The sequence below is a fragment of the Simochromis diagramma genome, unplaced genomic scaffold (genome assembly GCF_900408965.1).
Source record: "Simochromis diagramma unplaced genomic scaffold, fSimDia1.1 OVJJ01000145.1, whole genome shotgun sequence".
Classification (NCBI taxonomy): Eukaryota; Metazoa; Chordata; class Actinopteri; order Cichliformes; family Cichlidae; genus Simochromis; species Simochromis diagramma.
The window spans coordinates 104,660-176,748 of NW_024387058.1; the positions used below are offsets into that span (position 1 = coordinate 104,660).

The window sequence follows — 72,089 nt, forward strand, 5'->3', positions numbered from 1 at the left end:
TCCATTAATACTCTCCCTCCTGTGGAGTGTTACGGATTCAAATATTGTGGATGGATACAAGAGGAAAAACCACAATAACAACACTGGTCCGGCCGGGTTGAGTCAAACGATGATTTTAATGATCACACGCGTGGGAGATGGACACCGTACACAGACAGCATCAGATCTCAAAATGGTGGAGCATTGATCAAACTCTTATAGCCTCTAGTGGCCCCCACCTAATCATAAAAGCCTAAACATTCACATGCTTTCTCTCACACGGCGCCTAAGCTACGACCTTGGCTCCCTGTTTATCTGCTCCTGCTGAGATGGGGCAGAAAACTCCAGTATGTTCTGTTCTCTTCTAATCAGACAAATAAGGCGATGACTTTCTGCGAACAGTATTTCTTATAACTCAGCAGTATAATGCATCATAAAACAATATCATTCATCCACAATAAATCAGCAGTCTAATGTAATGCAAATCAGTTTAACAAATGCAAGAGTTATCGGCTTCTTCTAATTCAGGAGAATAATGCAAACTAAAACTACATAATAATTCACAATCTTTAATTAGGGGTCTAACATGGCATAAAATAATATTATAATCCCACACTCCCCCTGATGAGCTCTTTAGAATAAAGAGCTCACCTACACCCTGTAATCCAGTGTGGCCGGGTTCATTTCTTCTCACTCCTGAGGCCCTTTGTCCCCCTGATGGGCGAACCATATGTGGGATGACCTCTGTGTTTGCGCAGTTCAGATGTAAGAAAAACTATTATTACAACAGTAGCCGGTACAGATGACACTCCTCAGTTCTCCCACAGCTTTATTTTGGTGCTACCTTATACCCTTCAGACGTACTCAGACTAGAACCTCTGTCCAAGGAGCTTTTAGGCTTTATTTTATTGCTGCAGCTACAAGTGTCTTCCAGTTGGGTGATCCTCTGCTCTTCTTTCTTCAACCTCAGGGGTTAGACAACCCTTCAGTCGTTGCACAGATCAGGGGATTATTCTGCCCCGATTTCAAACAACGATCTGTGTATCCTCGGGTCCCGTGTATCCTGTGTATCCTCCAGAAAAAGGAACAGGAACGTTTCCCCCTTTTGCCCAAGAGCCTCTCGAACCTCGTTGGTCTGGTGTTCCTGGATTTCCGCCAACCCCTTCATGGTTATTGCTGTGTTTATGGGATCCATCCTTTTGAGGTGACTAATCGGAGCCCAAACGCCATGACACTTGAACCCAGTTGGTGTCTCGGCCATCACTGTGTCTGTCTCTGCTGCGAAGGATCCTCGTATATCTGTGACCTCGTCTGGTGTCTGTTCCTTTCTCTGTAAGAGACAGAAAACCAAAACACCTCTCTTCTGTTAAGGGTTCAATATTGAGGAAGGGTACAAGAGGTGATCGAAGAATAACCACACTGATCCGGCCGGGTGAAGTCAAACGATGATTTTAATGAATACACGCGTGGGAAGAATAATCTGTACGCAGACAAGAATTAATCTTCAACTTAATCAAAGCACAAACAATTATTTTATAGCATCAGGGTTTAATTAATGACGCCCCTTCATACGTCACAGGTACATTTTATACATAGATCAGCTCAAAACCACAATGACTTTTAACATAGTTTGAAAGAACATCATCTTCTATTTTCATAGCCGGTACTTCCGGTCAACCTTTCAGTTTTTGTCTTGAAGTGAATTGTTCCCCTTTTTGCCGAGACAACAAGGAACGGTTCCTCGTTTACAGAGACACTTTCGCAGTTACAACCAGACATGACTAACCTCTTTCCTATAAATAAGTCTAACTAATGTGTGCGTGTGTGTGTGTCACGACCTCACTTCAGCCCCTATGTCACCTCTCACCTACTGACTGTCTGTGTCTCGTCCTTAAATGCTCTCTCTCAATTCACCTGTTGCACTTCTGACCTTTCACCAGAACAGAGGCTCATCCTTATGTGCACTAACCTAACTGAAACTATGCATATGTCATCTACTAAATAAATGTTTTAATCAAGAACCTCTTACTAAAAGCTTAATAGGAAAATGACCTGATATAAGTGTTTTGTAAGCCTGTATTGCAATTCCTTCTATGTTCTACTTTCCCTCAGCATGTATCACCTGGACAGTCACGCCAGTGAAGCTTAAGACCCTTAATGAACCAAACATCAACTCAAAATAAGCACAGATATGCAATGTGTATAAAATAGTTATAACTGCATCTGAAATACAAAGTTAATATGATAACCGTATGCATAAACATCTTAAGGCCATCTTAAAGCTATCTGTTACATTGTTAAAGCAATGATCATACTGCAGATTATATTATGGAGGTAAAATACTTTTGTTCATCCCCACAATCCCCCTTTCGACCTCTGGCATACCAGAGGTCGATACATATGTTGTTGTTCACTCCTCAGCCCACTCAACTACTTCCATATTCATCACTGGCATCATGGATATAGGGGCCACCGCCCCAGGGTCCACTGCCTTTACAATCACCTTCTCTACCAACCTTCGGGCACAAGGAATGAGACAGCAACCACAAGTCACCAAAATACCCACCAATACAGATAGAGAAAACATAATTGACAGAGCAAACCCCTTCCACTGTCCGAACACTGAGGTCATCCAGCTCTCCAGCGGGTTGTCAATTCCCGAGTGGTCATGCATGGTTCTAGAGAGACTCTTTAGCCCCTCCAAAGCTCGCGTCACCGAGCCATCTGGAGCAGTGTTATTCGGGATAAAAGTACAACACTGGTCCCCGAACATAGCACAAACGCCCCCTTTTTCCGCCAACAACATATCAAGGGCCATTCTATTTTGGATCCCCACTAACGAGGTCGGACCCATCTGCTCCGCTAATCCTTCCATCCCGTCTCTGGTAAGGTTAGAGAGCCTCAGCAAATTATAGTGAACGTAATTGATTCTGTCTACATTCTTGTTCGGGGTCACTGGAAAGAGAGCAGAAATTATTGGAAGATTCTCAAAACCGGCAGCTATTTGGTCTACAAGTTTATATTCACTTGGAACTCCTCTGGGGACCCCTATTGAGTCAATCCAGGTTGGCGAGTTCAGCCTAGGGTCATAAGCGTGTGTTCCCTCAATCCCGCTCTTGGACAGGATATGTCTCTTCCGCCTAGCTGCCAATGTGCGTGTGTTGTGCTGTTGAATGGTTTTTACCTGATTTCCAATTAGCATAAGAGGTGCTCCTAGTCTCACCATCGCGCACGTCCCCACACTTCCCAGAGGAACACGAGCCAAAAGAGTCTTGTGCCCACAGTAATAATACAGTCCACTTCTAGCCCAAGTCCCAATAAACGTGTTGGGATCACTTATATTGTTTGTGGTTCTTCCCGTCTGGGTAACAGCGCACCAACTTGGGTTGATTTCTCCCACGTTATATATTACTTTATCTGTGGAGAACTTAAAACACGTATAATTATCCTTTTTCGGCAAAAATGGTCCTGCCTTTGTCTGCTTGTCGACTGGAGGAAACAAACTGGACAACACAGTGCAGTTTCCAGTACTCACCGCTCCTCTAGTCATTCGCAACATGCAATCATAGCCCCACTTGTCCTCTGGATAGAGTGGAGCGGGCTCTGTGAACAAACGTGGTCTAGCAGAGGCACAAGCAACACAATTAGATACCTCTTGTTCCCTAGCATTTAGAGCCATCCAGTCCAGCCAGAGATTACTGTCACTGAACTCAGTGGCGCGCTCAATTAAATCTTGAGGCTTTAGTCTAGTGTAGTCCACCGCCAGGACTCGTCTATCCTTTAGTTCCTGTTCCTCTGGTACCACATATGACGACCCATTTCCCCTTTTTCCTGTAGTATTTACAACAGAGTTTTTTGAGTTGTTAATCATGTGTATTTCCTTTTCTTCTCTAACTGGCTCTACGGGATTTACGGGATTGGTCTTTTCAAGAAAATTAACTTTAATTAACCCCTTCGGGTCAGTTCCCACAGTCTCCACACCCAAGACTAAATACACAGAGTTTTTACGCCGCCAGTTGCCCAGCGACATAGTCAAAGGATTCTTAGATGGACTATAATCTCTTTGAAGTTTTAACACGTTCCCCGACCCCTGTTCTGACGTTTCCCCATTTTCCCCAGTGTAACCCTTTACCTGATTCCAGTTCCGACACCAGTTTGCAAAGGGCCGACTTCCTCTTTCACAATGTGTACTCACTGCATAATCCCAACAAACCCACACATTATATCCTCTCCAACTACTATCTGCTCCTTCGCACTGAAAAACATCACATAAATCAAATGTGAATGAAGTTGTGGACCCATTAACATAGTTCAACTCTAAACCACCATATGTACTGAGGCACTCATCCCTTTTACCCGAGACCTCGCGCTTTGATCTCCTTTTTAGCCCTGTTTCAATAAACAGTTTCTCTTTTGGTGCTGGATTCAACTGGCCCCTGTGTTCAGACAGTTCGCATGGGCTTTTCTGCAAAATATAGACAAGCAAACATAGGGCCATTATTAATATCATCACTGACATCAAACTGACAATCACAAGCAACATCTTAATCAGTACTCTCTCCTCACGAGTCTCCGGTTCGCGGGGTGGCATTTTGTGATGTGTATTTTATTCTTAGCATAAATTTTTTTGAAACTTTGTTTCTGTTTTCCTCTTTTCCTTTTACTCTTTTTATTTGAACCACCCCTTTTCAAACTCTGTTTGTTACCACTCCTTTCTGTAGACGCGGCGATCTCCTCCTAGGCTGCTCTTCTTTCTTCAGCCTTCCAGGTTGACTACTGGTCGGCCCGTTGCACAGGTGAGAGGGTTTATTCTGCCTCTGTTTGTTGACACCTGTGTTCTTTGAAGATGAGTCTTCCTCCACCAAGCTCTCGTGTGCGGGTGCACACTGCGACCAGTGGTACCAGGTGTCGCCTTTCCCTTTCAACTGGACTGCTGTGGCCGTCCGGGCAGTCACCTCATACGGACCAGTCCAGCAGGGCTCCTTCCACTTTCGCTTAATGACCTTTAGCCACACCGCCTTTGCGTCCGGGACCTCTCCTTTCCCCGTCGGCCTCTCACAAGTGACCTGTTTTGTAAAGCTGGACACAAGAGCTTTCAACTCATTAAAATATTCTGCATGAGACCTGTTGCTTGTCCTGGGCTGCTCCACCGGGACCACTGTCCAGGGTGCTGGAAACTGTCTCCCAGTCAGCAGCTCGTAAGGCGTAAAACCTGTGGATTGGTTAACAGAGCATCTTATGGTCATCAAAGCAATGGGCAGGGATGCGACCCAATTTAGCCCTGTTTGCGCACAGATTTTAGCCAACTTATTTTTCAAATTTAGGTTCATTCTCTCTACCTTCCCCTGAGATTGGGGATGATAAACTGTCCCAAACTTATGTTGCACTACCTCTTGTAAATCTTTATTCTTGAAGTGAGTGCCATTGTCTGATCTAATTCTCTTGGGAAACCCGTGCCTTGGAATGTAATGATTGATTAAGCACTTAATCACACTTTTCGCGTCTTCACGTTTGGTCGCCCAGGCTTCGGGCCATCCAGTCAGAACATCCACACACACCAACAAATACCTCACCCCACCTGGGCCTGTATCAATCATGTCGGTGTAATCAATCACAACCTCTTCTCCTGGCCTCTCTGGCATGAGAAACTTACCGGCGTCAGGTTTTACCGCTGGCTTTGGGTTGTGTGCCCCACAAATTAGGCACGTTCTGGCCTTTTCCAGTATCATCCTTCTCAGATCAGGATGCCACCATCGGCACAAGTTTCTCTCCATTTGCTTCACACCCACGTGGCCAAGCCCGTGAGCCTCATTCACCTTCTGTTCCGCCATTTTGGCCGTTAAAGCGGGACGCCCATCTGGCCCCCTCCACAAACCACCATCTTGCCAGGCTCCTTTGTTTTCCCACACCCCCTTTTCCTCTCGGGATGTCTCCTCCTGAGCCTGTCTGAGTTCTTCCATGCTATTAGTGCTGGTCTCCTCTTCTGGAGTTACCTGCACCATTTGTCTCTGTCCTTTATAGCCTGCTGCTTCCTTTGCGGCTTCATCAGCTTTCTGATTTCCCTTCGCCACCATACTGTCTGCTTGTGAGTGGCCTTTGCATTTTATGATACTTACCTCGTCTGGATCCTCCAGGGCCTTTTCCAGTTCCTCCATTTCCTTTTTATGACAGATGGGTGCATTAGTGGCCGTTCTGAACCCGGCTCTTTTCCACTGAGCCAGTTCCACATGAGCTGCTCCAAACGCATATGCTGAATCAGTGTAGATATTTACTCTCATGTTTTTAGCCAACCTCAGGGCTCGAGTTAGGGCTATCACTTCAGCTCTCTGGGCCGACTGTTGTCCCTCAATTTTTCCTGCTTCTTTCACCTGAAACTCAGTTCCTACTCTACAGACTACAGCATAGCCGGCTTTCAATCCTTCTTCATCTCTGTGGCAGCATCCATCTGTGAACCAGTCCTCAGCTCCAAGTATGGGCTCTGCCTTCAGGTCTTCCCTAATTTTTCCTTCAACTTGGGCTTTCTTAACACAGTCATGTGGTTCTCCTGACCCCATTAAATCTGCCATATTGATTCCTTCATGTGTGAATGTCAAATTTGGCGCATCTAAAATTTTGCTCAACCTCTGTTGCGTCAGTGGGGTCATTGTGAATGCCTGTGAGTTCACATACGCCACTACACTGTGTGTGGTAAGCACTTTCAGTGGGTGTTCCCTCACTATGTGTGCTGTTTTCTGAATTATTTTTGCTACTCCTGCTGCGTGTTGTGTGCATGTGGGATGCCTTGCTTCTGTTGAATTTAATCTTATGCTGACATACATAAGCACGTCTCTACCTCCCCCTTTTTTCTGAAACAACACACCATTTACCACTCCCTTTGTTTCTGAAACATCAAGATAAAATGCCTCATTGTAGTTAGGTGTGGCTAGATCTGTGGCTCTTGACAAATCCTGTTTTAGCAAAATGAACGCTGTCTCCGTGTCCGGCGTCCAAGGCAATTCAGCCTTAAGATTTCGAACACCAACTTTCCTGATCAGGTCCCTTAAAGGGGCGGTTTTAGCAGCATAGTTCGGAATGAACTGCCTGCTGTAACCTGTCAAGCCAATAAAGGAAAGCAACTCCTTCACAGTTCTTGGTTTTGGATGCGTTAGAATTTGGTCTCTGTGTGTGTTCAGTAACCCCACTGATCTGTGTGCGATCACCCGGCCCAGAAATGTTACCTCTGGTCGGACCAACTGCAGTTTTTCTTTACTTACTTTGAAGCCACACTCCGCCAATCTGTTCAACACCACAAGCGATGCTGCCGTACAGGCCGCTGCCGACGGGGCTGCAATAAGAAGATCATCAACATACTGTATCAATGTACAACCCTCCGGCAATTGACATGGGGACAGTGCCTCCTTCAACACCTGATTGAAAATGCCTGGTGAGAGTGCAAAGCCTTGTGGTAGGCGTGTGTACCTAAATTTCCGGCCTCTGTATGTGAATGAAAAAATGTCTCTGAGTGACTTGTGCAGGGGGAGACAAAAGAATGCATTTGCTAGGTCAATACATGTGAACCACTTTTGGTCCCAGGTAATTTCGGTCAGAGCTGTATATGGATTTGGTACAGGCACAGTGTCAGTCCTCAGTATCGCGTTAATCGCTCTCAAATCATGTGCCATACGGTACTTCCCTGTCCCATGTTTCTCCACTGGCAAAATAGGTGTATTCCAAAATGAACATGAGGGCTCAAGCACTCCTGCCTTCCACAGCCCTTCAATGGTTTCAGCTATGCCTTCCTCCGCTTCACTTTTGTGCTTATATTGTGGTCTGTTAATTGGTGTGTCAGACTTCAGCTGGAACAGGACAGGCGAACAGTTAGCTAAGCCCACATCCGTGGGTCCTGTGGACCACAAAGTGTCAGGCAATTTTGAGAGCTCAGCTACTGCATCAGGATGATCCATTCTTTCCCTGCCATGTATTCTGGAGATTTCTTTATGCTCTAAAATCACTGCATCATTGGACAAACAAGTTATGCAATATATTTTACATTTTGGTGCATACCAGACATTTGGAATTTGGGTGCTTTGCCAGCATGCGTTGTCCAGCGCCCGCTTGACCATCGGTCCCAGATCTCTTGGCCCATGACCCTCGTGGACCGCCAAGGTAATGTGAGGGGCTGAATCCTCTCCCACATTGTACCAAGGCAGTTGTTCATCAGTAAATTTCACAGCCGCGGCCACACCTTCTGGTCCAACATAAATGTTATGTGTTCGCACATTCCACGTCTGTCCCTCAAGATCAGACTGGAACTGTTCCCGATAGATATAGTTATCTTCCCTATCATAAAAGATTGTGACGTGGAAAGGATCTTGCGGCGGGGAATAGACGGCCAGGCTCATTACCCAGGGTTTCCACAGCTGATAATGTCTCAGAATGCCTTCTTCCACTAGCCTCCCCCAGTAGATTTCGGCAGTGGCTTGTTCAGAGTCCTGGACTAGATATTGAGTCTTTGAAGGTGATCCCAGGCACGGGAATTCTTTTCCTCCAGGCAGAGTAACAGTCAGTCCATCTGCTGAGCACATGATCGTGGCTCCCAGCTTCATGAGCAGGTCCCTGCCCATAAGATTTACAGGCACCTGTGAGGACACCACATATTGATGTTTCAAATGTCTGTTTTCCCAGCTTTGTCAATGCTGGATCTGTCAATGGCAGAGTCATCGGAACCCCGGAAAAACCCACCACATTAACTGTGTGACAGGAAAGTGTTGCACTGTCTGGTGTGGCTCTCAGTGTTGAGTATGTTGCTCCAGTGTCCACCAGGAAAGGCAATTCAGTGCCTTCCACGGTCATCGACAGCATGGGTTCTGCCGTCCCCACGCTGTTCGGTCTCTCCGGGCTCCGTCAATATTGCTCCCCCTCCCAGCCCCAGTCAGCTACTGGGTACTGGGCGACTGGTGCTGCATTCGGGTTTGGAGCTTGATGTGCTCCCCTGTAGGCAGCTCTTTGTCTTGGGCCTCCTCGTGCCTGGGATTGATAACCTCGCCCTTGCCATTGTTGGGGCGGTTCAGGGCATTCTCGAGCCCAGTGTCCTTCTGCTCCACATCTCAGACACGCAGTCCAAGACACACTGCCAGGATTCCCCGGATTCCGAGCCCTTTGTCCCCCCCTCGCGGATCCACCACGCCCTCTCTGCGATCCACCGGTCCCCCAATTCCCTACGGGTTGACGCTGCCTTGGCGCATTGACGGGCCACCGGTCATCAGGGCAGAGATTCGGATCCAAATCCGGCCACTCAGGCACAGGATTAGGCTGGGGCCTTGCCACCATTATTTTCTTTGCGCTCTCTTTATACTCTTTCTTTCTCTCGCCTGCTTTGTTTCTCGCCTCTGTCAGCTGTAGCTTAACCAGCTGCGCCTGCGCCTCCTCCAACTCTTTCTTTTGTTTGTTCACAAGATCCTGTTCCTGCTGAAGTCTGTGGGTCACATGTCTCTCCCACTGCACGGAATCTGCAACAGCAAAATCTGGGTTCTTTTCTAAGTCAATGGCAACTTGGTTGGGCAGCCCTGCCAGCACAGCCGAACGGAACCACGCTCTACTTTCTCCCTCCTTCCCCGGATGTATTCCTGTCTCTGACAGCCATTGTTCCTTTGCTTTAGCTAAAAACTCTCTGGGTGTGTTTTTTGGATCCCAAATAATTTTTGGAATAGCTCCAGTGTTAGGGGTTGGGTACTTTTCCTGGACTGCATCTGCTAACTCACTCTGCACCTCATGGTATGGCAGGTCATTTGCGTATCTGGTTGTTTGAGCTATCTGCTCTACATCTGCTAACCCACCACCCAACATACAACGTCCGGCCAAAGCACGAAAATCGCCCACAGCAAGTTCCTCTCCTTCGGTCAGTGCGCCCAGCTTTCTCAACCAGCTAGCTCCTCCCTCAGTTATTGGTGGAAGTTGTTTAACCAACGCTTCCAAATCTCTTACCTTATATGCGCGATAAACTGGTTCATTCTTTGGACCTGCTATTAAAGGCAGATTTAAACCAGGGTCAGCAGCTACTTGTTCAAAACTCACTTTTCTACTCTTCCTCAACTTTCCTTTTCCCTTTGAGCTCTTAAATATTGGCCGTCTCTGCGCTTGGTCTCTCTTCACACTTCTTTTCCTCAAAACTAAGCTTGTACCTGGTTGAGGCTCAGCTCCTCCTCCGTCTTCGTCCTCCTCATCGGCCTCTTCTTCTGATGAAGTCGCACAGTCTTCGTTCTCCTCTTCTGACACTCCCTTCATTACTCTCTGCTTTATGCCATCCAATGCCTTTAATGCCTCTAATAGCGCACGTGGGGCATCATGCATTTGTCCATACACTTCTCCTTCCCAGGGTTCCCCCTTTGTTGTGTCCCCTGTTGGTGCCCTGTCCTCCATTCTAGATGTCCTTTTGGCCTCTCTGTCCTGCCTTGGCTGTTCCACTGTAGACACTTCGGCCCGTATCATGTTTCCACTATCCAACAAACTGGGAGGCGAGGTCGAGCCTTCATCTGCAGCTGAGGCTATCATTCTCCCTCCCATATTTTGGGACTGGCATTCCACTGCCCTTGTCCCTTCTTCGGGGATAGTTTGGGGAGTAGTAGTATATTCAACGTCTACTACTCCGCCAAGGACAACTCCAGTCTGTCCATCTGGACCACGAACTTGTCCCCCTCCAAGTGTCATTACAGGCATGACATACGGTGGTGGTGGGGCACTAGACGTTAATGCAGCCCAAGGTTATAGTTTCGGTGTGTAATACCTGTTAGCCTCTTCTACCTTCGGAGTCAAATCATTCACTTGGTCCTCTAGCTTTTTGTTTTCCTCCTTCAGGTGTTTCAAAGCCTCCATTATACTCACCATGTCTCCTGATTTTCCTGTGTCATTCTCCTCCTCTGTCATCCAGGAAGAGGCTGCCCTCCACAGGAACAGCCACTTACAGCACTTAGCATGAGTTTCTTTTAGGTCCTTAATTTCTCCTCTGACTTTCCTGTTCACTGAACGTCCCTCGGACTCCTCTTCTAATTGTTTCAATCTCCCTTCACATCTCTCTCCTTCAGTTTTTAACACCAAGCTCAGAGCTATTTTGTCACCCAGCCCTTTCTGTTGGGATGTAATGAGTTTGCTTACCTCAACCTCCATTGCTTGGCACTCCTTCTCTGCTGATTTTAATTCTCCAGGGGAAGCCAAACGAATAGCTTTCTTAAGCTGTTCAAGCTGATCCTTCAGAGGTTTATATCCCCTTTTCCCACTAGGTGTCGCACCCGAGCTGTCAGCCATTCTCTGAAACACAAACTTACCTCTTCAAATGACGTTGGTCGACTCCGCCTTCTAGGTCTAGGTCACCCAGACACGCTTAACTTTCGGTTTCAGAATCCGTCTCACCGTTCTCGCAGTCACTGGCTCCTCTTCCCCTGCTCGGTGACACACAAAGTTTAACCCAGCACTTTAGACGCTGTCCTCGCGTTCTCAAGTGTTGACACTCAGTCAAAATCGTTCGCACTCAAAATATAAGTATATGAAACCAGCAGCTCTTATGCGCAATGCGCTCACCTCCATATACTTACCTCTCTTCCGTAGTTCCTTTGATTAGTGTTTAAACCCGTTAAGGGCGCTGCGCATCCCTTATACACTCTACAGCAACACGCCGTACCTTTTGGTACCGGGAGATTAACGGCAACTTCACTCTCCCTGGCCCTCAAGTACGCTCTTAGCCCGGTTCTAATTCAATCAAGGACACCAACACTAGACACGGATAGTCCGCGTAATCTCCTCGGTTCAAAAATGCGCTGACAACCGTCTCAACCTTACTTCTCCCACAAAACACCCTGAAGCATCCCTCAACTTATCCCGTACTAATAAATCTAGAACCAAGAAATCAAATCAAATTCAAATTCAAATTCAAATTTTATTTGTCACGTACACAGTCATACACAGTACGATATGTAGTGAAATGCTTGGACAACTGCTCGTGACCTAAAGAAAACAAAAAAGGAAAAGGCTATGAATAAGATAGGAAATAAATATGAAAAATTAAAAAGGGTAAATTTAACTAGGAAGGAATAAAATATAAATTAAGGTTAAAAATGAAATAACTGTACAACACAAATTAGAATGAAGGGTAAATTTAACTGGGAGAATAAGATAAAATATATAAATTAAAGTTGAAAATAAAATAACTGTACAACAAAATACACAATATAGAACTATATAAGAATGTATGAAGAAATATAAATAAATATATACACAATAACAGCAGCATATACACAATAACAGCAGCATGATTTAAGTAATGAAGTGAAAACAATGTCCAGAATGTCCAGTGTGTGTAAGAACTGTATGTGTGGGTCAGTACTGTGTGGTGGTGTGATTGAGAGACCGTATCGCCTGCGGGAAGAAGCTCCTCCTCAGTCTCTCTGTGTTGGTCTTCAGGGAGCGGAATCGCTTTCCTGACCTCAACAGAGAGAACAGTCTGTTGTTGGGATGGCTGAGGTCCTTCACGATCTTCCTGGCCTTGGTCCTGCACCGCCTGCTGTAGATTGAGTGCAGGTCAGGGAGCTCGGAGCGGATGGTGCGCTCAGCTGACCGCACAACCCTCTGTAGAGCTCGTCTGTCCTGCATGGTGCTGTTCCCGAACCAGGTTAAGATGTTTCCCGTCAGGATGCTCTCTATGGTGCACGAGTAAAAGTTCCTGAGCACCTTGGAGGGCAGTTGGAAGTCTCTCAAGCGTCTGAGGTGGTAGAGACGCTGACGGGCCTTTTTCACCACGGTGTTGATGTGACAGGACCATGACAGGTCCTGCGTGATGTGAACTCCGAGGTATTTGAAGCTGTCCACTCTCTCCACTGGGCACTCGTTGATGACGGGGGTCTGGTAGTTCCTCTCCTGCTTAGTGCTGAAGTCCACTATCAGCTCCTTTGTCTTACTGACGTTTAGAAGGAGGTTGTTCCTCTGGCACCAGTTCTCCAGATTCCTAATCTCCTTCAGGTAGGCAGTCTCGTTGTTATCAGAGATCAGGCCCACCACGACGGTGTCGTCAGCAAACTTGATGATGGTGGTGGAGCTGGTAGTGGCCACACAGTCATATGTGTACAAAGAGTACAGCAGGGGGCTCAGAACACACCCCTGGGGGGCTCCAGTGCTGAGAGTGGTGGAGGCTGAGACATGTCCGCCCATCCTTACTGCCTGTGGTCTGCCAGTTAGGAAGTCACCTTACATTATGTCAAAGCTTTCTCCGTTTTGCACAGCCTGCCACATATTTAACAAAAAAATCGCTGCCCGAGAAGGCCCCCATATATCAATGTGGTCGTTCTCGCAAATTTCAAGCAGACCCTCGAATAAAACAAAACAACGACCCAGGCAGGCTTCCAGTTCAGCCTCCTCTATCTCTATGCACACTGAAAAATCATGGGGTGACTCCTCTGTCTCCCCGTGCCCCACACAATTCACCTCCAGACGATCCCCTACAATTGAAATTTCAATCTGATATGACGCAGAAATTAGCATTCCCTTATTTATGTGTAACTATATGTAACCTGAATTTTCTCTCTTTTATCAAATAACAAAGGTTATCTTTAAGATTCGTTATTGAACTACTAATTGAGTTGCATTTTATGGTATCGGTGGTAAACTGCCCCTAAAAAGTCCACTTTATTGCGTGCTCATTGAGTTACTCCTATCAAAGCTATTTAACAAGTTCAATTTACACATACTCATTTATCTGTCACGCTTATTAGTGGCTCATGGTTGCTTAAAGCCTATGTCTGACTTGACCACAGAGTTAGAGCATCATTCAATCCTTTCCGGATGACCACTCCACTTACTCTGCATCCAGACAGCTCATAAATTAACAGCACTTTCAGACTGTAACCCTTTTTGGTAACATTACACTTTTATTTCTTGTTTAAACCTTCAAATCCACCTTAAATATTCTGGCCTAAACGCTGGTTTTAAACACAAACAATTCTTATATTCTACTTAAAAACGCCGTCACCATTCATATATTCACAACCATTATTCAAAACTCTCTTTTACAGTGTTGTTATATACTAAGCCAGCATTTTAATCACGGACATTTAACCACATTTGCAAACAATACTTATAGCGCTGAATAACACACAAAACCGAAAACACAATCCTCTCATGCGTTCCGCATCAGTTGCCTCATTTGCATGTACACACACACACTCCGTTTAAAAATAGCAGCAGGCAGTCAGTGCATTACTGACTCGACACACAGCCTCCTCTCTCACCAAATTCTCTTATTTTATATTACACAGACGTCTTATATTTACAACCACTGTCAGATCTGTCAGCTTTAGCGCCTAACCAATTTCGACAAATTTAAAATAACCGCCCAGCGGATAAACTCTCAGTTTTTTACGACCAATTAACCAATCTCGGTCCCGGACCGTGGCCCGATTTCTATTTCCTAAATAAATTTATAAGCGTTAACCAACCCAAACTTTGCCTGAAGCTCTATTTTTGGCATTACACAGCCAAGGCTTTCCCGAAGTTTTAAGTTAAGGTTTCACGCCCGAAACCCGGTTTCTACTGTCCAAACACTGCACCCCGTCGTCCCGGACGACAAACTGGTAAATACCAGTGGCTATTTTGAACCAAGGTCCCAAGTTATTGGCAGGTGCCACCTGGGATAACCTCACGCCGGAGGACCCTTTCCCACGTCTGGAAAAGGGAGGGGGTTCCCACCCCTGAACTTGGTGCAGTCCTAGGAGCCCCGCTCCCGTCCTAAGAACTTTAGTTACTTTGAAAACAACTCATAAAATCACGCCAGCAATTCTATTGATGTCCAAGCCCGGCTTTATATTCAATTGAGACTTTACTGTCACAAACACTTCACCAATTACCTATTAAACTAAATCCACTCAGCAGTCCAACTGCTTTAAATCCTTTTCCTTGGGACTCCAACCCAATTCCTTAGCAGACTTTAACTGCTTCAACTCATGAAATTTTCATCAAAATCAAAGCAGACATTCACCAGTAATTTCAGTGAGCGGACTTTTAATTTTCACAGCCCAATTTGACACACTTTGGAAATAATTCAACAGGTAGTGTCTTACCTTTTTAGATATGATGCGCCGGCGTGCGTCCACTCACTTTTGACCACTGGTCAAGTCTGCCCGTCTGACCACCTCGGACCACCGAATTTCTCCATCTACACCTCCAATTCTCTCCCTCCTCAACCACCGGAAAGAATGACACAGGAAAATCAGGAGACATGGTGAGTATAATGGAGTCTTTGAAACACCTGAAGGAGGAAAATAAAAAGCTAGAGGACCAAGTGAAGGATTTGACTCCGAAGGTAGAAGAGGCTAACAGGTATTACACACCGAAACTATATCCTTGGGCCGCATTGACGCCTAGTGCCCCACCACCACCGTATGTCATGCCTGTAATGACCCTTGGAGGGGGACAAGTTCGTGGTCCAGACGGACAGACTGGAGTTGTCCTTGGTGGAGTAGTAGACGTTGAATATACTACTACACCCCGAACTATCCCCGAAGAAGGGACAAGGGCAGTGGAATGCCAGTCCCAAAATATGGGAGGGGGAATGATAGCCTCAGCTGCAGATGAAGGCTCGACCTCGCCTCCCAGTTTGTTGGATAGTGGAAACATGATACGGGCCGAAGTGTCTACAGTGGAACAGCCAAGGCAGGACAGAGAGGCCAAAAGGATGTCTAGAATGGAGGACATGACACCACCAGGGGACACAACCAAGGGGGAACCCTGGGAAGGAGAAGTGTATGGACAAATGCATGAGGCCCCACGTGCGCTATTAGAGGCATTAAAGGCATTGGATGTCATAAAGCAGAGAGTAATCCCGGACGAGCCCCCAAATGTTAAGGTTCAAATATTGAGGATGGATACAAGAGGTGATCGAAGAATAACCACACTGATCCGGCCGGGTGAAGTCAAACGATGATTTTAATGAATACACGCGTGGGAAGAATAATCTGTACGCAGACAGGAATTAATCTTCGACTTAATCAAAGCACAAACAATTATTTTATAGCATCAGGGTTTGATTAATGACGCCCCTTCATCCGTCACAGATACATTTTATACATACGTCAAATCAAAACCACAATGACTTTTAACACAGTTCAAAAGAACATCGTCTTCTATTTTCATGGCCGATTCCTCCGGTCAACCTTTTGACTTCCTGTTTATTCACCCATTGTGCGAGACCTTGTTCCTTATTTTCAGAGACAACTTCGCAGTTACAACCAGACATGACTAACCCCTCACCTATAAATAAGTCTGTGTCTCATCCTTAAATGCTTTCTCATCTTCCCCTTACACTTCTGACCTTTCACCAGACCAGAGGCTCATCCTTATGTGCACTAACCTAACTGAAACTATGCATATGTCATCTACTAAATAAATGTTTTAATCAAGAACCTCTACTAAAAGCTTAATATAAAATGACCTGATATAAGTGTTTTGTAAGCATGTATTGCAATTCCTTCTATGTTCTAGTTTCCCTCAGCATGTATCACCTGGACGGTCACGCCAGTGAAGCTTAAGACCCTTAATGAACCAAACATCAACTCAAAATAAGCACAGATATGCAATGTGTATAAAATAGTTATAACTGCATCTGAAATACAAAGTTAATATGATAACCGTATGCATAAACATCTTAAGGCCATCTTAAAGCTATCTGTTACATTGTTAAAGCAATGATCATACTGCAGATTATATTATGGAGGTAAAATACTTTTGTTCATCCCCACAGATGCCCCAAAGGGCATCCACACTATTGAGATCCTGTTTCTCTTTATTGTGTGGATGCTTTAAGCATCCACACTATTGAGTTCCTGTTTCTCTTTATTGTGTGGATGCTTTAAGCATCCACACTATTGAGTTCCTTCTTGATGTTTCCGTACACTTTTCGCCGTGGATCTACTTCCACAATTTTTGTGCTATTTTCACCGTTCAAATTTTAAACTATTCTGCTATTTCTGCTAATGACGGCTGTGTCTTTTGGTATTTTTCACTATTATACTCTTTAAAATATTAATCTTTTTTCGTTTAATTTGAAATGAATGGGAAACTTTTGCAATTCTGCTAAAATTTGCTTGTTTTTGAAACCTAACTACTTCCTCATATTTTCACCTAGAACAACCATTCAAACTTTAAAATGTTCTCAAATTATTGGGCTATTCAGGTATAAATCAGCTTTTTCAAATCTTTTACCGTTTTACTCTTATGCCTCTTAAAGTTTTGAGTTGCAAAATTGTGATTTTTCACAAAATACATGCGTTGTTATGGTTGCTATACTCTTGGCTTCCAGTGTGCCACTGAAGGTTTTGCAGTCTTCTCTTCTTGTCCGAACAACTGTTTGCTACTTGCTCAATTTTCACTCAACTTCCACAAATTATACATCAAAACATAGGTATTTTTGCTGGCTTTCAGGAAATGTCACTATCATTGTTGTGGAATATATAGAATTTTGGCAAATCTCCTCAGACCAACACAAAGTCGCAAAACTCTCCATAGAAAGTCGATGGAGAGTTTGTTCAAAATCACCGCTTGATTTCTGTAATGAGAGGCATATTCGAATCGTCATAATTCGAATCGTCATATCTCCTTAACGAAGCAAAGTTAAGACATGAGGCTTGTCCCAGTATATCTTCAGACACTCCTGACGCTCACAATTCAAGAATTTCTTTCTCACCTAGTACCGTTCTGAAATGAGTTGGACTTGTTTGAGGGTAGGAAATTCGTCCTTCGCTCAGATTTCTTCAGATTTCAAACTCTGGAAATGAACCACTTTTTTCTCTCGTCATAACTTTTTGTTGGATTTCCACAGAGACCTGAAAATTTCCATAACTGTTCACCAAAGCCTGCTGTCTTTTACGGTGAAAGAATGATATCGATGCTCCAAATAGATTTAGAGTTACAAAGCGTTGTTTGAGGGCAAGTCAAGGCAGTTTTTGCTTCGCTCTACTCAGTTATGGTGCATTAGAAGTCAAATATCTTTAATAATTCATATTTTAATGATAAATTGTTAACACTTTAAGATTCCCCCATCTCTTCTGAACAAAACGGTGTAAGAATGACCGGCCTAGCCCCTACGGTTAGGAAATTATGGTCATTTGTTTGAGGGGAGTCGTCACTATGAGAAATAGACTGCAATAATCCTGTGTCTCTCTGTGCTGCATGCACCTGTTTTGGTGGGAAAAAGTACACAGCCTCTCTGATTGGTGGATTCAAATTCAGCAGCTCCCAGGCTGCTTGACTGAGCTAGAAACTTGCTTCTCTCTCCGTGTGTGTGTGTGTGTGTGTGTGTGTGTGTGTGTGTGTGTGTGTGTGTGTGTGAGAGAGAGAGAGAGAGAGAGAGAGAGAGAGAGAGAGAGAGAGAGAGAAAGCCTTTTAATGGGATGATCTCATTCTAAGATTCAAATTCAATATATTTAGACTGGTTGACTGAATTGGATCTTGTGTGTGTGTCTCTCTGTGCATGTGTGTTTCCTTATGTGTACATATTTCTGATTGTGTGGCTGTTATATATTTTTTTGCTGATTTTTTTCATTTAACAAGTATATTTGAGGGACCCTCAGCATGTTCAGCATTTTTTCAGCTGTCCATTTTGCTTTTCCAATTTTTCTGTTTAAGTTATTACTATTGTGCTAAATCATACTATTTCTGCTATTTTATAAGATTTGTGCCAAATATAGTATTTCTGATTAATTATAATTTTTCTACCAAATCATAGATCAGTATTTTTGCTTTTTATAGGATTTTTATAGGATATTTATATTGCTTAATATAGTATTTCTGCTTTTTATAGGATTTGTGCTTAATATAGTATTTCTGCTAAATTATAGTATTTCTGCTTTTTATAGTATTTGTGCTAAAACATAGTATTTCTACTAAATGTAGTATTTATGCTTAATCATAGTATTTCTATATATTTCTGCCAGGTCCCCAGGCAGCCAATCCTCTGTGAGGACTGAGACATTCAAATTTTCAAATCCGGGCCTGCACGGCTTCCCAGCCAATCATATATGTGTCCTGAGGCATTCAAATTTGCATATTGGGGAATTCGTGGCTTCTAAGTCAACAAGTCGTACTTGTTGACTTACTCTAGCGAGGAGCGTGACAAGGATCTAGAGGGAGCAAGGAGGACGAGGAGGCTCGGAGAGCCTGAGGTCCAACTGGAGGGCGGTGTTCGCGTAATATGCAGCCCAAGCAGCTGCTCTTTCACTAGCGAGGCATAGGAGAATGATGGAGAAGGAGCAAGGAAGACGAGGAGCAACGGAGAGCCCGTGGTCCTCACTTAGGCCCATTTACGCGTAACCCAAGGCCCATCTGGCAAAGCGCTCACCTGCGATTTGGGGTCCCTCCAGACTCCAGTGTTTGTCATCGTAACTTACGAATGTGCATTGGGGTTGCAAAATACCCCATCGCCATTACTAAGGGGTCACAGTGTACCCACGGAGTAGAGAGCACCCCCATTCCTCGCGAAGGCCGGTTTACGTGTAACCTGGGGCCCACCCGGCTAAGCGCTTGCCTGCGAGGAGCAGGAGAATGGAGCAGAAGGAGGTAGGAAGGCGGCAGGGAGAGTCTGAGGCCCTCAAGGAGGGCGGTTTACGCGAACTCTGTCCTCTGTAAAGCCAAGCGTCCAACAGCGAGGCCCAGGAGAACTGAGGGGAGGGCAGGTTTACGTGAAGACTACCCTCTGTAAAGCTGAGCGTTTGCAAGCGCAGGGTAGAAGGACCAAGGAGAAGGAGGAAGGAGATGATGATGATGATGATGATTGTGTGAAGTTGAGAGATGTTTGCTCCGGGGGTTCGGGGTCCCTCGAGACCCCAGTATTTGCCATCGTAACTTACGAATGTGGTGTGGGGTGGCGAAATACCCCATCATGATCACTAAGGGGTCACAGAGTACCCACGGAGCACGGAGTGCCCGTGGTCCCCACTTGGGCCGGTTTAAGCGTAACCCGGGGCCCATCCGGCTAAGCGCTCGCCTACCGGGAGCAGGAGAATGGGGGAGAAGGAGGAAAGAGTTCAAGGAGGAACGGAGAGTCCGAGGTCCTCACTGAGGCCGGTGTATGCGAACACTCTCGAGAAGGAGACGACGATGATGATGATGATGATGATGTGAAGTTGAGAGTTGTTGCCCTGGCACTTTGGGGTCCCTCCAGACCCCAAGGTTTGCCATCGTAACTTACGCGATCGATGGAGGGTTAAAACCAATTAGGTGCCTTTGTCCGACGCTGTGACGAGACCCGCTACAGCCGGAGGTCCGCCTGACCCCCATCTGCCCCCACCGCGAACCGGTGCCCTGTTTTGCGACGAGACCTGGGTCCGCGCTGCCGGGGTCTGCGTGACCCCCCCCCCCCCCCCTTCTTTTTTTTTTGGTCCAGGGCGCACAAGGGTTAAAACAGCGACCTACAGGTATGTTAGCGCACTCATCCCCGACTGTCCGAGGGAGGGGCGGGGCCACACATTGAAACAGACAGAGGCGCAAGGCAGCCAGGCGGGGAAATTTTGCGTCTACATTTTGCGACTCATTTTATTTCTCTGTCTGATAAGAAAACTATTCAATCAGATAGTTATTTGTGGTGAATGAAATACAGTTACACTTTCAAGCACTTTTGAGCACCACATCTGAAATTCATGCACTTTTCAAACCTTGAAAGGACAACATTAAAATTCAAGCATTTTCAAGGATTTCAAGCACCCATACGAACTCTGAATAAAGGCTTGATGCTTAGTTGTCTGTAAAGACTCTGTGTGCCTTCCAGAGAGTTCTGGCATGCACACACAACTTGGGGTCATGAGAGAGGGCGTACCTTCTCTTACTGATTTATGGTATAGGAGGACACCTACTCTGTATCTGGCTAAGTATAAATGGACTGGTTCTTATGTGGACTGGTTCATATATAGCGCTTTTCTACTCTGTCTGAGCACTCAGTGCTCTTTAAACAATTAATTCATACATGGTGGTGCTCTCTACTACCACTAGGTTAGAGTGGTGGTAGAGAGCATTAGAGTATAAGAGCCCTTTGTTTAGGTGAACCGCTGGATTCCTGGCACCAGCTTTGGTAAAATGGTAAATGGCCTGCATTTGTATAGCACTTTTCTAGTCCCTAAGGACTCCAAAGCGCTTTACATATCCAGTCATCCACCCATTCAAACACACATTCACACACTGGTGATGGCAGCTACATTGTAGCCACAGCCACCCTGGGGCGAACTGATAGAGGCGAGGCTGCCGGACAGTGGCGCCACCGGGCCCTCTGACCACCACCATTAGGCAACGGGTGAAGTGTCTTGCCCAAGGACACAACGACTGAGACTGTCCAAGCCGGGATTTTGCAGATCTTTTCTTCTGTTCAATATGCTCAAAACAAACAAAACCACTTAGAACAAATTAGGGTTTCAGACAGATTTCCCTCTTCGAATTGGAAGCAAAGTACCAGCAGCCTTCATACTTTCTGTTTTGTTTTTTACTTCATCACTGCCTTGAATTGCAGCCTCAAATTGCTTAGCAAAAGCTAGTTCCGTCTCCCCACTAGGCCTGTTAGACAGTAGTTCCTGGTAAACATCGGGGACCGCAATAGCAAGCTCCCCAACTGATGAAGTGGACACAAGAGTGTTCCTGTCGAGCCCATGCTTCTGAAAAGCTTTGGTCATGGTCTTCGTCTTCGGAAATGTCTTCAGGAGGGATTTGTATCGCTGCACAATGTAATTTGGCGTTTGAACTAAAAATGAAAACAAAGCAAATAATTAGAAAAGCAAATACAGTGGGGCAAAAAAGTATTTAGTCGGCCACCGATTGTGCAAGTTCCCCCACTTAAAATGATGACAGAGGTCAGTAATTTGCACCAGAGGTACACTTCAACTGTGAGAGACAGAATGTGAAAAAAAAAATCCATGAATCCACATGGTAGGATTTGTAAAGAATTTATTCGTAAATTAGGGTGGAAAATAAGTATTTGGTCACCTCAAACAAGGAAAATCTCTGGCTCTCACAGACCTGTAACGTCTTCTGTAAGAAGCTTTTCTGTCACCCACTCGTTACCTGTATGAATGGCACCTGTTTGAACTCATCATCTGTATAAAAGACACCTGTCCACAGCCTCAAACAGTCAGACTCCAAACTCCGCCATGGCCAAGACCAAAGAGCTTTCGAAGGACACCAGGAAAAGTATTGTAGACCTGCACCAGACTGGGAAGAGTGAATCTACAATAGGCAAGCAGCTTGGTGTGAAAAAATCAACTGTGGGAGCAATCATCAGAAAATGGAAGACATACAAGACCACTGATAATCTCCCTCGATCTGGGGCTCCACGCAAGATCTCATCCCGTGGGGTCAAAATGATCATGAGAACGGTGAGCAAAGATCCCAGAACCACACGGGGGGACCTGGTGAATGACCTGCAGAGAGCTGGGACCAAAGTAACAAAGGTCACCATCAGTAACACACTACAACGGCAGGGAATCAAATCCCGCAGTGCCAGACGTGTTCCGCTGCTGAAGCCAGTGCATGTCCAGGCCCGTCTGAAGTTTGCCAGAGAGCACATGGATGATACAGCAGAGGATTGGGAGAATGTCATGTGGTCAGATGAAACCAAAGTAGAACTTTTTGGTATAAACTCAACTCGTCCTGTTTGGAGGAAGAAGAATACTGAGTTGCATCCCAAGAACACCATACCTACTGTGAAGCATGGGGGTGGAAACATCATGCTATGGGGCTGTTTTTTCTGCCAAGGGGACAGGACGACTGATCCGTGTTAAGGACAGAATGAATGGGGCCATGTATCGTGAGATTTTGAGCCAAAACCTCCTTCCATCAGTGAGAACTTTGAAGATGAAACGAGGCTGGGTCTTCCAACATGACAATGATCCAAAACACACCGCCCGGGCAACAAAGGAGTGGCTCTGTAAGAAGCATTTGAAAGTCCTGGAGTGGCCTAGCCAGTCTCCAGACCTCAACCCCATAGAAAATCTGTGGCGGGAGTTGAAAGTCCGTGTTGCTCGGCGACAGCCCCAAAACATCACTGCTCTCGAGAAGATCTGCATGGAGGAATGGGCCAAAATACCAGCTACTGTGTGTGCAAACCTGGTAAAGACCTATAGTAAACGTTTGACCTCTGTTATTGCCAACAAAGGTTATGTTACAAAGTATTGAGTTGTATTTTTGTTATTGACCAAAGACTTATTTTCCACCCTGATTTACGAATAAATTCTTCACAAATCCTACCATGTGGATTCATGGATTTTTTTTTCACATTCTGTCTCTCACAGTTGAAGTGTACCTCTGGTGCAAATTACTGACCTCTGTCATCATTTTAGGTGGGGAAACTTGCACAATCGGTGGCTGACTAAATACTTTTTTGCCCCATTGTACTCAAAGCAGATAGATAGATATGCATATATGACATAGCAAACACAGAGTCGTTTTTAGAAAAAATTTAAATCACACAATTGACGATTTAGTCAGCTTATGTACTTAAAGAGAATGTGGATTTTGTTAAAGAAAATCATCATGTGAATAAAGTATATATATACACACACACACACACACACACACACACACACACACATATAAAACATATATTAATTCTGATTTTAAGGCTGTTACATTACTAGTTCAAGTTGGAGCTATGATCTTATGAACTATGAAAATAAATCAGTCAAGTTAGACCTGGCTGAACTGAATTTGGAACTAGATCTCTTTAGAAATGAACTGGCACAAGACTTAAAGTTAACTGACGAAAATATTTTAATCAACACAATGACGATAAGGGAACTTCACTGGGATTTATAAATTATCTAATGTTTATCTGAAGACTGTAAAATAAAAATAATGCTTATGGAACAAGCCTAATTTCATACTTGTAAAGGATGATAGCTGTCTTCGTAGGAAATCTCTCTCTCCTTCCAGTTCTTCAGTTTCTCCTTAAGAAAAGTCAGTTCCTCTCGCTCCTTGTTAAGAAGTGCAGTTGCAGTAAGAAAAATCTATAAAAACAAACAATTATTAAATTAAAATACTAAAATAATTTCTAATCTAAACCTGGGAAACTCAAATAAAATACTGATTAAAAATGGTTACAACTTGAATTTATAAAAAGCCACTTTGTAAAAAAGTTTTGATATATCCACCTATGGTGGTTTAGACATTTCTAAAACAAGGCAAATAATCCTTATGTGTACTACCTTACCGGGGTGTTTAATATAAATCTATTGATGCACATAAACAACAGATAAAAACAGAGTGATATCAAATGTTTGGAATAATCAATAGTATTAGAGCTATTCACGTGCTACCTGATGTTAGTTAGCCACCGTAGCTAGCAGCCAAATGGCTCGGTAGCTAGGTAGCTAGGATTACAACGTTACTCACTGTCATGCTTAACTGCTGACGCCGTTAGCTTTGTGCAATCTAGCCCATCCAGTCTCTGCTTTTTGTATCTCTTCGAACGTGTGCTGACTGTGTAGGTCGCAGAAGCACACAAAGTTTTATCTTAATAAATGGTGTTATGCTTTACACTTTACAATAAGGCTCCCATTTAGAATTTATGAAGGATTCACTGCAATGTTAATGTTAGCTGTTAATGTTAGCTATGTTATATTGCTGCCTCTGTTCGGTTGTGTCGAGCCAAACGGACTTTAACGTGTGTTTGAACGAGCTGACGGTTCACTCGTTAAGCTGAAAGAAAGATGCTTTAATCACAGCAGTCACACATGTGTCCACTGCACCATCTGGAACTCTTCTTGTTTAGCACTCGTAATAACACAAACACTAAATCCTCCTTCTCTTGTGCTGTTGTGTAGCAGTGTATACACCTGAGACTGTCACCTGTTTGTCCGTCCTGCACTCTCTCTCTGTTTCTTTCTCTCTGATTGTGGAATAAAAGTATGAACATGTATTTATAAGTTACACTTGTGTTTGAATCCTGCAGCTTATCACACATTTGATTTCCATGTGTGACGACTGCAAGTGTCCAGAGTGAGGACAGACTGAGGGACCCACTGCTGCACATCATCTGTGAGGCTTTGCACCCCTGATGATCCACCAGGACAAACTCAGCAGTGTGTGAGGAAGAGGAGGAGGACGAGCCAGCAGCAGCTGACAGATGGAGAGAATAGACAGACTGTTCCCTGTTTGTGAAGGACTGCTAGAAAAGTTTAACATAACTAACTGTCTGTCCTGAATCAGTCTTATTAGGTAATGTTCAAATAATTTGATCATTCCAGTGTTTTCAGTGTGGGAGAAAGTACTCAGGGCCTTCAAGTTACACACTATGAAAGGCAGCAACAAGTTTAATATTCAGAAACCTAAAGTATGTATCAGCAGCAGAATGGAGCTAAAAATGTTTGTTTCAGTTCTATGAAGCTTTGAGTATTTTGGATCAGTAGCACTGCTGTGTTTGTTGCATCATATTGCTGTAATTGTTTATATGCTTTATATATTCTGAGGTAAGTTGATCTATAGTGTTACATCATATTCTATAAGGATGTTATGTGTTTGTATACGTTCTGCCCAGTTTGACCCATTTAGCAGAAGTCAGCCTGTTTAAGGCTCTGATGTCTATTCTGTATGACTCTGCAGGTCATCAAATGCACCACAGAATTTTGTATTTGAATAGAATAGCCTTTATTGTCATTGTACAGAGTACAACGAAATTGGAGTGCCACTCCCTTGGTGCAAGTTTCAATAATAAATATAAATGTAAAATATAAAAAGTATAAAAAAAAAAACAATCGTAAGTACTCAAACAATAGTATGTACAATATATACAGGATAGCAGCATTAATATAATGACAGTATGAATAGCAGCATAATATAATGACAGTGACGGTATGGAATAGGTTCAATTGTTTTTGTGCTTATTTACTACGGTGATAGCTCTGGGAAAGAAGCTATCCCTGAATCTGTTTGTCCTGGTTTTATGTGACCTGTACCGTCGGCCTGACGGTAATAGTTCAAACAGTTGGTTGCTGGGGTGAGAGTAGTCCTTGATGATATTGCCAGCTCTGCTGAGGTACCGAGAGTTTGCAGTGACCTCCAGGCTGGGCAGAGAGCAGCCAGTGATCTTCTGGGCTGTGTTGATGACCCTCTGCAGTACTTTCCTGTCCGCAGCTGAGCACCCTGCATACCATGTTGTTATGCCGTACATTAGGATGCTCTCTATGGTGGCTCTGTAAAATGTCACCAGCAGCCTCTCCTCCAGGTTGTTCCTCCTGAGCACTCTCAGAAAGTGGAGACGCTGCTGGGCCTTTTTAACCACCGCCGTGGTATTTGCAGTCCAGGAGAGGTCATCAGAGATCTGCACGCCCAGAAACCTCATGGAGTGTACCCTCTCCACACAGTTCCCGTGAATGTAAAGTGGGGCCGGGTCTGCTCTGCCCTTCCTGAAGTCCAAGATAAGTTCTTTAGTTTTCGTGGTGTTCAGTTGGAGGTTGTTAACTGAACACCACTCAGTCAGTCTGTTGACCTCATCTCTGTAGTCCGACTCATCCCCCCTTGAGATGAGTCCAACCACTGTGGTGTCATCGCGAACTTTATGATGGTGTTTGAGAGATGGGTAGGGGAGCAGTCGGATGTGTAGAGCGTAAAAAGGAGGGGACTCAAAACACATCCTTGTGGAGACCCACTTGTGGAGTGGAGTGTGATGGTGCTGGACCGGTGGGGGCCGAGTCTGACAGACTGTGGTCTATTTGTCAGGAAGTCCTTGATCCAGAGGCAGATGGGGGTGGAGAGTCCCAGGTGAGACAGTTTCTGGACCAGGATCTCCGGGATGATATGATTGAATGCTGAGCTGAAGTCCAGAAAGAGCATTCTCACATAGCTTCCTCGGTGCTCCAGGTGACTCAGCGCAGTGTGGAGCGCTATGGTGATAGCGTCCTCGGTGGATCGATTTGTCCTGTAGGCAAATTGGTGGGGGTCCAGAGTGGGAGGCAGACCGGCACTGATGTGCTGACAGACCAGTCTCTCAAAACACTTCATCACTACAGGCGTAAGTGCAACAGCCTGTAGTAATTTGGGCTGGCCACAGCTGTCTTCCTGGCGATGGGGATGATGGTGGAGGTTTTGAGGCAGGGCAGGACGGTGTTTGATGACAAGGAAAGGTTGAAGATTTTAGTGAAGACTCCGGTCAGTTCGTCAGCACATGCTCTGAGAACCTTTCCATGTATTCCATCAGGACCTGCCGCCTTCCTGGGATTCACTGACCTTAGAACACACCTCACTTGATGCTCCCTGAGTGTTAGTGTGCCAGTGCTGGGGGCGGGTGGAAGTGGTGTGGCAGCTGAGGGCCTGGTCGTCTCAAAGCGGGCGAAGAAACGGTTTAGATCCTCAGCCAGTGAGGCATCAGTCCTAGATGTTGCCTGGTTATTGCTTATGTAGTTGGTAATGTGATTGATCCCCTGCCACAGTTTTCTGGGGTCGTTGTCAGCAAAGTGATCTTCAATCCTCCTCCTATAGGCAGCCTTAGCTTTCCTGATGCCTCTACTCAGGTCTGCCCTGGCCGCCCTATACGCAGCCCTGTCCCCTGACTTGAAGGCAGTGTTGCGGCTTTTTAGGAGGGATTGCACTTCGCTATTCATCCAGGGTTTTTGATTTGTAAACACCCTGACCCTTTTGTTGACGGTGACATTGTCAACACAGTTCCTGATGTACGAGAGTACACTGTCCGTGTACTCCTGGAGGTTGTGGCTGGAGAATAAATCCCATACAGTTGTTGAGAAGCAGTCCTGCAGTTGAGAAAGGGCTCCTTCAGGCCAGGTTTTTATTGTCTTTGTCTGGGGATTTGTTTTTCTCAGCAAGGGGGTGTAGGTGGGGGTGAGGGACATGCAGAGGTGGTCAGATCCAGCCAGGTGCACAAGCCTGTATATGTTTGATGGCTTTATTGTTCACTGTTCAAAGACAATAAATGTGGAAAACGTCTCATGTACAGGGAGTGCAGAATTATTAGGCAAGTTGTATTTTTGAGGAATAATTTTATTATTGAACAACAACCATGTTCTCAATGAACCCAAAAAACTCATTAATATCAAAGCTGAATGTTTTTGGAAGTAGTTTTTAGTTTGTTTTTAGTTTTAGCTATTTTAGGGGGATATCTGTGTGTGCAGGTGACTATTACTGTGCATAATTATTAGGCAACTTAACAAAAAACAAATATATACCCATTTCAATTATTTATTTTTACCAGTGAAACCAATATAACATCTCTACATTCACAAATATACATTTCTGACATTCAAAAACAAAACAAAAACAAATCAGCGACCAATATAGCCACCTTTCTTTGCAAGGACACTCAAAAGCCTGCCATCCATGGATTCTGTCAGTGTTTTGATCTGTTCACCATCAACATTGCGTGCAGCAGCAACCACAGCCTCCCAGACACTGTTCAGAGAGGTGTACTGTTTTCCCTCCTTGTAAATCTCACATTTGATGATGGACCACAGGTTCTCAATGGGGTTCAGAACAAGGTGGCCATGTCATTAGTTTTTCTTCTTTTATACCCTTTCTTGCCAGCCACGCTGTGGAGTACTTGGACGCATGTGATGGAGCATTGTCCTGCATGAAAATCATGTTTTTCTTGAAGGATGCAGACTTCTTCCTGTACCACTGCTTGAAGAAGGTGTCTTCCAGAAACTGGCAGTAGGACTGGGAGTTGAGCTTGACTCCATCCTCAACCCGAAAAGGCCCCACAAGCTCATCTTTGATGATACCAGCCCAAACCAGTACTCCACCTCCACCTTGCTGGCGTCTGAGTCGGACTGGAGCTCTCTGCCCTTTACCAATCCAGCCACGGGCCCATCCATCTGGCCAATCAAGATTCACTCTCATTTCATCAGTCCATAAAACCTTAGAAAAACCAGTCTTGAGATATTTCTTGGCCCAGTCTTGACATTTCAGCTTGTGTGTCTTGTTCAGTGGTGGTCGTCTTTCAGCCTTTCTTACCTTGGCCATGTCTCTGAGTATTGCACACCTTGTGCTTTTGGGCACTCCAGTGATGTTGCAGCTCTGAAATATGGCCAAACTGGTGGCAAGTGGCATCTTGGCAGCTGCACGCTTGACTTTTCTCAGTTCATGGGCAGTTATTTTGCGCCTTGGTTTTTCCACACGCTTCTTGCGACCCTGTTGACTATTTTGAATGAAACGCTTGATTGTTCGATGATCACGCTTCAGAAGCTTTGCAATTTTGAGACTGCTGCATCCCTCTGCAAGATATCTCACTATTTTTGACTTTTCTGAGCCTGTCAAGTCCTTCTTTTGACCCATTTTGCCAAAGGAAAGGACGTTGCCTAATAATTATGCACACCTGATATAGGGTGTTGATGTCATTAGACCACACCCTTTTCTCATTACAGAGATGCACATCACCTAATATGCTTAATTGGTAGTAGGCTTTCGAGCCTATACAGCTTGGAGTAGGACAACATGCATGAAGAGGATGATGTGGACAAAATACTCATTTGCCTAATAATTCTGCATTCCCTGTAGTATCAGCTTCATTTAAAAATGACTGCAAACCTTTAGAGAACATGTGCTGCTGTTTGTCCTACATTTCAACACTGAATGAACCCTGAAAACGTGATGGCAGGTGGCAGATTGGAGTTCACATGAAATATAGGCTGTATGAAGACTGGAAAATATAGATGATACAAATATGCAGCCAAACATTTGTGGACATGGATAAACTATCTGATCCAAAAAGCAGGAAGTGACACAGCTAGAAAATGAAAGTGTGTAACAGCTGAAGTCAAATGTAATGCAGAGTTGAATCTGCACTTGGATCCATCTGTGAAAGGTCCACATGTAGGGATTATATGAGTCCTGATGTTTGTCAGTCCAGCTTGATAACTCCATCTACTGTGGCTACATATACTGGGCTGGTAGCTCCATAGTGTTGGAAAGAAACTATTCAATGTGCAAAGTTTAAAATCAGAGGCTCTTCTAACACAGGAGCCATGTTGAGTTTAGATCACAGCCGACCACCGGCAGTCTGAAATGGAATGAAGCCCATTGACAGCCAGCAGGTCTAAACAGGAACGCAGCCATTTGTATGCGTGGCAATGATGTGGCTGCAGCTGACACAGGATTGGTTCAAACTAAACATCAGACGCATTTCACAGAGTTCACAAATAAACTCACGTTTTTATCTTTGAAGATCATCATAAAGTAATCCTGTCCATCCTGCTCACCTCCAACCAAACGCTCAGCATCTTCAGCTCTGCCACCTGCAGCTCCTCCTGTCTGTGTGTCACCGTCTCCAAACCATCACAGCAGGTCTCACTGCCATCTCCTCCTCTTCACTCTTACTGCTCTCCTCCTGTCATAAATCAATCAGCCCTGACCTCCTCATCTCTCCTTGTTTGTACTTTCTCTTCTCTCCAGACTCTACTCCTCACTCTCACTACAGATCATAACTTTGTCTACAAACATCAGAGTGTTCATCAGCACTGCAAACAATAAAGGGCTCAGAGCCACCTCTTTGTGACCCCCACTGCCTGAGCCTGTGAGTATTGTAACCAGTGTTAGGTAAGTTACTTTAAATTAGTAACTTAGTTACATTACTAGTTACTTCTATCAAAAGTAACTCAGTTACTTCAAGTTACTCGTTACTTTCAGAGTAACTAGTTACTAGGGAAAGTAACTTTGGTTTTACTCAGAATTCTCTTGTTAATGTGTTGCTTCCGTAACTGGATACCCAGCAAGCTTGCCAGTCTTCTAGCTTGCTTACTTGCCACAAGTGCACTGTGCCACCTACCAATAGAAAGGAAAAAATAATGTGCACATTTCCACGAGAGAAATCCCAAGCCTGATTCTATCCTAGCCTGCTTTTTACATCCAACACAAAAACTGCAGTGGTGGTGCTTTTGATTGTACTCAGAACTCGGAAATTCTGCCTTCTGAATAGGAAGATGTAGGTAACACCAGACTGCAGATGAGCTGCTTACAGGGCTGGACTGGGACAAAAAAATCGTCCTGGGCATTTTGACTAGAGACCGGCCCGCCATTATAGGAAAAATCATAAAGCCTTTGAATGAAAACAAACACTGCTGTGACAGTGATGTACACTGTTCTGATGGTATATATGTATCAATCTATCAATTGTTTGTTGTAAGACTCAGATAATTATTTTTTTAAAAGTGAGACATTTTAAATGAGAATAAGAAAGTATTTCCTTGTGCCCCCCTTTCCCTTTTAATTCCCTACATGGACCCCTGGCAACACTTTGCTAGACCCGCCCCTGCACAGTTACCAGCTGTCAGCTACTTAGAAAAGGATCCTGGTGTTATTTGTCTCTCAGAAACAGTTCATAACTTCAACTCATTCATGTGACCTAAAAGGTAAACCTGTTTCTCCATCACAGCTCTGATGATTCAGTAAGGACATCTCCTGGTTTCATCTTCATGTTTCCCTCTCACCACATATTCAAACCGATATCATGACCAGCAGGTTTACAGCTGTGGCTCCAGAAAACATCAGCTGATACTAGAAATTAATATTAAATAAATTCTAACAACAGCTGCTCAAGCTTAAAGGTGCTGCTGTTGTTTACCGCGACATCCGCTGGTTTCCTCTTTCTGGCGCAAAGTGGGCAATAAATAAAAAAGAGAGAAAAGCCAATCAGCTGATCATTGATCAGTTTCATGATTGAAGTAGAAACAGGAGAGGGAGGGTGAGAGAATGAGAGAAGAAGAGGCAGCTGTGCAGCGTAAACACAGAATAACTCCAGCTTTGTGTCTTTTTCATTGTAGCTGAAGTCCGGGACAAACTGTTCCTTTTCACCTCAATACGAAACGAATATTTTCTCTGAATACGAGATTCCGTTTTTTACGGGACGGTTGGCAACTCTAATAATTAACCTTATGAACAAAATAAAGTTCAACATCAGTAACATAGCACCACCCAGCTGTATAGAAACTCCGTCATGCTAGCTAGCACGCAGTACGAAAAAGTCAGCATAACGAAAATAAACTCCACCTAAACTTGGTTCATATCTGACGCAGATGGACTGCGGGTTACAACTTCTTACCTGAAGTTCAGTTCACCTGACACTCTCGGACCAGCGGCCGCTTCGGGTCTCTCCTCTTGCCTCCCTTTTCCTTCATCCACCTGCTGGCTTCCACCACTTGCTAATGTTATTGAATCTGTGGAAGCTCCGCGATAGCCACCACACGAAGTAACGAATAACGAGCCTATCTAAATCCCAGTAACGAGTAACGCGTTCCTGGTTTTGGCATAATAACTAGTTACCGTGCTCGTTACCACAATAATATTGTACATATATTTATTAGTTTCAGGTCGGCCATTCTTGTATTTTGCTCGTTTGTGTTGTTGTGTTTGCACATCTCTGTTGCTTGTGGGGCTCGCACACAAGAATTTCACTCGCATGTGCTGTGCCAGTGTGCCTGCACATGTGATGTGACAATAAAAGTGATTTGATTTGATTTGATTTGATTTAATAACGTAGTTACTGTAACGCGTTACTTAATAACGCGTTAGTCCCAACACTGATTGTAACGTTCGCAAGAACCAGACGTTTTGATCTCAGTTTGTCTGTTTATTTCGTAACACAGCCAAACGGGCCGTTAACTCCGGGAAGAGTGCTCTCGTACAACACCTCACTTCAGCCCCGCACAGTCACACAACAACAAGGACCCCCCTCCCCTTCCTGCACACATAAACTCCCTTTTTCCTGCAGCACAACCAAACATGTATCTTAAAGAAATAACAACAGTGTGCAGAGATAACCAACATGTCACTGTAAAATAACATTTAACCATTGTTACACTGCCCCCCCAGCAATAAGTACCTCGTCCCCGAGGGAACAACACAGTCTCTGAGGCGGGGTGGTAGCCTATGTTCCCTCCTTGACCTCCTGAGCCCCTGGGGTGTACACGGAGCTTTGGGGCTTTGAGGTGAAGAGTCCGAGGGAGGGGAACGCAGCTCTGGCCGGGGGTCCCTCTGTGCAGGGTCATGGAAGCTCTGTACACATCCCTCAGGGAAGGAGGGGAGACACTGCCCTCTATAGGGGGCCATCCGGTCTCTGTGCAGCGCCACTTTCCTCCCTCTAGGAGGCAACTGCACCCTTTAAACAACTTCCCCCACTCGCTCCAGGACGCTGCAGGGCCCCACCCAGCTGCAATCCAGTTTAGGACACCGTCCTTTCTTTCTCTTTGTGCTGTAGACCCACACCAGCTCCCCAGCACGGAAGTGCCTCCCCTTAGTGGTGATGTCATAATTCCTCTTTTGGCGCAGGCCTACCTTCGCCAGCTGCTCCCGGGCGTAGGAATGTGCAGAATCCAGCCGGTCCTGCAGCTTCCTTGCGTAGTCCCGGCCTGGTGGTGCCTCTGGCGCATCCGGGGGCTTCCCAAAAGCCAACTCTGCAGGAGTTCTCAGCTCTCTCCCTAACATGAGCAGGCATACATTGGGTGGAGTCTTGCATTGCGACCTGTAGGCCATGAGGATAAGGGGAAGATGGTAGTCCCAGTCCCGTTAGTGTTCTGAGGTAAGGATGGCTAGCTGCTGGGCTAGCGTCCTGTTAAACCTTTCCACCAGTCCATCGCTTTGGGGGTGAAGTGGGGTGGTGCGAGTCTTCTTAATCCCAAGGTGTTCACACATGGCAGCCAATACCTTGGACTCAAAGTTACGCCCCTGGTCACTGTGGAGGGTCTCTGCTGTTCCAAAGCGGCTGAACATCCCCTCCACTAATACATCAGCGACAGTCTCAGCCTCCTGATCTGGGATGGCATATGCTTCCAGCCACTTGGTAAAATAGTCCATGGCCACAAGGACATAGCGGTTTCCTCTGTCTGTACGAGGAAATGGGCCCATGACCTCCACAGCTACTCGCTCCATTGGAGCTCCTGCTGGTTGCTGCTGAAGCTGAGCCTGGGACTGGACCTGTGGCCCTTTGTGCGAGGAACATGCATCACAGCTGCAGCAAAAGTCCTCCACATCCCTCCGCTGCTGACCCCAGTAGTAGCCCTGGCAGAGGTGGCGGAGGGTCTTGGAGACCCCAAAGTGGCCGGAGCCAGTGCTCCCACGGCAGGCTTCCAGCACAGCTGACCTCAGCGACCTTGGCACCACAACCTGCCACCTCTCCTCCCCTGTGGCAGGATCCTTCCAGGCATGCTCCAACACACCCTCCTTCAGCCTGAGAGCTAGAAACTTGGCCCACAGCCCCCTGGTACAGATGGAAAACCCAGTGACCTCATCCCAAAGGGGTCGCTCCTCCCTCTCCATCCACTGCAGGACTGGCAGCAGGTCAGTGTCTTGTTCTTGCCGTGCCCTCCACTCTGCTGCATCCACCACCAGAAGAGCCCTGCAGGCAAGCTGTGTTGCTCCGTCTATTGTTGTGAGTTCCCGCTCTATCTCCTCTCGCCTCTCACAGTGACGGCAGCCAGCTGCAGCACATGGGCGGTGAGAGAGAGCGTCTGCGTTAGAATGGTGTGTCCCTGGTCTGTGCTCCACAGTGAAATTGAAGGCTTGGAGCTCCTCCAGCCAGCAAGCAACCTGTCCCTCTGGCTCCCTGAAAGACATCAGCCACTGGAGGGCGGCATGATCAGTTCTGATAACAAATGATGTGCCACAGAGGTAGTACTTAAAGTGTCTCACCACGGCCAGCAGCTCTCGTCATGTGACATAGTAGCGCCACAGTAGTGGCGTACTTCAGGACCCGGCTGAAGTACGCCACCACCTTCTCACCTTCCGGCCCAACCTGCGACAACACAGCTCCCAGCCCCACATTACTTGCGTCAGTGTCCAGGACAAAAGGCAGGGGGGGGGGGTCAGGGGGGGGTGAGGACTGGGGACTCTGTCAGCGATCTGCGGAGGGTATTGAATGCCTGCTGACAGTCCTGGGTCCAGATGAAGTCACGGTCCTTCTACAGCAGGCGGAAGAGTGGTGCAGCAATAGAGGAAAAGCCCTTCACAAACCTCCTGTAATAAGACGCCAGTCCTAGGAAGTTTTTGAGCTGTTTCTGGTCCGCTGGTGTGGGCCACTCAGTAATGGTGTGAATTTTTTCCTTCAAAGGGCGGATGCCCTTGTGACCCAGCTTGTGGCCCAGAAACTCCACCTCCCTCCTCATGAAGTGGCTCTTGTCGGGTGCAGCTTCAGGCCTGCAGCCGCCACCCTCCCCAACACTTGTCTCAGAGCATCCAGGGCAGCATCAAAGGAGCTCCCGTGTACTAGAAGGTCATCCAGGTAGACCAGACACCGTTGCCGTGGGACACCAGCCAGCACACTGTCCATAAGCCTCTCGAAGGTAGCAGGAGCGTTGCAAAGACCAAAGCTCAGGACTTTGAACTGCCATAGTCCCCTGTTAGTGCAGAAGGCTGTCTTCGGTCTGGATTCAGGGGACAGTGGCACCTGCCAGTAGCCACTCCGCAGGTCCAGGGTGGAGAACCAGGAGGATCCGGCTACTAAATCAAGAGACTCGTCAATCCTGGGAAGGGGGTAAGAGTCCTTTTTCGTCACTTTGTTGAGTGGTCTGTAGTCCACACAGAAACGCATCCTTGGGCTGTTTTTCTTAGGCATCATCACCACAGCGGAGGCCCACAGGCTATCAGATGGCTCTATGATGCCCGCCTTCATCATTTCACACAACTCTCTGTCAGCAGCCTCCTGATGAGCCAGGGGCAGGTGGCGGGGGCACACTTTAATAGACTGGGCATCCCCGGTCTCAATGACGTGCTCTACCAAGTGTGTCAAGCCAACATCACTTTCTTTCAGGGCAAAAATGTCACTAAACTCTCTTAGTACCTGCCATAGCCTTTCTTACTGCTGTGGAGTCAGCCCCTCACAGTTCTTTGACCAGATGCTCCTCACTGCTAAGAGCCTCTCCTCCTCCCCCGCTTGCTGTTCTGCTGGCGGGTCTGCTGGGGTCTCCGAGGTGGAGGTGGACGCCGCGGCAGATGCTGGGCAGACCGGGGGAGGAATAAGCTGCACCTTCTTCCCATCAGGGAGTATGAGGAAGCCTTTGCTTAAGTCCAGTACACCACCAATGGCTCGCAAAAAATCCAGCCCAAGGATGCAGGCGTCCTGCACTTCAGCCACCCAGGCAGCATAAGGCACACCGAGGTCCCCCACCCTAAACTGGAACACTCCCCTCCCTCTAATTGGGGCCAGATCACCGGTCACAGACTTAAGTCGCACATTAGTTGGTTGCACAGCAGCTCCGGTTGGGACGACATCGGGTCAGACCAGCGTTGCATTGGACCCCGTGTCCAGAAGGGCAGTACAGGACACCCCCGCAATCATCACTGGAACATGGCAAAAGTCGCCAACTTGGGTCCAGCCCACAGTGATGACTGCACCGGGTGGAAGTGGCGGTGGTGTGGGGATGTCGTTCTCCCTGGCCCGTGTACTCCCACCTACATGGGCCCGTGGGTGTTTCCCTGAACCGCTGCAAGCTTGGGGCACTGCCTGATGAGGTGTCCAACTTGTCCACATCCCCAGCAGCTCTGTGGTCGGCGGCGTGGGCCAGCCCGAGGGGACGGCGACTGCAGAGAAGCCGTCTGAACCAAACTGCACAGGCCCGCTGGCATCTCCATCTGCTCCACAGGTGCTGACATAGCCCTCACCACATGTCTGTCATCAGCACCCCCAGAGGATCCTGCAAGCATCTCCCTTTCCAACGCTAGCTCCACGGCTGCACTGAGTTGGCCGGTCGAGCAAGCTGAGTTTGCATACAGAGCTCTTTAGGGCTCAGGGCCTGCAGGAACTGGTCCCAAGCTAACTCCGCCTGCACTGATGGTGGTATGCTGTCATACGCCCTCCGGCAAAGACACTCGACTTCATGGGCCAAAATGCCAAGGGGCTCTCCTGGCAATCTGCGTCTGTTGTGGAACTCCAACCTCAGCAGCACTGGTTGGTTATACTGCCCGAAACGTCTCTGAAGTGCCACAACCAGAGCATTATAATCTCCCCTTTGCTTCTCGGTCAGCAGCAGCAGACATGCAGCTGCATCCTCACACAGGCACAAAGCCAGTTGGAAAGCTTTATGTTCCTCAGACCAGCCAGCTGCAACAGCTAACAGCTCAAACTGTGCAATAAACACTTCCCATGGCGTCTTGCCGCTGAACTTAGGCATTTTTATACAGGGAGTGCAGAATTATTAGGCAAATGAGTATTTTGTCCACATCATCCTCTTCATGCATGTTGTCTTACTCCAAGCTGTATAGGCTCGAAAGCCTACTACCAATTAAGCATATTAGGTGATGTGCATCTCTGTAATGAGAAGGGGTGTGGTCTAATGACATCAACACCCTATATCAGGTGTGCATAATTATTAGGCAACGTCCTTTCCTTTGGCAAAATGGGTCAAAAGAAGGACTTGACAGGCTCAGAAAAGTCAAAAATAGTGAGATATCTTGCAGAGGGATGCAGCAGTCTCAAAATTGCAAAGCTTCTGAAGCGTGATCATCGAACAATCAAGCGTTTCATTCAAAATAGTCAACAGGGTCGCAAGAAGCGTGTGGAAAAACCAAGGCGCAAAATAACTGCCCATGAACTGAGAAAAGTCAAGCGTGCAGCTGCCAAGATGCCACTTGCCACCAGTTTGGCCATATTTCAGAGCTGCAACATCACTGGAGTGCCCAAAAGCACAAGGTGTGCAATACTCAGAGACATGGCCAAGGTAAGAAAGGCTGAAAGACGACCACCACTGAACAAGACACACAAGCTGAAATGTCAAGACTGGGCCAAGAAATATCTCAAGACTGGTTTTTCTAAGGTTTTATGGACTGATGAAATGAGAGTGAATCTTGATTGGCCAGATGGATGGGCCCGTGGCTGGATTGGTAAAGGGCAGAGAGCTCCAGTCCGACTCAGACGCCAGCAAGGTGGAGGTGGAGTACTGGTTTGGGCTGGTATCATCAAAGATGAGCTTGTGGGGCCTTTTCGGGTTGAGGATGGAGTCAAGCTCAACTCCCAGTCCTACTGCCAGTTTCTGGAAGACACCTTCTTCAAGCAGTGGTACAGGAAGAAGTCTGCATCCTTCAAGAAAAACATGATTTTCATGCAGGACAATGCTCCATCACATGCGTCCAAGTACTCCACAGCATGGCTGGCAAGAAAGGGTATAAAAGAAGAAAAACTAATGACATGGCCTCCTTGTTCACCTGATCTGAACCCCATTGAGAACCTGTGGTCCATCATCAAATGTGAGATTTACAAGGAGGGAAAACAGTACACCTCTCTGAACAGTGTCTGGGAGGCTGTGGTTGCTGCTGCACGCAATGTTGATGGTGAACAGATCAAAACACTGACAGAATCCATGGATGGCAGGCTTTTGAGTGTCCTTGCAAAGAAAGGTGGCTATATTGGTCGCTGATTTGTTTTTGTTTTGTTTTTGAATGTCAGAAATGTATATTTGTGAATGTAGAGATGTTATATTGGTTTCACTGGTAAAAATACATAATTGAAATGGGTATATATTTGTTTTTTGTTAAGTTGCCTAATAATTATGCACAGTAATAGTCACCTGCACACACCGATATCCCCCTCAAATAGCTAAAACTAAAAACAAACTAAAAACTACTTCCAACAACATTCAGCTTTGATTAATAATGAGTTTTTTGGGTTCATTGAGAACATGGTTGTTGGTCAATAATAAAATTATTCCTCAAAAATACAACTTGCCTAATAATTCTGCACTCCCTGTATTCGCCGCAGCTTGCTGGGCGCCGCCATGTTTGTTTACATCACGTGACGGCGCGCCAAGCGAGGTCGACTCCCTCCCACCAGAATCGTGGCCACTGTGCGAAAAGTTCCCGAGCCTAGTCAAACCTGGAGAAAATCCAGCCTCAGCAGACAGCCGCAGCGCCGTTTCCCTCACTCTATGGGCAGGCGAGCGCGGACGAACCTCCCTCTCCTCCCTCTCCTCCGTCTCCTTCTTAATCTTGTCCGGCAACATCCTGACGGTCAGCGTCGCCAGCAACAGGGTGTCGGGCGTTTTCGGTGTTTTTTTTTTTTCTTCACTTCTGACACCAGTGTAACGTTCGCAAGAACCAGACGTTTTGATCTCAGTTTGTCTGTTTATTTGGTAACACAGGCACAGTGGCGGTCCTAGCCAGTTTGGCACCCTGGGTGAACACTCCCTCTGCCCCCCCCCCCCCCCCCACACACACACACACACACACACACAAAACATATTAAGGATTGTACATTAACATAAAATTGTTGTACACACACACACATATATATGAAGAGAGAGAGAGTATGCATAGTATGCAAACGGCTACCAAACAGCCATCATAATTCGTCATACAATGAGAACAGGGCGAATCAACAACTGACAATGACTAATTAATGTTAAAATTTGTAACATAATGTATTGTTTGGAGTTTAGTCTGTTACTGTTGCTATTTTTACCATTTCCTCTTGGAGCAACTGTAACTCACATAATTTCCTTAGGGATTAATAAAGTATTCTGATTCTGATTGTTTCAGGATGACCTGCCATTATCCAATGACACATCTGCTTACCTGCATCTTTTGCTCGTTTCTCCTCCTTTTTTTCTAAACTGAGGACCTGATGGCTTTGAACTTTTCTTGTCCATCTTCCATTGGTTTTAATTTTGCACTCCAGTATGAACACCCATCTCAACCCAAGGATCACCACAACATGATCTAACACACCTACACCTTAGTTCACAGATTCACTTTGTGTAAGGTGTATTTCTGGGATTTCACACAACCCAGGATTCAAATCATGAATACATGATGGGCTTGGATTCACATCATTATGAATGAAATGTGCTCTATTTGGAAGCAGCTGCCCCCCCTCCCCTTTTGACGGCTTGTGTGTGAGACTTTAAATCATCAAACTGTAAATTTTAAATTGTTATTGATCCCTTTACCCCTGGTCCTAAAGTGTATATTTATTTTCTTACTCTTCTTACATATATTTTTTGTTTGCTTGCACTGCTGTAACTGGAGCCTTGTCGTCTCGTCTCTCTACTGGACTGTATGTAGCGGAGATGACAATAAAGTTTACTTTTGACTTCAGCAGCAAGTATAGAATTTTGAAAAAACATTGGTGAAAATTATAAGTCTGTATCATAATGTCTGGTGTTTTCGCGTTTGTTGGTTTATTTTTATTTTGTTTTACTTTGCGAGATCGTTATTAGATGCTGCTCCAGCCGGTCAGAAAATTCCTCGCCGCCCCGCCCTCTCCTCTCTGCGACGCAAGCTGCAGGCGCGCACCTCGCAAACGAAGGGCGTCCTTACTCCCAGGGCGATAGAAAACCAATCGGTGCCTATGCCATTCCCAATATGCGCTGGCTGACGTCGGGCCACATGAGTACGAGCATTTTTTTTTTTTTTTTTTTTTGCCGATGCCCGTGATGCCGCCCCCCACCATGATGCCGCCCCGGGCAACCGCCCGTGTCGCCCGTATCTAAAACCGCTACTGCACAGGCAAACGGGCCGTTAACTCTGTGAAGAGTGCTCTCGTACAACACCTCACTTCAGCCCCGCACAGTCACACAAAAACAAGGACCCCCCTCCCCTTCCTGCACACATAAACTCCCTTTTTCCTGCAGGACAACCAAACATGTATCTTAAAGAAATAACAACAGTGTGCAGAGATAACCAACATGTCACTGTAAAATAACATTTAACCATCATTACAGTATTTAGAAAGTAGAAGGACAGAAAATCCAGGTGTGGACGAGTCTCGTTGCATCTACCCCAAAAACAGCTGCTACTGTGATTCCTGCTGAAGGGGCTTCAAATAAGTGTCTGAATACTTCAGGAAATATGATGTTAAACATGATATATAAGTCACTTAAATCACTTCTAAATGTTAATGTTTGGTTTATTTCAGTGTTTTATTTGTTCCTGAGTAAATCGGTTTGGCTGTGATTAAAGTTAAGCTTCATAATATATTACTCAGTGTTAAATTAAGAGGGGGTGGCAGTAAAACCTCCGGACATGTGACATCATCAAGTACGCTGGTGTTCCAATTATACAAATCGCAAGTCCGTGCTCACGTTCTCGGCAAGTCCGTACTCCGGGGCAGTCTCGGCAAGTCCGATCTCGCCGAGAACGCGAGTACGTACTTGCGTACTTAGAATTGAGAAAGGGCCATAGGCTGTGTCCCAATTCAGGGTCTGCACGCTTGAAGTACCCATTTTAAGTGCGGTTACGTCACCGCCACGCGACGACGGCTGTCCCAGTTCAAAGTGTATTTCAAATGCATACTCCAAATGCACCGTCGATTTCCCCAAATATCAAGCGTGGTCCGGTGCACGCTTCGTGGTCCCATATATCCCACAATTCATAGCGCGGCAGTGGGTGTGGATAATTTTGCCGCAAAATATGGCAGAAGGGAGCGGCCGAAGAGGTTTTTTTTTTTTTTCAAACTTTATTGAAATCATAAAGTGAACAGTCAGTCATTCCAGTTCAGTTTGTACAGTAGACATACAAGGCAAATAAGAGTTGTACTGTTGCACTCAATGTGACCCAGTGTCCTATATTGAGATTCACAGCCAGCTAAACTCTCTCTTGCATCACTTCCTCCAAGGAACAGGCACATGTTGTATTTGGACAGGATTTAATGCAAAAAAGTGTGAAACTGAAATGATACAGAATACAGAAATGTCACATAAACATTAGCTTGGGTTGAACTTAAGTGGACATATAAAACACATGAAATGTTTCCAAATCGCTTCAATAATCTCATATACCCTGTCTGAAAGGTAAACACAACTAAGAAACTTACTCATATTGCCACTCAAAGGGATTTAACGGAGTGGATGGCTTTGGATCAGAAGAAACACACCATGTCTTGCTTCACTCATGAGCAAACACTTCCTATCACACTTCTGTTAGTGACTAATTGGCTAAACATAGCAAACTGTGCAAACCTGCGCCCCCTATGGGCCTGGAGAAATAACATACAAACAGTTCCAGTACACTCCCCGCCTGGCATTATTTTAAGATTGCCACTAGACCCTATTTACACATGAGACCAATCTCTCAGAAGAAGGATACAGTCCGAAATGGGTCTACAGAATGTCTTTGCAATCTTGTCGCGTGTCACCTTCACTTCCATCTTTCTGACAACTCCATCTCTGCTTGGAAGTGTCTTCACGATGACACCCATAGGCCACTCATTTCTTTTTAGTTGCTTGTCCTTCAGAAGAACAACGTCTCCTTCCTTCAAGTTTGGTTTGCTGCGCTGCCATTTCTGATGACCTTGGAGCATGTGGAGGTACTCCCTCTGCCACCTGGCCCAGAATGTGTCAGCAAGGGCTTGAACTCTCTTCCACTGCCGTGTATATATGTCGGCCTTGGTGAAATCCCCAGGTGGAGTTGGGATCGGATCAAACTTCTGGGTGAGCAGAGCTGAGGGGGTCAGGATTAAGGGAGCGTCTGGATCCGAGGAAACGGGTACCAGGGGCCTTGCGTTGATAATAGCCGTGACTTCCGCCATTAACGTTGTCAGGACCTCGTGAGTTAGAGTAGGGTTTCCTGCTTGTAGGAGCATTGAGTCTAGGATGCGTCGTGAGATGCCTATCATACGCTCCCAAGCGCCACCCATGTGAGATGAGTGAGGAGCATTAAACACCCAGGAACACCTCTGCTTGCGTAGGTAGTCATCCACACTTGTCTCACCAGGTTTTGGGGAATGCAACTTTAGGTCCTTGGAGGCACCAATGAAATTGGTTCCGCAATCTGACCTCAACTGTTTGGCAGGGCCTCTGATCGCAAAGAACCTGCGAAGAGCATTGATGAAACTGGAAGAGCTGAGAGTTTCAATCACTTCAATATGAACAGCCCGTGTAGACATGCAAGTGAACAAGACTGCCCATCTCTTACTGTTTGCATGACCACCTTTGGTGCGGCGTGTTGAAACCTCCCACGGTCCAAATACATCGAGGCCAACATAAGAGAATGGGGGGTCCGTCTGAAGGCGTTCGGCAGGTAAGTCAGACATGATTTGCTGCTCTGTTCTACCTTGAAGCTTTCTGCAGGTGACACATTTGTGGATTACACTGCTGATAGACCTCTTAGAACCAACTACCCATAAGCCATTTGCTCTCACAGCCCCCTCAGTGAAGTGTCTTCCTTGGTGCTGGGTGGCTTCATGGTGATGTCGAATGAGAAGTGTTGCAATGTGATGCTTCGCTGGTATCAGAAAAAGGTTAGCTTGATGACTCGGCAAGCCAGACTCTGCAAGTCGACCTCCTACTCGCAATAAGTTTTTGCCATCGATGATGGGATGAAGTTTGTGAAGAGCACTGTTGCGAGGTAAGTCTCGTTTTGCCATGATGCATTTTATTTCTTCTGCGTAGACTTCACGCTGGACACACCTGATGATCGTGTGCTCTGCTTCAGATAACGCTTCATCTGTGAGACTAGCCTTACAAAGATGCCAGCCGCTACAGGCACCACCATCTTTAGATTTGAAACTGTGGGAGATGTGGCGAAGGTAGGCCACCGCTTGGACAGGGGAAGTCCATTTTGAGAATCTTTCAAAGCGTGATGAACCCAAGGCACCTGGAGCAGTTGTGGTCACAAGCACATTGACGTTATGTCGAATTTCAATGTCCGACTCTGGATTGACAAGTTCAAATGGACCCTTTTCCTGGGGAGAGAGTCTCCTGATTGAGAAGAAATGCTGGGCCGTACAACCATGAAGTACCAGAGAGTTTGTCTGCTGGTACAGACCGAGAGCCATGATCAGCAGGACTGTGCTCTGATGGGACGTATCTCCATTGATCTGGTAGGGAAGACTGCTTGATTCTCTGTACACGATTGTTCACATATACAAGGAATCTTCTGCTTTGATTGTTAATGTATCCTAACACCACTTTACTGTCAGTGTAGAATGTTGTCTTCTCAATCTTTACGTTTAGTTCTACTGTGAGAAGCTCTGACATCTCCACAGCAAGCACTGCAGCGCACAGCTCTAATCGAGGAATGGTCAGTTCTGGTACAGGAGCTAGTTTGGCCTTACCCATAACGAATCTGACCTCACTGTGCCTATCTTCATGTGACCTTCAGGTAAGCTACCGCAGCAATGGCTTTCACTGAAGCGTCTGAGAAAACACAAAGTTCAATGAATGTGGCTTGTGAGATGGAGAACGTGACATAGGGGCGGGGAATGTGCAGGTTTGTGAGACTTCGTAGCGAGTCATGCCACCTTCTCCAGCCATCGTACATGTCTTGGGGTAAGGAACTGTCCCACTCAAGGTTGCCGCTGGAGAGCTCTGTGAGAAGAAGTCTGCCTTTGATGGTTACAGGTGCAAGCAAACCAAGAGGGTCAAACAAGCTGTTCACTGTTGAGAGTACGCCCCGGCGAGTGAAGGGTTTTTGCTCTTGTGGAACGTGGAATGTGAACATGTCTGTTGTGGGGTACCAACTTACCCCTAAGCTGCGCTGGACTGGAAGCTCATCTGTTGTTAAATCGAGATCTTTGATATCTTTGGCCCTATCCTCAGGGGGGAATGCACTCACCACTTCCACTTTATTCGAAGAAATCTTGTGGAGACGTAGATTTGAGAGAGCAAGCATTTTCTGAGTTCTCTGTAGGACATCAACAGCCTCAGCTGCAGTTGGGAAAGACTTCAATGTGTCATCGACATAGAAGTTGTGCTCTACTAAGTCTCGGGCATCAGTTCCATACTCACTTTCTGCTTCCCTTGCTGCCAGTCTCAGCCCGTAAATTGCCACTGCCGGGGAAGGACTGTTACCAAAGACATGCACCCTCATTCTGTAGTCTACTACGTCTTTGCTAAGGTCGTTGTCTTTGTACCAAAGAAAGCGAAGGTAGTCTCTGTGGTCTTCTTGGACCACAAAGCAGTAGAACATTTGTTCAATGTCAGCTGTGACTGCGACTGGTTCTTTCCTGAAGCGAAGCAGCACACCCAAAAGTGTGTTGTTCAGGTCCGGGCCAGAAAGCAGCAACTCATTGAGGCACACTCCATCAAACTGTGCACTCAAATCAAACACAACGCGTATCTTCCCCGGCTTTTGGGGATGGTACACACCAAAAATCGGGAGATACCAGTTCTCTTTGTCTCTATTGGGAGGTGGTGCGAGCTCTGCGTGTTGGTTATCTAGCATTTTCTGCATGAATTCCACAAAATGTGTTTTCATTTCTGGTTTCTTGTCGAGCGTACGTCGTAACGACATCAGCCATTGGTAGGCATAGGACCGGTTATCCGGGAGTTTGCATCTGGGGGTTCGGAACGGGAGTGGTGCAACCCAGCTGTTTGTATTGTCCTTGAAGAAGCCTGCCATCTTTTTCAAAAAGATTACATCTTCAGCTGAATGAGCAAGGTGGTTGTCGTTACTGGTGTGACAAAACACAGAGTCTCCCAAATTCTCAGCTGTGGGCCTTTGGTGTGAGTGAGCAGATGGCAGTTGACTGGAGATGGCTTTGGTTTGGCTCAGACTGAAGTCCTCCTTTACACTAAGGTGACTGTCGCAGGGAGTGAGATAGCTTGGGCGTCCATTGTCCAATACATAAGTTTTCAGAACATTCACTTTATTTGGCTTGTGGGCATTACCAAGACACACATCGCCAATGATAACCCAGCCTAGGTCAAGCTTCTGTGCAAATGGGTCATTATCTCTGCCGTTGATTTGCTCTCTCACTTTGTGAATTCTCAGAAGGTTGCGTCCTATCAGCAACAGAATGTCTGCACTTGGGTCGAGAGGTGGTATTTGAGCAGCTATTGCTTTCAGGTGCGGGTGGTGTAAAGCAGCTTCTGCAGTTGGCACCTCTTCCCTGTTGTTGGGGATGGCATTGCACTCAATGAGCGCGGGGAGAGGGAAACTCATTTTTCCATCTAATGACTCAACCATGTAGCCACATGCTCTTCTACCAGTCATGTGTGTTACACCACTACAAGTTTTCAGCATGTATGGTTCAGGTTGTCTCGCTGACCCTTGGGATAGACTTGCACTAAGCAAACCTTAGAACAGGATCTCCCTGTGATTGAAACATCTGTTAAAGACAAATCACATTAATGTCAAAACATTAGTATAGGAACAATTATAACTAATTATTTCACAATGATGTTTAATCTTATTCATTAAAACTTACTCTCAATCACTCCCATCATGCTGACAATCCTCGCTTTATTGGTAACTAGAACAGCCTCATCAAGTTTGGGTGCTCTGGGCACACCTGGCACAGCGTTTCACATGGAAAGAGCTGTTTCTGATGATCCATTTTCTGTGAGATGACATTTTCTGGAAGAGATCCAGGTATTTTTTTCTCTTTAAAAATATAGCGTATACTCCTTTCGACGGCAGCATTGTCCTCAAAGGAAGAACTCTCCTGAGTCATCTGTGATGGGGTGCCTGATGATAGTGGTACAGTTGATTTGAAGATGTCTCTCTGTGTCTGGAAGAGATGCCATTTAGCTATGTTTTTATGAGGACATGATATCCGTGGCTTTGCACAAGCACAATGCCAGGTGTTCCTCAGAGCATTGTAAGTCACAAATATTCTGCCAAGACGGCAGAAACTGTGTATTTCCGGCTCAAATACAGACAAACAGATCTGTGTTGAGGATCCACCAAAATCCACCCTCACACAAAGTGGAGCATGTCCCATCTGGGCAGCTTTCTGTCTCTTTATGCATGTAGCAGCTTTGGCCTCTCCAAAAAATTTAAGGTCCACCATTTCCATCACGATGTGCTCTTGAAGAAAAACTTCCTTTACAGTTTCTCGGCAGTAATCTAGTGAGCGAAGGTGCTCACATCAACTGAAGCCTAGTCCGCTCCGCTGGGCCAACAACTGGTATTGCTGACATTCCTCCAGCTCACATCTGATATTGTGAGACATCCCCCATGTTTTCCTCTGAACGTGAACTGGCACAGAAAACCCATGGCCAGTTCTCTGCACAGCAAATAACCCTGTAGTTTCATCTACACAAACACACTGCAGATGACTGGCCAGGCAAACATCTATTGATTGGTTGGAGTGCTTCCTCATCATGTGAGCCTTGTAGTTTTTGGTACGAAGAGTAAGGCCACAGTGAGGGCATGTCATTTTCATGGACTTTCCATCAGCTGCAGTTTTATTGAACACAGAGGATAGAGCATATGAATGTTCTAACAAAGACTCAGAAAATGGTTCAGATACCGAAGACAAAACCTTGGGGGGGAGACGGGGCTCCTCGAAGAGTACTGCCGGAGGAATACGGGTCTCCTCGGAGAGTTCAGCAGAGAGCAGTCCTGATAATGGTGGCTGACTTGGCATTGAAGAATGCTGACAAGACAGTAAATGCCTTGCCATATCCCCACGCCGTATGATTGTAATCTTACAGACAGGGCAGTGAAAGTGTCCTGTTGTCCTACAAGGCAGCCTGCACCGGCATATCATTTTATCTGTAAGAGAAAAAAACAAACAAACAAACAAACAGACGTAATTTAAATGTAGTTGTATAGAATGCAATCAATTTGTCTAACAATCAGATTGTACATGTTAACAAAAACATCCAAGCCAACCTCAATAATGAAAGCAAAATGGTATGGATCACAAAAGTTATGTCAAGAAAAGTGGTGAAAAGTAAATAAAAATATATTTTATAAAAACACTATTTTTGTTGCAGATGAATGCACTGAACTGTACAATATCAACAGCAACTTTTAAGTCAACAAAGATACTGCAGAAATGCTTAAAAAAGTGCATATTTATAACTATAAAGTATATTTAATACAAACATACCTTTGAAAGGCAAAGCATTTTTTATATGCACACTTAGATGCTCCTCAATCTTTGCCCTGACAGTAGGGCTGAAAGTGGGGCACAGAGGGCAGTGAAAGAGTCCTCTGCAACACGTGTTGCATTCCTGCAATTCTGGCTTTAAGCCCGAATTCCAGATTGATATGTGCATCTAAAACAGAGAGAGAAACAGATAAACACCATATACACATTTAAGTTAAGGTTTTAGCAGAAATAACAATTTACAGTTGGCATGTAATAGATTTGGGAAGAAAATTCTTGAAAAAAAACCCACAAATATTTTACAAGACACTTTAATTTGTGAGACATGTTTCTATTGACATATAACAGTCAATTGAACAGGGGCTAACTAAAATCTAGGCAATAAAAAAGCTGTACAGAATAGAATAATGAATAGAAGTATTGATAAATATATAAATCTGTTTGTGACGAAATTTACAGTGTTGACGCTAACCAAAGGTGTCACAAGTACACACGTTCCTTACTACAGTTTAGATACCTCTGTTTAAAAAGCACCCACTCGACTTTTTAGTCAAGTCGAAGTAAGAAGTACAGGGTCTAAAATATAATTTATGTACAAATTTTTGAAGTAATCTTGCGTCCAAAGCACGCGTGCGGGGGGCTGATTTACAAATGTACGGATTACAAAGTACAGATACGCGTGCTAAAATGTGAGAAGTAGAAGTATAAAGAAGTATACAGTAGGCACAAAAAAGTACAGCAGTAAAGTAAAGATACCAGAAAATTCTACTTAAGTACAGTATTGAAGTATTCGTTATTTTGCATCTCTGACGCCAACAATAAATCATACTCTAATGCAAAATGTGTTTTTTGCTTCTTCTCGCCCACAGAAGCCGTTAATCCAGCTCTCTTACTTAAACCAGGCCCAGGAAAAAGGATATTTGTGTGTTTCTCTGCCATGGAGCACGATGGAAAAAACATTAAAATAAGGAGGAATGTTGTTGTAACGCAAAAAAAAGTGGCAACATGATCATTGTAAGAAAACTAGACGATTCCTAGAATTATGAAATCACTAACGGCAAATTTATTTAAGAAAGACTTAACCAACCTTTGCGATCAACTTGCAAGACTTTGTGGAGCAGGGAAATTATTTTACTGCTATTGGTAAATAATTGTCAACAGTACCATTGCATTAATAAATATAATCTGTAGTTTATATTGCATTTAGAGGTTTAAACAGTGTGTGTCTTTCAGAAAGACTAAGTTGCAGGCTGACAGGAAGTTGCAGAGAGTTTGCAGAAGTGAAAGTTATTTTGAGCAGCAGGCTAAGTACTAGGTTATTCAAATTGATCATTGCTTTAACAATGTAACAGATAGCTTTAAGATGGCCTTAAGATGTTTATGATGATGATAACTTTGTATTCCAGATGCAGTTATAACTATTTTATACATATTGCATATCTGTGCTTATTTGAGTTGATGTTCAGGTTCTTTAAAAGGTTTAAAGCTTCACTGACGTGACTGTTCAGATGATCCATGTTGAGGGAAAACTAGAACATAGAAGGATAATTGCAATACATGCTTACAAAACACTTATATCAGGTCATTTTATATTAAGGTTTCATTAGAGGTTTTTGATTAGAACATTTATTTAGTAGAAGACATACACATAGTCTCAGTGAGCCTCTGTCCTGGTGAAAGGTCAGAAGTGCGAGAGGTGACATAGAGGCTGAGTGAGGTCGTGACATACACACACACAAACACATTAGTTAGACTCATTTATAGGAAAGAGTTTAGACATGTCTGGTGCTAACTGCGAAAGTGTCTCAGTGAAAGAGGAACCGTTCCTTGGTGTCTCGGCAAGAAAGAGGAACAAGACAAGAACTGAAAGGTAGACAGGAAGGGCCAGCCATGAAAATAGAAGATGATGTTCTTCTTAAAAGTCATTGTGGTGTTGATTTGACGTATGTATAAAATGTATCTGTGACGCATGAGGGGGCGTCAGTAAATCAAACCCTGATGCTATAAAAATCTGTTTATGCTTTGATTAAGTCGAAGATCAATTGCTGTCTGTGTACAGAATGGTCTTCCCACGCGTGTATTCATTAAAATCATCGTTTGACTTCACCCGGCCGGATCAGTGTGGTTATTCTTCAATCACCTCTTGTACCCTTCCTCAATATTGAACCCTTAACATTTGGGGGCTTCGTCCGGTTATTGAGGAGGGAGAGTTGGAGGTTTAGACGGAGAAATCCGGGGTCCAAGGTGGTCGGACGGGCAGACATGAGTGCCAGTGGTCGAAGTGAGTGGGCATAGGCCGGCTTATCCAAAGGTAAGGCACTACCTGTTGAATTATTTCCAAAGTGTGCCAAATTGGACATGATAAAATTTAAGTCTACTCACTGAAATTACTGGTGGATGTCTGTTTTGATTTTGATGAGAATCTCATGACAGTACTGAGGATTTAAAGCAGTTGGACTGCTGGAAAGGATTTAATGCGGTTGGACCGCTAAAAGGATTTAATGCGGGTGGACCGCGGGAAGCAGTTGGACTGCTGGAAATGATTTTAGTAGGTTAGGGAATTTGGTTATTTTTTGGTTATAAGGTTGGACCTGCTTCAGTTATACACTTGTTTTGGGTGTTGACTGTTGTTTCAAAGTAGTATAAATTATTCAAGAACGCCAGTTGGACTGGTAAGAAGCGCAGTGCTCAGAGGTAACGCTTGCCAATGCCAAGGACGCTTAGGCATTGTCCTCGAAGAGGGATAGTCAGTTGGTCACTGTGGAACTTGGGGCACTCCAGAATAACTAGTGGTTGGACCACTTTACCGTTTGGAACGGTAATCTGCGCTTTTTTGGGCAGCAAAGGTTGGACCTTGGGTGTTGGACACTCTTAAATTGAGTTAGGGATTTTAGAGATGAGGCCAGAAACTGTTGGACAGATACTGGTTAATTGATTACAAAAAAGTTGGACTTTATCGGTTAGACCGTTAACTGAAATTTGTCGAAATTGGTTAGGCGCTAAAGCTGACAGATCTGACAGTAGTTGTAAATATAAGACGTCTTTGTAATATAAAAAAGATCTCTGTGTGAAAGGAGTCTGAGGCAATGCTGCTGCTATTTTTAGACGGTGTGTGTGTGAGTGAATAGTTCAGCAATAGTTGCTGATGTGTTTTATTTTTTCAATTTCTTGTGTGTGCGGTGAGAATTAATAGAGGTTTCAATCGTTTTTTTCTTTGTTTTTGTTTACTTGCTCTTTCTGATTATGACAAGCATGTCTAAAATACTCTTAGGAAAGTGTGTTTTGAGTTATACTCCTCAACTCTAGTCACAGTTTAAGTGTGTGAATGCTGTGACTAGAAGGTTTTGAATGATGAATAAAGATGTGAGAGGTATTTCTTTGGTGATGTAAAGTAGGAGGTTTTAAACTTTGAAAGTGTTTTTAATTTAAGAGATGCATGAGTGATGTTATAAGAGTTTGAGTTTCTTTTCTTTCAGTTCAAAAACGCATAAGTACATACACTTGGTACACCCATTTACTCTTTGACTTTATTAAAACAGACAGTGTATTTGAGTTTGAATTTCAGTAATTGTATGTTGATATGGTAATTTAGTTTTATGTTAGGTGAAGGAGATGTCCATCTCTGCGTCTTGCAGGAGTGAAAGTGAGCACGTTGAAGGCTGTGATGTGAATGCTGACAAATGCAAAGAGTTTAGTTTATTTAAAAGGCAGTGTGTGTGAGAGGATTATGAAATCATTGTGTGAATGATGCTACATTTTAGATCAAAAAGTTAGTAGAATTACAGAGGGTCTGTAGATTACAAAATAAGTTTGATTAGCCTGCAGAAACAGCAAAGCAGCTTGAGCTGCTCTGAGCAGCTGCGTGCTGTGTGTGTGTAACAGGAAATGGTGTGGGTGACAGGAAGTTTGCATGCCCATATAAGGTGACAAGTGAGCACCCAGAGAGAGAAACAGATGAGTTAAACTCTAGGCAGATTAAGTATGGAGATTTTAAGAAAATAAATGAAAAAGATATGAATCGTATGCTTTAGCGTGTCAATACAGGTGGACTTCTCTCAACCTGGAATTTTGAGTACGGCGCCAAAACCAGTAGAGTAGCATAATTGGGAGAAAACAGGCCAGATTTTGGCTTAAAATCTTACAGCTTGACCTCGCACTTGTCCCCATCTTGAGAAGAAGCTCAAAGGACAGTTAATCTCCTGATGAAGACCAACAGAACATCGTGGATTTGAGAAGAATTAATAGCAGGCAAAAGTCAGTGCTACTGAACCTTTGACACTGTTGACTGGTGACATCAGCAGCAGCATGTAAGGAACCACGAGGTGGAAACATGTACTGTAAATTACAGGCTGGACAGTTGGACAGTGGGATAATGAGCTGTGGGAAAGCACTGGACACTGATTGTCAGATTTGCCATCCTTGGAGTAATCTTGAAAGAGACGACTGAAAGGATCAACAGAGAAGAAGAAACCACGTGATGAAACATGCACGGTGGACTGCAGGCTGGTAAGAACAGTGTGATATGACTGTTTAAAGGCACTGAATGTGATATTTTGCCAGGCTGGGACTTAATCTAAAAGGAAAATACTGAAGCTGGAGAATTCAAGACAACAAAAGGACACTGAGAGACGAGGACCGGGACCAGTGAGAGGTGAAGCCGGACAGTTCGACTGTGAGAATACAGGGTATAATTGGACTGAAATTGAAGCCTGAACTCATGATGGTGTTTAGAGATGTCCACCAGAAACAAAAAGAAGAGCCAGTGTGTTCCCTCCCGTGCCCACTTGGTCCCCGTATCAGGCGAGTATGGAAGGCTGGATAGCCCATGACGGGTAAGATCCCACCTCAAAACCCTGGGACAACCTAAGGCAGGCACAGTCACGATTACTCGGCCCCACTCAGTCCTTGTGAGCTCAGACTCACTGGTGAGATGAAGTGAAGAAGACGGGACCTCAAGGGTAAAGCCGCTGGGCTAAGGCGGAGGTGGAAAGTGGCAAGTGGAGCCCTACCTTCTGGCTGAGGTCAAGGAATGCTGTTATTTAAGGTGGGAAATCAGAATTTGGGTTAGCAAATTTGGGAAGGAGAAAATTGACTGTTTAAAGGCAAAATTATGAAGGAGTCTGAAACACTGCAAAAGCAACATATGCAAATTCACACACACAAACAGAAAATGCATTGACCTTATAAAGACAAGACAAGCGCATGGAGATTAATGCATAGACACAGATTAAACCTGGCTAAGAACACAATCATATGCAATGAAGAACAGCTTGCTATTTTGTATGAATGATACAATGGTGTGAATGTTTAATAAAATACATTTGAGTTTGTAATTGAGGAATAGAAGAAGTCATATGACAAAGGGAGTGAGTTATGAAAACAAAAAGTGATTAAAGTAGTTTTAAAAGAGTGACCTCGGAGTGCTCTCTCGTACTGAGTGATCAAAACCAGTGATCACTGTAGAAAGAAATAAAATAATTTAATAAGGAGATAATGTTTAAACATATGTTTCTGTTGTTACGGCAACTTCTTGAGAGATGACTCAGTATGCAAATTGGCTGGAGTGAGTGGTGACGCAGGAGCTTCCTGTGTGTGTGTGACTGAGGCTTCCAGGGGAGGAAGCATAGCAGAGAAGAGAAGTGCAGATTTGGATAGGAAATTTATAGTTTAGTGATTATATGTTGTCGTAAGGGGGTCTTATGCTGAATTTGAGTATGTTAAAGAGCATAAGGGGGTGATTTTTGTGTGCAAATTGTGTGGTTTTAATGAGACTTTCGGTGTATTGAGGAGGTGAAATTATGTGGTGGCAAAACTTGTGTGTTTAAGGTTGTTGAGGTTGTTGTGGTGATGGGTTGATTCTCTCAGTTAGGTTCGGGTTGTTGTTGTTGTTTTTAATAGAGGGAGTTTTAGGAAACATGGACATGTTTGAGGGGCCCATTATTTTGTAACAGTGCACTTAAAGAAAACCTGTCAGGTGATTTTGTTTTGTGTTTCGTGAGCTAATAATCAGCTCTATTTTTTCTCATTTCTGTTCTAAGCAGGCCTGCAACAGAACTGAAAATTCTCGGGAAGAGCAAATATAAGGTGGGCTTTCCAGATTACAACTGGCTGAGGAGAAAGCTACCTGTGGGGACCTGATCAGGTCGTAACTCCCTGTCCAAAAGCATAAAGAAATATTTTCCTATGGAAAATAAAAAATAAATGAGCTCATTTTGCTGAGGGTGGAGAATCTGATCGCGGGAGGCTCCACTATTAGCAAAAAATATGGTGTGACTGCATGTGAGTGAATGTGTGACTGGATGAAGGTGTGGATGAATAAATGTGGACAAACAATTTGCTTTTACCAGAGAAAATTTCTGTTTTGTTGAGTGGGGTTAGATTATGGGATTATAGTATATTGTTGGGAGAATGCCGAATGTTAAAGGGGGAACATTTTTGTTGTAACTCAGTTACCATTGATTGAAGAAAACACATGACTGATAATTGTTCTGTTTTAAGTTTATTTTTATGACACAGATTGGATCATGAGTGGGGAAACTGAGCATTTTTAGTTTTGTATAGTATTTTGACACATTTCATGTGTCAAAATAAAGGGGGGTTTAGGGTTTAATAATTTAATTGTTTAATAATTTAGGATCATTTTAGGACTTTTTTGGGTCTTATTATGCGTAATTATGTTTGGGTTTTTTGGTCATTTAGATATGGTAAAACTGAAACTGTTATTTTATGTTAAGGTTAGAGGATTAAAGTGAACTGAATCCTGTTTAGAAGATACAATGCCGGTTTTTCAAAGCTGTGAATAAATATTAGGGGGAAAAATTGGTGAGGGTTGAAGGAGGAAAACAGGTTTGATTTCTTTTTTGATTTCTAGAAGAAGTGGTTATAATGTAGGCTTACACATACAGATATTACATAGAAGGTATTTTTAGGATAAAGGGGAGAGCTTATAAATAGAAATGATTTTTATACATATTGCATTTTGTGCTTTTAAAGGAGTTGTGGCTCAATCCGTCTCTTGAGGGTCATGAGCCTTTGGCTAGCGCTATGATTAGCCAATCTACTGTGAGGATGATATGAGTCATTGAAGGATTGCACGCGCTTACAGACACAGAGTCCAGAAACACACATGACAGTATTGATTCCAGGCAAAAGGCCTCAAATTGATGTAGTTGTTAACTGAACTTAAAGAAGGACCAAAGAGGAAGGAAAGCATATATTTTGATTAAATCTGATAAGGTAGAATTAGAAGGTATTTTTACATTAAAAGGAGCAAAATGAAATAAAAGGCTATACCAAAAACAGGTTATAACATAGAAAATGTGAGGTTTCAAAATGAAGTTAGTGTAATACACAGGAGTTGTTTCTAGGCAGCATTTAGCTATGATGAGATGTATACAGGAGTAATTGCTTATATGCTTAAACTTAATTGATTAAAGTGGTTGTTTTTCTTTTGGATCTTTTAGTAGAATAGGCGCTTATAATGATTTTCTTGTTAAAAAGGTGGCTTTAGGTCAGAGTGAAGGAACTTGCAGCAGCGACTGTTTGTGTACAGGAAGTTGATGATCAGATAAGGGAAAAATAGAGCGAGCAACCAGACGTTTAAGAGTTTTAAAGTGATGAGTAACGCTGAAGAATATCTATATAAATACAAGTCAATAAGTTAAGAACATAATTAGGATCAGGCTTTTGATTACAGAAGTCCCAAATAGGATGAGTTAGGGAGGTGCAGGAAAAGGTGTTTTGTTTCCTTTGCAGAAGATCTCGGCGACCACAGGAGGGGCGGGATCCTGGAGATCTCGAGGCATGAGGAACCACAAGAGAGGGACCGAGAAAACCTAAGCTTACACATGGAGTGTTCTCGAAGGGGAGCTGGTGTTTATTACTGGACCAATTAGATGACATGAGGTTGTCTGATTTGTTGAGCGAGGACACAATGTATTGCGACCTCTGGTGTTCCAGAGGTCGAGAGAGGGAGTGTGGAGCAGGGAAATTATTTTACTGCTATTGGTAAATAATTGTCAACAGTACCATTGCATTAATAAATATAATCTGTAGTTTATATTGCATTTAGAGGTTTAAACAGTGTGTGTCTTTCAGAAAGACTAAGTTGCAGGCTGACAGGAAGTTGCAGAGAGTTTGCAGAAGTGAAAGTTATTTTGAGCAGCAGGCTAAGTACTAGGTTATTCAAATTGATCATTGCTTTAACAATGTAACAGATAGCTTTAAGATGGCCTTAAGATGTTTATGATGATGATAACTTTGTATTCCAGATGCAGTTATAACTATTTTATACATATTGCATATCTGTGCTTATTTGAGTTGATGTTCAGGTTCTTTAAAAGGTTTAAAGCTTCACTGACGTGACTGTTCAGATGATCCATGTTGAGGGAAAACTAGAACATAGAAGGATAATTGCAATACATGCTTACAAAACACTTATATCAGGTCATTTTATATTAAGGTTTCATTAGAGGTTTTTGATTAGAACATTTATTTAGTAGAAGACATACACATAGTCTCAGTGAGCCTCTGTCCTGGTGAAAGGTCAGAAGTGCGAGAGGTGACATAGAGGCTGAGTGAGGTCGTGACATACACACACACAAACACATTAGTTAGACTCATTTATAGGAAAGAGTTTAGACATGTCTGGTGCTAACTGCGAAAGTGTCTCGGTGAAAGAGGAACCGTTCCTTGGTGTCTCGGCAAGAAAGAGGAACAAGACAAGAACTGAAAGGTAGACAGGAAGGGCCAGCCATGAAAATAGAAGATGATGTTCTTCTTAAAAGTCATTGTGGTGTTGATTTGACGTATGTATAAAATGTATCTGTGACGCATGAGGGGGCGTCAGTAAATCAAACCCTGATGCTATAAAAATCTGTTTATGCTTTGATTAAGTCGAAGATCAATTGCTGTCTGTGTACAGAATGGTCTTCCCACGCGTGTATTTATTAAAATCATCGTTTGACTTCACCCGGCCGGATCAGTGTGGTTATTCTTCAATCACCTCTTGTACCCTTCCTCAATATTGAACCCTTAACAACTTCCACGGTATCCATGCGTGCTTCCGGCTACTGTGGAGGTCACGTGTTTCCGGTTAGTGTGGAGGTCACGTGTATCCGGTTACTGTGGAGCTCCACAGTGGCTGCAGCCAGACCCTTCTCCAAAATACGGCAGAAGGGAGCGGCGAAGAGGTTTTTTCTTTTTTCTTTTCCAAACTTTATTGAAATTATAAAGCAAACAGTCAGTCATTCCAGTTCAGTTTGTACAGTAGACATACAAGGCAAATAAGAGTAACAATATACAGTACAATGAAATAAGAAGGATAAATAAATAAAGGATAAAAAAGAAAAAAAAGGGGGGGAATGTGACAGACTTCATAACAACTTTGTACTTGAAAGTTGTGACAGCTCATTCGTTAAACATTTCTGAATGAATTTCAATCAATGATAAACCTTTTATATTGGAAGTTAATTTAAGAGAGTTCGAGTAATATTCAATTTCAATCAAAAACAAATTAAATGATGGCGTTGAGTCTTGAAATTGACATTTATGTATATGGAATTTCCCTAATAAGATGGAGCGGCCGAAGAGTGAACTGTCAAAAGTACTGAATATGACGTCACTTATTTATGTGCGAATGTTTAATAATTAAAGTCAGTCATATATCCACAAACACAACACGCTGAAGGTCAGTGATATATGTATATGTGTGTGTATGTATATATATATATATATATATATATAACAATGACAATACTATAATATTGGCCATATTATATTTACATTGCCACAGTGAGTTGACTTTAGTCTCATGAACAACATTAACTAATTGTTCTTTACTAACTAATCTTAAATGACTGTTCAGCACAGAAATGAAGCCCAACAATCATGTTTACAGTCCCGTGGTCTCAGCCTCAGATACTCAACTAATCAAAGTGATGTCATGACAAAAATGAATGACTAACAAAACATTTTTCTCCTTCATTTCTGTCAAACAAAGCTGTATGTAACGTGTCTCGCGGTTAGTATCATGGTTGCTAGGCAACCTGAACAGCGCGACGAAGCGTATACCGTCCCATTTCACAAGCCTCTCACTTCCGCACTTCTCGTACGCACCGTACGTAGTATGCGTAGTGCGCGTACTTCAAGCGTGCAGTCTCTTAATTGGGACACAGCCTTCGTCGTGTCGCTGTGACGTAATCGGCCTTAAAATGCGGCCTTTAAGGCTGCAGACCTGCCCAGTCACTACATGTTGATAATACAACCTGTAAGTCAATTAACAAATTATTATACAATTTTTAATGGAAAAATAAAACTCACTACTTGCGTAAATCAGTAGCTTTAAATTCATATGATAAAGGAGGTATAAATTTTATTGATTTCGGTGCTCTTAACAACACCTTTAAAATAAATTGGATTAAAAAGTATTTAAAAAATCCCACTTCTATCTGGAACTTTATCTCACATCATGTGTTCTCTAATTTAGGTGGCCTTAACTTCCTACTGCTCTGCAATTATAGTATTCCAAAAATACCACTGAAACTTTCTCACTTTCATCAACAAATTCTTTTGGCATGGGCGCTGATTTACAAACACAATTTCTCTCCACAAAACTGTTTTATTTGGAATAACTGCAATATTATTTATAAAAATAAAACTCTTTTTTTTAAAAACTGGTTTAATAATGGAATAATCTTGGTTAGTCAGTTATTTAGAGAAGATGGACTCTTTTATAATTACTCTGAGTTCCTCAGGAGATACAATGTACTGATAACGCCTAAAGAATTCTCAATAGTGTTCGATGCCATCCCATCTGGTCTGTCCATGTTACACAGATGCTCCCACAGTGCTCCACTACAGGTCACTCCCCCGGATGTGTTACATTCTTCTCTTGGCAATGTTTGCTTTTCCTCTCATAAGTCTATAAATACCAAAATAAGATCTCTCTTTCAGGATGCAATGGTCTCTGTTCCATCAGCCATATTTTATTGGGCCAATTTTGTAACAGATATTGAATGGAAAAAAGTTTGGACTTTACCACAAAGGTTTTTCTTGACAAACATAATTAAAGAGATTTCCTTTAAGTTGATTCATAAGTTTTACCCTACCAAACAATATTTGTCCAAATTTATGGCTGAAATAAATGTAAATTGTACCTTCTGTCAAGAGCAACCTGAAACAGTTTCTCATCTGTTTTGGTCATGTAAATTTACGTGTAAATTCTGGAAGGATTTCCACAAGTTTATTACTGACTTTGTTCTCCCTAATCTTCAACTATACTATAAGGATGTTATCTTTGGCTATTATAATTTTAAAGACAAGGACAATGATGCTTTCTTTTTTATAAATTTGGTTTTATTTTTGGCAAAATTTCATATACACAAAAGCAAAGTCCTCGGCAGAAAGCCTGAACTTCTTGTATTAAAAATGGAACTTGCACAATATATAAGGACAATCTCCTCATCAAAAAACACTAAGGCTCTCAAGACTGTTAACATCTATAACTGATTGAAACTGCTAACTTGATTTTGGCTCTTGCAAACTTTTGTTTATTTATGTTCCCCTTAATTTATTTTATTTTTTGTACTCACTTTTGTCTCACTGTCCTTGTCACTCTTTATGTTCCTCATTGTACTACCACAATGTCATCTTTTATGTGATCCCTGTTTTACTTGACTGTATGTCTAAAATGTGATAAATAAAGTTAAAAAAAAATAAATTAAAAAAAAAAAAAAAAAAGGCTGCAGACTCCAAATCTGGTCATTGGTACTTCCTGGCTTGTGTAGTTACTAGGTAACAAAAGCTCAACACTGCCCCTAGCGTCCTGGAGCACTTCCGTTGTGTTTTGGATTTTGCATGTGTTTTGGAGTTTGCGCGTGTTTTGTATTTTGTACGTGTTTTGTATTTTGCATGTGTTTTGGATTTTGTACGTGTTTTGTATTTTGCATGTGTTTTGTATTTTGTACGTGTTTTGTATTTTGCATGTGTTTTGTATTTTGTAAGTGTTTTGGAGCTTGCATGTGTTTTGGATTTTGTACGTGTTTTGTATTTTGCATGTGTTTTGTATTTTGTACGTGTTTTGTATTTTGCATGTGTTTTGTATTTTGTAAGTGTTTTGGAGCTTGCATGTGTTTTGGATTTTGTAAGTGTTTTGGAGCTTGCATGTGTTTTGGATTTTGTAAGTGTTTTGTATTTTGCATGTGTTTTGTATTTTGTAAGTGTTTTGGAGCTTGCATGTGTTTTGTATTTTGTACGTGTTTTGTATTTTGCATGTGTTTTGGATTTTGTAAGTGTTTTGGAGCTTGCATGTGTTTTGGATTTTGTAAGTGTTTTGGAGCTTGCATGTGTTTTGTATTTTGTACGTGTTTTGGAGTTTGCATGTGTTTTGTATTTTGTACGTGTTTTGTATTTTGCATGTGTTTTGTATTTTGTAAGTGTTTTGGAGCTTGCATGTGTTTTGTATTTTGTACGTGTTTTGGAGCTTGCATGTGTTTTGTATTTTGTACGTGTTTTGTATTTTGCATGTGTTTTGTATTTTGTAAGTGTTTTGGAGCTTGCATGTGTTTTGTATTTTGTAAGTGTTTTGGAGTTTGTACGTGCTTTGTCTCTAGGGGCCACCGTACATACATGCTGCTGCTTGACCCTTCAGTGTTATAGGTCAGTTGCACTGACTTTTGCCTGCTGTTAACTCTTCAAATCCACGGTGTTCTGTCTGTCTTCTGTCTTCATCAGCAGAATGACTGTCCTTTAAGCTTCTTCTCAGGGTGGAGACAAAGTGAGAGGTCAAGCTGTAAAAAGTCTGGCCTGTTTTCATCCCAATTCTGTTAATCTATCCTTTTGCCACTGTACTCATGTTTTGAGGTTGAGAAGACTCCACCTGTATTGACACACTAAAACATGTAATTAATATCATTTTTTATTACATTTTCTTAAGACATTCAGTCTCTAATTCTTCTGTTTTCATGTTGCAACGTCTCTCACCAGCTCACAAGCTATATTCAGACTTCCTGTTTGACGCACACACACACACTCTCTTCTCTCAGACTTCCTCTTTTTCCCGCACTCTGCTATGAACCTAGTGTTATTATTACTTATTTGTTATTTGGTACAAATCACACAGAATCACTCAAATCCAGTACTCACATATTCACACACTTAGAATCACTCAAAATACGCTTTCCTAAGAGTATTTTTATCAAACTTGCTTTTAAAATCAGAAAGAGGAAGTACACTGCAGCCAGTAACTGCGTATGTCCTCTTAAAAGAGAAGAGAAATAAACACATATGGGACAATTCTCCCCAAATTAGACAAAATATGACCATAAATGCCCTTTTCTGAGTTATGTTCTTCTCTATACACAACTCTTGGCCTCCAGGGCATAAAACTTTGGACTTAAACTTTTACTTTACCAGAACTAGACCTAATCTAAATCCTGTCTCATTCACTGCTGAAGTTCTAGTTCAATGAACACATGTGTCGCAGTTTAAAATTAAAAGAAGTAACTCACACCCAAAAACTGTGTGTGTGTCTTCAAACGAAGAAAAGGTGAACATATATGGTGAGTTTTCCTCAATTTACACAAAATATGAGATTAAATTTCCTTTTCTAATTCCTGTTCTTCTTTAAACACAATGAATGACCTCCAGGTCATAACCTTTGGACTTATAACTCTGATACAAGTCCACGCAGTGCGCCAACTATAGAGAACCTGCAAGTTCATTTTTTTTTAATTCTCCGCACACTTGAAAAACTGTTTCTGTCATTTATCTGCCCAAGAACTTCATCAAATGGACCTCTATGGGTCCAGTAATCTTCAGCACATGTATATCACTGCAGCCAGTGATGATTTAAAAAAGTTTCTGAGACAAGTTTCTTGTCTCAGTGCACCCAGCATTAACTCATCAGATGGACTGCAGCCGATCCATCAATATCAATACAATTGTGTATCCCCATGTACACAACTGATTCTTCACTTGTTTCACAGCACATCTAGTAATATCATCAGAATTACTTCAACATGGTAAACATCAATTTTCCTTTAAAATCAATTCCTTCAAATTTAATTTACCATTAAAACTTAAGACCACAAGTGACTCGATTCTCTGAAATCCTGAGTCACTTAGACACCTTGCCCAGTTCTAGGTGCCCTTCTCATCGGACTTCCACATCCAGAATTACTCTTTTTACTGACAAATAAGTGTCTCCCAAAATGATCCTCTGATCATAACCTATTTTTAAACCAAGGTCCCAAGTCTTGGTAGATGGTCAATCTCCAGTCCCGCACACCGGTGGCCCCTAATAGACGTCTCTAATAGGGAGGGGGCCTGCACCCCTGAACTTAACACTTAATAAATGACCAATAACCTATGATCCTGTGTTTTCCTAAACACACATTGGTCTCTTTTCTCTCTTACCATAACATCTCATGTTACTTTTTATCTCAGTACTGTCTTTTTCTCACAGTTTCATTATCCTTACTTCAAAGCTTCACTTTATTCTTAAGAATTCAGTTTTACCACTACTGAGCCAATTTAATAGTTAAGATCATCAACTCAACGAACAGATAATTTAGAATTCAGCCAATATGCACAAATTTGCTTTTTGAACAGGTTTGTGCCTACCTTTAAATCTCTTTAGACCGGTCTTCTGTTCGCCTCATATCAGATCCAACCTTCGTCCACATTTGTTCTCTCTGTTACATGAAGAACCGGGCGGAAACACCAAATATTAACCCCGATTCTTTTGTCCCCATGATAGAACAGAGAAAACCGACTCATAGTGTGTTAAAAAATTTATATGTCTTTTTATTCAATCATCTTCCGGAAGAGAGAGAGACCCTGCACAGCTAAAACGCCAGTTGCAAGAGTTCTAACATTTTTAGCTCAACATGTGTCTTATATGGTGTTATTTCTGTACTTCAGACGTCACACACGTCACACACAGTTTCAAACATTGCTTATATGGAACGTTCCTCTTTTCTGTGTCTTATCTATTAATATGCCTGTGCACTAAAACTTCCTGTTTTTCAGTCTGGCTGAGCACTTAGTTGTGTGGCCTTGCTCTACAAGCCTTCATTATTAAAGTACATAAAACAATATAATAGGAAAATAAGGATACTAAGGATATTGATTTCATGACAACGGCCTGGAGTTTGAAATGCTCTTTTTAACCACATCGCTGAACAGGTGCAATTTATGGTCCTTATACGCACACAGTATGGTAATATTACGTTGAAGCACAGTAGATATCACTCCCTAAGGCTCCAGACTATGGTAGCAGCAATGCTCAGACAATCCATCAAGTGGTGCAGCCCCATAGTTTACCAAAGTCGTACTAAAACATTTTTTGACAGATTGCTGAGCGCCGTGTCCCACATAAAATCGGTTCGCGGTCATCAAGCACAACCAGAATTCATACATAAGGTGCACTGTCAACTTTTGAGAAAATGAAAGGATTTTAGGATCTTATATCTCGTATAAAAATATATCGATATTTGCAAAAAAAAAAAAAAAAAACTCAACATATCGCCCAGCCCTAACTCGATGTGTGCTGCAGTTGTGGATCATCTGGGCCTCTCCCTGGAGGACCATCCAGCCAGCCGGATGACTGGAGGAGAGCGGCTGTTTGCCTGGGCCAGAAACTGCAGAATGGAATGGTTGGCTTTGACCTGGGCTATCAGAAGAAGGCTCGCATGATATCACATATTGTTTGCTGTGCAGATTTACCTGCATTTCCTGTTGCGGAATGACAGGCTGTATTGAGTGAGTCACGGCACTCACACCGAAGAAACACACACCTAGCTGTTGGTGCTGCGATGCCGCCTGGAATATAATTTCCCGGCAGCTCATTATATCCCCATGGCAGGGCATGTGGGATGAAACAAAACTCTGGAGAGAATAACATCCCGATTTTATTGGCCAGACATCCAAGCAGATGTGTTTTCCCCCGTTCCTGGTCATACTTCACTCATTGAGCACCATTCTGCCTGAACATAAAAGGCAAATTGTTCAGAGGGAATTGGCTAAGATGTTAAAGTTGGGAGTAATAGAAGTGTTTCACAGTGTGTGGTGTAGCCCCATAGTTCCTGTGGTGAGGAAGGATGGGTGTATACGGTTCTGTGTTGACTATCGCAAGGTGAACGAAGTGTCACAGCTTGAAGCCTACCCCATGCCCCGGGTTGACGACCCCTTGGGCACTGCCCGCCTTTTCACTACATTGGATTTTACCATGGGCTACTGGCAGATTCCCTTATCTGCAGATTCCAGGGAAAAAATAGCTTTCTCCAATCTGTACGGTTTGTACCAATCTGTCACACTTCTGTTCGGGTTGTTTGGAGCCCCTGCCAACTTCCAGTGCCTCATGGACCGGATACTGCAGCTGCATGCTGTGTATGCTGCTGCCTACTTGGATGATGTTATCATCCACAGTGATACCTGGGTGGACCATGTGCAGCAAGTGGTCGCGTCCTGGAGTCTTTGAGGCTCACAGCAAACCTGAAGAAGTGTGTGCAGTTGGATGAAGGTACAATATTTAGGGTACCACTTGGGGGGAGGGCAGGCAGGTGTGTCCTCAGATGGAGTAGGCTCGGTCGGATGTGGCCCAGGCCTCAGTCGGGCGGTGGGAGTATGTGGTGGTGTTGTGATAACTGGTCTGCCTGTGGAGGGCCAGTATAGTGAGTTCTAAGGGCAGCATCACAGTGATGGGAGAAACTGGTGTGTGCGGGAACTAATGGCTCTCTCTTCTCTAAATATGTAGAGACTGTGGGGACATGCGAGAGAGGAGTTTGTAATGTTAGTGGAGTAGCACAGAATGGAGCTGCTCCTGGAGACACCTGTAGCTTACAGTGAAGAATTTAGTCAACAAAGCCAAATAAACAGATCAAGTGACACTGAAATCCCGTGCATGTTCGGTCGCTTGTTACACACTGCTTTGTGGAGAACTCTGATGTGTTTTCTAACTACTGTATCTGCTTTTGCAGAAATTATTTCTATAAAAACTTTACTGTTTCAGTCTCTCAGAATCTCTAAATCATTTGTTAACCTAAGTGAGATCAAAGGACTTTTGCAGTCTTAGAGTCTAATTAGCCCTCACTCACCAGGATCATTGGATTTAATGAGCAAGTTCCAGGTCTTTGATATTTTGTCCCTGTGTAAATCTAACGTTATTAAGTCAACCATAAATAGTAATGCACACTGACATTTGTCTTTCTTTTAAAGGTTCAACATAAGAAGTGATTTGAATGAATCGCAAACCGTTTGTGATTAAATGATAATTGTTTTTGTTCTTTTTAGTCTGAGTGTCCCTAAACTCTCAGAGAGAGGCTATGAAGCTCTGTCCTCAGTTCTCAGCTCCCGGTCCTCTAGTCTGAGAGAGCTGAACCTGAGTATCAACACTCTGCATGATTCAGCACTGAATCTTTTGTCTGCTTCAGTGAAGAGTCCAGAGTGTGCACTGAAAACACTCAGGTCAGCTCATTTAATATTCTGCATTCTTTCATTCTTTATGAATTCACATAAGAAATCAGTTAAAGTACTAAGCAAATCAAGGTCAACTTTTATTGTTGTGTTTTATGAAATACATTTGAGAGAGGGAGAGAAAGAATTTTTTTTTTTTGAAGTTATGGTAATCTTCTATATTTCTAACCTTTTAACATGAGAAGACAACAGAATTTTAAAAATGTTCTTTTCCCCCAGACTGAGTCTCTGTAACTTGTCAGAGACGAGCTATGAAGCCCTGTCTTCAGTTCTGAACTGCCAGTCCTCTAGTTTGAGAGAGCTGGACCTGAGTAACAACACTCTGCGGGATTCAGCAGTGAAGCTTCTTTCAGCAGGACTGAGGAGTCCACACTGTAAACTGAATATGCTGAGGTGAAATCAAGTGATACTGTGCTTTTCATCAATTGGCAGAATTAAGCAATATGAATACACTATTAAAAAAGAATAAAAATAAAGGAACACCTTTTAATTAAAATATAACATCAGTTAAACTTCTGCAATAGTTTTATGATCATTTAAGTATTGATCAATGTCAGCTACTTCGGTGTTAATGCACTACCCTCACTGCCCGGCACATGGAGCCCAATTGGCATTTGCCTTAGAAAACCAGAATTGATTCACCGTTGTCCTAAGTATCATCTTGGTGTTTTGTTTTTGCTGTGTTTTTTTTCTTCTTTTGACTAGTGTAATATAGCCAATAAATGTCAGTGTCATCCATCTATTGTATGTTAGTAAGGCATGAAGGATTCCTGAAAAAAAAAAGAAAAAAACAGGGTTACATATTGCTAAACCTTAACTCTTCCGTGCACTCTCATTCCACTTCAACAGTGTTCGTTTAATGTTTATATTTCATTTTTCAGACTAAGTCATTGTCAGTTCTCAGAGAGAGGCTGTGAAGATCTGTTCTCAGTTCACAGTCCTCTACTCTGAGAGAGCTGGACCTGAGTAACTCTGACCTGCAGGATTCAGGCGTGAAGCTCTTGTCTGTTGGATTGAAGAGTCAACATTGTAATATGGAAACTCTCAGGTCAGAATTGAAATTTTTTCTACTGATGATCATTTCAAACATGTTTTATATTATTGCATAAACAGTATCTTGATAGGGAATTCTTCATTTAAATTATCAGTTTCCCTCTCTGTGAATCGCTACCTTATCATGGTGGAGGGGTTTGTGTGTCCCAGGGATCCCAGGGGCTATGTTGTCGGGGGGCTTTTGCCCCCTGGTAGGGTCTCTCATGGCAAATTGGTCCTGGGTGAGGTACCAGACAAAGAGCGATTAAGAAGACCCTTATCAAGAGAACATCGAGGGAACAGTTTACCCTGCCCGGAATAGGGTTACTGGGGCCCAGTCCTGGAGCCAGGCCCGGGGAGGGTGCCCCAGGGCGAGCGTCTGGTGGCCGGGCCTTAGTCCATGGGGCCCGGCCGGGCACAGCCCGAAGAGGAGACATGAGCCCATCCTCCCGCAGGCCCACTACCCACAGGAGGCGCCATAGGGGTCGGGTGCATTGTGTGCCGGGCGGCGGCCAGAAGCGGAGGCCCTGGTGGACTGATCCCCAGCTGCCAAACCGGAAATAGGGACCGTGATTGGGCCTACCTGATCTGAACCCGAGCGGTGTTTTGTTATTGGACTTCTGTGCAAATCACAGTTTGGCCATAACAAACACCTTGTTGGAACATAAGAGTGTCCATAAGTGCATGTGGCACCAGGACGCTCTAGGCCGCAGGTCGATGATCGATTTTGTAATCGTATCACCAGACCTGCGACCATGTGTTCTGGACCCTCGGGTAAAGAGAGGGGCTGAGCTGTCAACTGACCACCTGGTGGTGAGTTGGATCAGGTGGCGGCGGAGGATCCTGGACAGACCTGGTGCACCACGTAGTGAGGGTGTGCTGGGAACATCTAGCAGAGGCCCCAGTCCGCGAGATCTTAAACAGCATTCCGAGGGAGACTGTGGACATTGAGTCCGAATGGACCATGTTCAGCGTCTCCATTGCCAAAGCTGCTGCATTGAGCTGTGGCCGCAAGGTGGTTGGTGCCTGCCGTGGTGGTAATCCCCAAACCAAATGGTGGACACCAGAGGTGAAGGGAGCCACCAGGCTGAAGAAGGAGTCCTATCGGGCTTGGTTAGCCTGTGGGACTCTAGAGGCAGCCGACAGGTATCGACAGGCCAAGCGGAATGCGGCTCGGGCAGTGGCTGAAGCAAAAACTCGGGTGTGGGAGGAGAGGCCATGGAAAAAGACTTTCAGACTGCCTCGAAGAGATTCTGGCAAACAGTCAGGCATCTCAGGAGGAGAAAGCGGTGCTCTACCTGCACTGTGTATAGTGCTGGCGAAGTGCTGTTGACATCGACTGAGAAAATTGTCGGGCGGTGGAAGGAATACTTCAAGGACCTCCTTAATCCCACTGACACGTCTTCCGAGGAGGAAGCAGAGTCTGGGGATGAGGGGAATAACCCGCCAATTTCTGGGGGCGAGGTCACTGAGGCAGTTAAACAACTCCTTGTTGGCAGAGCCCCTGGTGTTGATGAGGTCCGCCCCGAGTTCCTGAAGGCTCTGGACGTTGTAGGGCTGTCCTGGTTGACACGCCTCTACAATGTTGCGTGGAGATCAGGGGCAGTACCCCTGGACTGGCAGACTGGGGTGGTGGTCCCCATTTTTAAGAAGGGAGACCGGAGGGTGTGTTCCAACTACAGGGGGATTACACTCCTCAGCCTCCCTGGGAAAGTCTATGCCAGGGTGCTGGAAAGGAGAGTTCGTCCGCTAGTCAAACCTTGGATACAGGAGGAACAATGTGGCTTTCTTCCTGGTCGCGGAACACTGGACCAGCTCTTTATCCTCTCGAGGATACTTGAGGGTGCATGGGAGTTTGCCCAACCAGTCTACATGTGTTTTGTGGACTTGGAGAAGGCATTTGACCGTGTCTCTCGGGGTGTCCTGTGGGAGGTGTTGCAGGAGTATGGGGTGTCTGGCCCATTGCTACGCGACATTCGATCCCTATACAACCGTTGCAAGAGCTTGGTTCGCATTGCCAGCAATAAGTCGGACTCGTTCCCGGTGGGTGATGGGCTCCTCCAGGGCTGCCCTTTGTCACCGGTTCTGTTCATAATTTTTATGGACAGGATTTCTAGGCGCAGCCAAGTGGCGGAGGGCTTTCCCTTCGGTGGCCTCAGAATCTCATCTCTGCTTTTTGCAGATGATGTAGTTCTGTTGGCTTCATCGGGTGAAGGCCTCCAGCTCGCACTGGAACGGTTTGCAGCCAAGTGTGAAGCAGCGGGATTGAGGATCAGCACCTCCAAATCTGAGGCCATGGTTCTCAGCGGGAAAAGGGTGGAGTGCTCTCTCCGGGTCGGGGATGAGTTCCTGCCCCAAGTGGAGGAGTTCAAGTATCTCGGGGTCTTGTTTGCGAGTGATGGGAGAAGGGAGCCGGAGATGGACAGACGGATTTGGGCTGCGGCTGCAGTGATGCGGACGCTGCACCGGTCCGTTGTGGTGAAGAGGGAGCTGAGGGTAAAAGCGAAGCTCTTAATTTACCGGTCGATCTACGTCCCTACCCTCACCTATGGCCACGAGCTGTGGGTAGTGACCGAAAGAACGAGATCGCGGATGCGAGCGGCAGAAATGAGCTTCCTCCGAAGGGTGGCTGGCCTCTCCCTTAAAGATAGGGTGAGAAGTTTGGCCATCCGGGAGGGGCTCAGAGTAGAGCCGCTGCTCCTCCACATCGAAAGGAGCCAGCTGAGGTGGTTCGGGCATCTGACAAGGATGCCTCCTGGGCGCCTCCTGGGTGAGGTGTTCCGGGCATGTCCCACCGGGAGGAGGCCCAGGGGCGGACCCAGGACACGCTGGAGAGATTATATCTCCCGGCTGGCCTGGGAACACCTTGGTGTTCCCTCAGATAAGCTGGAGGAGGTGGCTGGGGAGAGAGAGGTCTGGGCTTCTCTGCTTAGGCTGCTGCCCCCGCGACCCGGCCTCAGATAAAGCAGATGAAGATGGATGGATGGATGGATGGATGGGATTGTTCATGATATTTGTTCACTTTTTTTCATTTGCAATGAACTATCACAACTGATCCTCTGAGGTATATCAGCACCACTTTCATCCACCAAGCCTTCCAGTTTTATCCCTGTAATCTGAAGTTTTTAACAGACATGTTTTTTCATGTATCAGAATGTGATTGAAAGATCAAGATCAAATTTCTGTTGTGGAAAATTACATTTGCACATATTAAGAGTCATGACATATTTGCCTCACTCAAAGATAAAATTTAACCCTCTGGGGTCCACAATATAATTCGTCGTTTTTGACTACTTTTGAATATACCTCTATATTTCACCTTTAAAAACAGTTTACCTTGCCTTGTTTTCCGTTGGGGGTGGGGGGTTCAGCATAACCTCACATGTTAGCATTTTTACATTTTGACATACCGTGTCAAAATCCCGAGAGATTATATCTCTCCGGTCTCTTTCCCTCTTTTCACTCCTGATGTTTTTATATATCACTACTGCATGTTCTTAACTTTTGATTTCTTTCTCCTTAGTTTAATTCTTATCTCTTTGTGCTCATGATTCTCTTTCCCCTCACGAGCCTTGGTAGATTTTCAGCCTGGTAGTATCTTTTTGTAAAAGGGAGTTCTTCCATCCCATCATCACCAATTGCAGCTCACAGTGGACTGACTGTCTGATGGTTGGGGCTTTCTCTCTATCATACTATATCATGTTTCATTACACTGATAAAATGCTTGAGATGAGTTTTTGAAATTGTCACTTAGAAATGAAGTGAAATTAAATTGAATTGATGTAAATGGATAGATGTTATTGAATCTGACAAACAGAAAATCATCGTTGACAGATGGATTGTTGTTTTGTGTGTCTGCAGTCTGTCAGGCTGTCTGATCACAGAGGAAGGCTGTACTTCTCCGGCCTCAGTTCTGAGCTCCAGCCCCTCCCATCTGAGAGAGCTTGACCTGAGCTACAATCACCCAGGTGACTCAGGAAAGAAGCTGCTGTCGGCTGGACTGAAGGACCCACGCTGGAGACTGGACACTCTCAGGTATGGAGAGAATTGCTGTGTCCCAATTCAGGGTCTGCAGCCTTGAAGGACACGGCCTTCGTGGTCTACATGGACGGCTTCCTCGAAGACAGAGTAGGGCGGAAGGTCGAGGCTTGTGAAATAGGACGGTCTAGCCTCCGTTGCGCTGCTCAGGTTGCCTATAAACCATGATACTAACTGCTAAAACGTTTTATACAGCATTGTTTACCAAAAATAAACAAGAAAATCCTTTTGTTCATTTGTTTGTTTGTGAGCTTTTCTTGATTTAAAAGAAGTATCTGAGGCTGAGACCATGAGACTGTAAAAGCATGATTGTTGGGCTTCATCTTTGTAACCAACTAATTTTAAAATTAGCTAGTAATTAATAGTTAGCAAATGTTTTTCATGAAACTAAAGTCATCTCACTATGGTAATGTAAATATAATATGACCAATATTAAAGTTTTCATATTTATCATTGTTATTTACAGGAGTGAGCTGGAACTCTGTGTCAAATACTGAGCTTCAGTAAAGATTTTAAGTTGCATTTATTTTTATGTCCATTCATTACTAAATTTGGCCCAATGCTTATATCCATCCATCTTCTCCCGCTTATCTGGGGCTTGATCGTGCAGGCAGCAGCCTAAGCAGAGAAGCCCAGACCTCCCTCTCCCCAGCCACCTCTTCCAGCTTGTCCGAGGGAACACCAAGGTGTTCCCAGGCCAGCCGAGAAAGATCATCTCTCCAGCGTGTCCTGGGTCTGCCCCAGGGCCTCCTCCCAGTTGGACATGCCACCTCAACTGGCTCCTTTCGATGTAGAGGAGAACCGGCTCTGAGCCCCTCCCGGATGGCTGCACCTCTCACCCTATCTCTAAGGGAGAGACCAGCCACCCTTCGCATGAAGTTCATGACCATAGGTGAGGGTAGGGACGTAGATCGACCATTAAATTGAGAGCTTCACCTTTACGCTAAGCTCTCTCTTCACCATGATGGACCGGCATAGCGTCCGCATCACTCCAGCACCGCAGCACCAATTCGTCTGTTGATCTCTGGCTCCCTTCTCCCATCACTTGCGAACAAGATCCCGAGATACTTAAACTGCTCCACTTGGGGCAAGAACTTGTCCCCGACCCAGAGTGGGCACTGCACCCTTTTCAGGCTGAGAACCATGGCCTCAGATTTGGAGATGCTGATCCTCATTCCCGCTGCTTCACACGGATGCAACCCATTCCAGAGCGAGCTGGAAGCCATCACCCGATGAAGCCAACCACATCATCCGCGAAAAGCAGAGATGAGATTCTGAGGCCACCTAAGTGAAAGCCACCACCCCGGTCTGCCAGTTAGTTTCACTCTGTCTGCACCTCATATTCTGCAAAAACAAGCAGTTTCCTGTCAGCCTGTGACCTAGTCAAGGCTGGGCCTCTCATAAAACAATGTAATCAGCAAATAGCATTAAAATATATATATTTAAATCCCAACAGTTTTCCCCTGTTCGAGTTTTCCAAGAAACACAACATAATTCCTTATTTATCCCATTACGTTTACTTTCATTTGAGAATAATAGCTAAAATATAACAAAAGAAATCATATCAAAAATGTAACCTTTCAATTGCCCAACCCTTTAGGTCATCCGTCCCCTCAACGAGTTGTACACTTTCAATGTTCCCTTATTACTATGGCATAATTATATACCTTTATTAATTTATTGATTGATTGATGATATAATTAATTACTTGTATCCACAACAAATAAAGTCACAATGGTTTTAATATGTCCATTTGGCTCGACACCACCGAACACAGACAGCAATATAACATAGCTAACATTAACAGTGAAGTAAATCCTGCTTGTGCCGTGATATTCAGGACTGGAAACCGAACAGCATTCACTGA

The 72,089-nt window shown here is 44.2% G+C and overlaps 2 protein-coding genes and 1 long non-coding RNA gene across 3 annotated transcripts; all 3 read right to left on the minus strand.

Moving 5' to 3' along the window:
* Window positions 1–4,609: 4,609 nt before the first annotated feature.
* On the minus strand, window positions 4,610–8,820 carry LOC120742056. Its single transcript, XM_040045190.1, has 2 exons — window positions 8,701–8,820; window positions 4,610–8,597 (listed from the first exon to the last, which is right to left on the minus strand). Exons 1-2 carry the CDS (start codon window positions 8,818–8,820, stop codon window positions 4,668–4,670), a joined length of 4,050 nt encoding a protein of 1,349 aa, XP_039901124.1. The 3' UTR covers window positions 4,610–4,667.
* Window positions 8,821–41,394: 32,574 nt separating this feature from the next.
* On the minus strand, window positions 41,395–42,944 carry LOC120742062. The gene is made up of 2 exons (XM_040045193.1): window positions 41,711–42,944; window positions 41,395–41,563 (listed from the first exon to the last, which is right to left on the minus strand). Exon 1 carries the CDS (start codon window positions 42,926–42,928, stop codon window positions 41,948–41,950), a length of 981 nt encoding a protein of 326 aa, XP_039901127.1. The 5' UTR covers window positions 42,929–42,944; the 3' UTR covers window positions 41,395–41,563; window positions 41,711–41,947.
* A 4,270-nt stretch (window positions 42,945–47,214) lies between these two features.
* LOC120742063 lies at window positions 47,215–48,788 on the minus strand. The gene is made up of 3 exons (XR_005697747.1): window positions 48,765–48,788; window positions 47,678–47,846; window positions 47,215–47,337 (listed from the first exon to the last, which is right to left on the minus strand). It is a non-coding gene; the product is annotated as an uncharacterized LOC120742063 (long non-coding RNA).
* Window positions 48,789–72,089: the final 23,301 nt, after the last annotated feature.

Bases quoted from the DNA above. Each gene is read 5' to 3' on its own strand.
- LOC120742056 (XM_040045190.1), bottom strand. From the start codon at position 8,820: ATGCTGTCGATGACCGTGGAAGGCACTGAATTGCCTTTCCTGGTGGAC. The intron at 8,598-8,700 runs GTGGGTTTTTCC...GTGTCCTCACAG, and splicing joins CCTGTCACACAGTTAATGTG to GTGCCTGTAAATCTTATGGG.
- LOC120742062 (XM_040045193.1), bottom strand. From the start codon at position 42,928: ATGTCTGACTTACCTGCCGAACGCCTTCAGACGGACCCCCCATTCTCT.